At 29.2% G+C, this 72,089-nt stretch overlaps 6 protein-coding genes across 16 annotated transcripts; 4 read left to right on the forward strand and 2 right to left on the reverse strand.

Annotated features, from left to right (window-relative positions):
* Nucleotides 1–114: 114 nt before the first annotated feature.
* LOC114189523 (SKP1-like protein 14) lies at nt 115–772 on the reverse strand. Its single transcript, XM_028078114.1, has one exon. It carries the CDS (start codon nt 736–738, stop codon nt 190–192), a length of 549 nt encoding a protein of 182 aa, XP_027933915.1. The 5' UTR covers nt 739–772; the 3' UTR covers nt 115–189.
* Nucleotides 773–11,013: 10,241 nt separating this feature from the next.
* Nucleotides 11,014–14,640, reverse strand: LOC114190358 (DNA repair protein XRCC4-like). Its single transcript, XM_028079207.1, has 5 exons — nt 14,424–14,640; nt 14,175–14,317; nt 13,937–14,065; nt 12,581–12,703; nt 11,014–11,481 (listed from the first exon to the last, which is right to left on the reverse strand). The coding sequence occupies exons 1-5, from the start codon at nt 14,575–14,577 to the stop codon at nt 11,245–11,247; spliced, it is 786 nt and encodes a 261-aa protein (XP_027935008.1). The 5' UTR covers nt 14,578–14,640; the 3' UTR covers nt 11,014–11,244.
* A 9,263-nt stretch (nt 14,641–23,903) lies between these two features.
* LOC114192461 (ureidoglycolate hydrolase) lies at nt 23,904–28,754 on the forward strand. The gene is made up of 12 exons (XM_028082194.1): nt 23,904–24,177; nt 24,285–24,370; nt 24,617–24,691; nt 24,866–24,994; nt 25,603–25,689; nt 25,859–26,061; nt 26,139–26,241; nt 26,523–26,614; nt 26,685–26,747; nt 26,928–27,168; nt 27,944–27,984; nt 28,415–28,754. Exons 1-12 carry the CDS (start codon nt 23,995–23,997, stop codon nt 28,525–28,527), a joined length of 1,416 nt encoding a protein of 471 aa, XP_027937995.1. The 5' UTR covers nt 23,904–23,994; the 3' UTR covers nt 28,528–28,754.
* A 2,744-nt stretch (nt 28,755–31,498) lies between these two features.
* On the forward strand, nt 31,499–36,152 carry LOC114191762 (protein WVD2-like 3). 5 transcript variants are annotated; one of them, XM_028081140.1, is made up of 7 exons: nt 31,499–31,747; nt 33,757–34,336; nt 34,724–34,812; nt 34,937–35,030; nt 35,111–35,182; nt 35,305–35,415; nt 35,617–36,152. In XM_028081140.1, exons 2-7 carry the CDS (start codon nt 33,761–33,763, stop codon nt 35,869–35,871), a joined length of 1,197 nt encoding a protein of 398 aa, XP_027936941.1. In that variant the 5' UTR covers nt 31,499–31,747; nt 33,757–33,760; the 3' UTR covers nt 35,872–36,152. The 5 variants fall into 5 exon arrangements, with proteins under 5 accessions (XP_027936941.1, XP_027936940.1, XP_027936943.1 ...); XM_028081139.1 differs by lacking the exon at nt 31,499–31,747 and adding an exon at nt 31,791–32,042; XM_028081142.1 differs by lacking the exon at nt 31,499–31,747 and adding an exon at nt 31,796–32,026.
* Nucleotides 36,153–48,366: 12,214 nt separating this feature from the next.
* LOC114189516 lies at nt 48,367–52,484 on the forward strand. 6 transcript variants are annotated; one of them, XM_028078102.1, is made up of 5 exons: nt 48,406–48,557; nt 48,862–49,013; nt 49,420–49,910; nt 50,130–50,300; nt 50,583–52,484. In XM_028078102.1, exons 3-5 carry the CDS (start codon nt 49,436–49,438, stop codon nt 52,085–52,087), a joined length of 2,151 nt encoding a protein of 716 aa, XP_027933903.1. In that variant the 5' UTR covers nt 48,406–48,557; nt 48,862–49,013; nt 49,420–49,435; the 3' UTR covers nt 52,088–52,484. The 6 variants fall into 6 exon arrangements, with proteins under 6 accessions (XP_027933901.1, XP_027933903.1, XP_027933905.1 ...); XM_028078100.1 differs by lacking the exon at nt 48,862–49,013 and having other exon boundaries at nt 48,367–48,557; XM_028078104.1 differs by lacking the exon at nt 48,862–49,013 and having other exon boundaries at nt 48,408–48,557; nt 49,551–49,910.
* Nucleotides 52,485–62,624: 10,140 nt separating this feature from the next.
* On the forward strand, nt 62,625–67,534 carry LOC114192240. Of its 2 annotated transcripts, XM_028081893.1 has the most exons (9): nt 62,625–62,855; nt 62,954–63,127; nt 64,571–64,788; nt 65,101–65,162; nt 65,306–65,515; nt 65,836–65,965; nt 66,173–66,486; nt 66,575–66,719; nt 66,818–67,534. In XM_028081893.1, exons 1-9 carry the CDS (start codon nt 62,843–62,845, stop codon nt 67,058–67,060), a joined length of 1,509 nt encoding a protein of 502 aa, XP_027937694.1. In that variant the 5' UTR covers nt 62,625–62,842; the 3' UTR covers nt 67,061–67,534. The 2 variants fall into 2 exon arrangements, with proteins under 2 accessions (XP_027937694.1, XP_027937695.1); XM_028081894.1 differs by lacking the exon at nt 62,625–62,855 and having other exon boundaries at nt 62,954–63,123.
* Nucleotides 67,535–72,089: the final 4,555 nt, after the last annotated feature.

Consider the following 72,089-nt stretch of genomic DNA (forward strand, 5'->3'; position numbering starts at 1 on the left):
TTCTTTATAAAAAATTTAATATATCCCGTTAGAAATATCAATTAACTATAAATATAACAATGAAAAGAAAATATTAAAAAAAATTATTTATAACCAGTAAATAAAAATGTGTACATATAAAAACATCAAAAAAACTAAAAAAATATATAGATTGGTACTTATAATAATAAAATAAAATAAAAAATCAACTCAATCTTCATCCACCCCTTCGAATGCCCATGCATTAGTTTTTCGAAGCTCAGCCTCTTCCTCTTCTGTAAAATCATTAACTATACCAAAGAAGTCTCTAACAAATTCAACACTCTTATTCTGAATAACGTTTGCAATGGCGGTGGCAATAAAGTGGAAAAGAGTCTTCATGTTAAGATAATTGGCAGCGACAAGTATCTCCTTCAACTCATCATGACTGAGCTTCTTCGCCAATTCTTGATCATACTCTCCCTTTACCAATTCTATGATTTGATTGAGGATGTGGCTGCTGACATTGGAAATTGGAAAGATAAAAGAATCATCCGTATCTGTGGCACCAATAAATGTTTGGATAATTTCCATCTCCTTCACTATTGAAATTTCCACTTCCATGGTCACTCCATCTGAAGTTACCAGTTTAACTTTTTTTCCTTCTTCTTCATATCCCGCTTTCGATTCATCTCCAACTATCATTTTTCCCTTCCGTAATTTTTCTTCCTCTGTTTTCTTCAGCATAACGGCTTCCGACGATTCTCCTCTTTCTGCCATCGTTTGCTGCTTTGAAAAAAGGAACGAGAAAAGAGTAAAGTTGAAAAACAATTTGATATTGATTTACAATCGGATGATACTTTTATAAGGAGAAATATGAGATATATCTTATATCTATATCCATATATTACTGTATCTTTTAATTATTTTCCTTTTTTAGGATAGAATTATCAAGAATTAATAGATATGATATATATAATTATCAATTAACTGAATTATCCTTAATTCTATCGATTATAAAATTCAACACATTTTTTGTACGAGATAAAATGTAAATATAATTAAATAATATTGGAAATAAAAATATTGTGTTATGGTTAGTAAAAAATTAGATTTTTGGTCGAACGTTTGAAAACAGAATTGAGTATTTTTTTTATGTTATTCATCTAAACACATAAGATATTCTGGTATTATTAAGATATTTAATATTTATAAAATATGTTATCATATTTGTTATATAATTTCTATAAAAGAGATGATAACGTGAGAAAATAAATAAAACGTGACATAATGTAATTATATTTAAATAATATTGTAAATGTTGTTTATTGAATTATTAATTACTTTTTTAAATATTAATTAAATATTTTTTTATAAAAAAATATTGTTAAGTATTTAATATTAAAATACATTTTCTTTTCATTAACATTAAATATTAAAAAAACAACAATAATTATAGGAAAAAAATAGAAATAATAAAATATATGCATTAAAAATAAGTTACACAGTCAATATGTACACATTTCCTTGTTTACTTATTTTATATTTATGGTTAAATATATTTTTGTTCATTCAATCTTGAGGAAAAATTGAAATTAGTCATTTTTAAAACTTTTGAACCAATTTAGTTTTTTATAGAAATGCATATATTTAGTTCTTTAAACTAATTTTTTTTAAGTTTATTTGACATTTCAAACAAGTTTCTCAGCTAATATTTGAGATAACATGTGTCAAACGGTATAAACAAACTAAAATACTATAATAAAATATGTTTGAAATGTCAAATAAGTTTAGTAAAATTTGGTTAAAATGACTAAATCTACGTATTTACAAATGTGAAGGATTAAATTGGTTTAAGATTTTCAAGAGAGACTAATTTCAATTTTCACTAAAGGTCGAAAGACTAAAAACATATTTAACCATTATATTTAATTTAAAAAATTAAATATTATTTGTATTCACATTTTTATCCAGTAAATCCGAGATTCTTTATTGAAATTATAATAAATTCAAATAATATCCACAATAATATATTTATTCATTAAATTGCACTTAATAAATCATGCATATTTGAATATTAAAATTTGAAGAAAAATAAAGAAAAAAAAATTATATCACTTTTTATAAAAGTTATCTTTTTTGTTGGTTACATTTTGGAATAGATAGAGACTATATATCCAAGAAATGAACTGCAATGAATATCAACACACTGTATTTCTCTTTATTTTGGTTGTTTTTGTCTAATATCTTACCAAATAAATACTTCTGTATTTCTTGCATTTAAGGACTCTTTATTTTATGACACAAGAGGGTTAAATACGATACCTAACATAACATTGCCAAAATCCATCATTTAATATACTCTCTAGTATTACATGTGTTGGAAAACCACAATGTCTACCTTAAATTCAAGTGCATCACTTTCTTCTTCTTTTTTATATTCTTTTATCACCTTCATTATCTATCTTTATTATTATCCTTTCTTTATCAATTTGTTAAATTATATTAAAATGATCCTGGTTTCATCCATTCACAAATATTAGTAGTAATGATAATAATATTGAATGTACAAATACAATATTATTATAAAAAATAAAAATAGCTTACTCTATACGACTTCTCTATGTTTTTAAAAAATAAAAATAAACAGTTCTTGTATATGATAGGCTTATTCATATCCATTTGAGAAAGGCCATAGCAATTATGTTTTACTGCAAAGATCAAATGGTTTAGCGGCTTAAGTTAACTTGGATTGATAGCTTACTGTTTTAACTATAAATGTACAGAAAATATTTATTAAACAATTAATGCAGTGTATTAAGTACTTTTAGTTATTTAATTAAACATATTAAATATACTCGTAATTTTGAATATATTAAATATGTTTTTTGTTGCACTGAATTATTCTACATTACACTCAACAATCCATTTAAGCAAAAAAAAAAAAAAAAAATTGCTCCCAGTATTTTTTGTGAAAATATGTTATTAAAAGCATGAATCGTGATTAATGTGTTGAAAATTTTTTTCACTTCAATTAATATGTCGAGGTAATACATAATGTTTATGAATTTTCATAAAATCAAGATTAACAAGTTCGCCTATTTAACTTCTTATTTTAATGTTGATTTTCTACATGGATGGAGTTACGGTCCCCTTCTTAGATAGTATTTGTTAATTCCTATTCATAAATACAAATTAAAATATCGATGATTTTTTTAATAGACTTCTATCTATATTATCTCTCGTATTGTTTTTTTTTACTTAAATAAATTTAATTAGAAAAGAAAGATTAAACTAACGAAGAAGAGGGAGAAATATTAATAACAAATCTATTTGAAAGAAAAAAATAACTACCCAGGATTCAAATATACGTACAGATACTCTGTTTGTACTGATTAAAAAATTACAGTTGGGTTTATAAAAAAAATTATTTAATTAGTTTTTATTTTATTTGAAACAAATTCTACGTTATTTTATGAGAAATACTTGGATTAAATTTTTAAAATAAAACAATTCCATAACAAAAAAAAGGAAACATTTTCATATATACTTCTCAATTTTCTTGCTTATATATCTTTCTTGCTTATATATCTAATACCTAATAAATTTTTTTTTCTTTTTCTAGTTGATTTACTCTAACTATTTCATATTTAAAAACATAAATACTATTTTGTCGGTATTGAATAGGTAGAATAGAAAATAGGTGTTTGTGTATTATCACCTTAAAACAACATGAAAAAATAATATAACACAAGTGAGAGATTCATTCATGAATATTGAAACTTTTATGAATAAATCATAAGGCACAAATTTGATTAGATTAGACTAATTTTCTTAATTAACCAGCAATAAATGGACATAAATAGTTAACTCCTTGAAGAAGGTAGCTGAAACATAGTTTGAACATAAATAATGAAAGATGAGAAGAGGAAGAAGGTAATTTCTTTTATTTTTGAAAGCAATAACATAATTGAAGAAGACAAGTCCTTATTTAAATATTGTATGGATGACTTATAACATATGAAGTGAGTGAGTGTGAAGTTGTTATCCAATGGTGGGAGCCTGATAAACGATTCCCTCTTTAGTGACCCAAATCCTAACCCTGTCACAACGGAAATCAGCGGTCACAATGGATCCCTTCAGCACAGTGTGAGCATCCACATAAGGATTCTCCCTCTCAATTGTAGCCACTGCTACCGATCCTTCCACTCCGACTAACTCCGGCCATGAACTCTTACCTGCACACACGTCAAATATCAAATTATATATGAAAAGCCAGAACCCTTATTCTAATCATGCTTGCTATATACAACATATATATTTACCTTCGCACTGCGACATCGTTTCTCTTCTGCTTTCTTAATGCAATTTTTGTCTTTGTGATTTAGATGCGTTGTTGATACGTGGGAGTATTTATAGTTTGTTATGGCCATGAAGAAGACTTATGAGTTGCTGAACGGTGTGCCTATTTTTCAATCACTTACTTGTTATGTACGCCAGAGTACAAACAAGATTTTGTCAAACACTTCCAATCTCAAGCAAACAGTTTTCTATTTTGCAACTCTTTTAATACTCAATTCCCCTTCAAATCCTTACACACATAACTTCCAATTTCTAATCTAACCGCATACTGTGGCTCTTCGCCGTTGTATTAATTGCTTACCATAACATATATGTTATAATTTATATCAATATGTACGCTGTTGCATTTATTTTTTCCAAAAATATAAACCACTTTCTTAAAAATAACATATATATGTATATATTAAAGTTAATACAAAGCTATAAAAATCCAGTTGAATTTTTTTTACAATAAGGTTATAACTATTATCCTTTTAACCAAAAATCATTCAAATTGTAGAAATCACATAAATTGTTTGTTTTGGTACCAATCCTATGTGTCGTGCAGGTTTTCCTGCGACGTAGGATGGAAGTTAATGATATTAATCACGTTGTCAAAATTTATACAGAAAAGAATTGTCACGCAACTGTTCTATTTGACAACACAAACCTTCAAAGTTTTAACACACACACACACACATATATATATATATATATATATATATATATATATATAGAAGTGAGTTCGCAAGCTATTGTATCATGCAGATAGTGATTATTCTAACTATTAAAAGTCAATTATTTTTGAAAATTGACAAAAAAAACATAAATCATTTTAACATTTTTTAAATTTTTGAAATTTTTATCAGCAAAAATATATTAATTATATCTATAAAAAGTTAATATCTCAACTCGTATCAAAAAATTATTCAAACTTAAGCATCTATAACTTAATAGAGTCAAACTCTTCCTATTTAAGATAAGGACATTTTTTATATAACTGTCTCTGCACCTACATCCAATCCCTCTAATTTTGTAATAAATGAAATTATTTATCTTATCTTATTTTGTATTTTATTATACTCACAATTTGAAATATCATTAAAAATTTGCACCGTGTAAAATTAATATGAAGTAGAAATAAAGACTTAAAATGGAGAATAGAAAATCTTAAAGGAGACCATACAAAGGAAATCAAATTAAAGAAATACAATAAGTTAAATATATTTGTTATTTTGATTCTATTTCAGTTCCTTTTTTTTTAAATGTTCAGTTTCATCTTTTTCAAATTGAGACCAAATTTAACTTTTATATAAATATCATAATGATATTTTTATTATAAGTGATATTTTTATGACATACTTTTACCAATTTTAAGTTTATTTAAATTTAAAATTTACATTAAACTCTATTTATTTATTTTAAAATTTTAAATATATTTATTTTAAATTGTTACAAAATTGTTTTAAAATTTGATATTTAAATTTATAAAATTATTATTTTTAAACCAACTCTAACATTTGTATATAAATTATTTAAAACAATTTTGTAACAACTTAAAATAAATATATTTAAAATTTTAAAACAAAATATAAGTAAAGTTTAGTGTAAAATATAAATTTAAATAAACTTAATATTATTAAAATATTTAATAAAAATGTCATTATAACATTTATATAAAATTTAAATTTGGTCTCAATTTGGAGATAATGAAATTGGAAAAATTTTAAAAACTTATGGACTGAAATGGAATCAAAATAACAAATATATTGATCAAATTAAGATTCAGACAATGACTTAATATGTGTCACCATACTGACTTGACACGTGCCACAATATTGACGTGATACGTGCCACAATATTGACGTGACACGTGACATAAATAATTTAAAAATAATAAATCAAAAAATTCAAAAAATTCAAAAAATAAATAAAAATAAATAAATAAATTCAAAAAATGAGGAACTGACATTTGACACATCCTTAACATATTTAACATCATACTAACAAAATGAACATAATTATTACGTATTTTCAAAAATATGAACCTAATTGAGATTAAAAAAATCTTAAGACCTATTTGAGATTTTGGTACAAAAACGTGAACCAATGGAGTATTTTAACAAAAAAAAAATGAACTCATGATTACTTCAAAATATAAACCAGGAACTTAATAGAGCTTTTTTTTTTCAAAACTACAATTCATCATCCCTATAATATTTTTATCCTAATCATTTATTTTTTCCATCATAGCTCCAGTGTCACTTTCGCCATCAGCTCTCCTATATCTGCTCACGTATATATAAAATATATGATCATCACAAAATAAAAGAAAACAAGAGATCAAACAAAATACAAGGGTAAGTTAATTTTTATAAAAATAAATATCAATTTAAATATATTATATCTTTTACAAAGGGTTTATAATTAAATATTTGAAATATACAAAATATCAAATAAGATACCAAAGATCAAACTTATAACTACCATAGTACATTTAAATCTCGGTAGAGTAATGTATTGAATGGATTCGTGAGACTCTACACTTGTCATATTGTCTCTCTTCTCCTCCTTTTGAACAATAATAACTCAAGTGGAACAATCATATAAGTCATCTAATACTGACATGTTAACTTCACTAGCTCCTTGAGTATGATCCTCTTTTATACCATATTGTCTGTCATGTAAAGCCTCTTTCGACCCTCACACCTAGTTATCATCCTCTATATGAGTCAGATGCTAGTAGAGTCAGGATACTCCCCCATCACAAGTTCCTTTCGATACATTTGGACTCATCCTATATTAGCATTTCTCCTTGGAAATAACTAATTTGACAACCCAACAGTAAAAACCTTTACACATATATATATGCATTGTCAAACATATGGTAATATATTTATAATCACACAGGAAGCACACAAGAAAAAACTATCTAAAAAGATATAACTCCTTCATTCACATAAGATAAATGTCATAAGTAAAATCACCTTACTGCATTAAAGTCATTCAAGCAAACAGACCCGCAAGAACCATTGAATCATACAATTCACAAAAAGTCATACTCATTTCCCAAAATTTCTACTATAACAACTTTTCTAACATTTGTTCTACAAATTTTATAACACCAAGAGTAGCCACAAATTAATGTATCTCATCCACCAATTTCACCCACACTTAATAATTACAAATCACAAATCAAATTTTCTTCCTCTTACAACAATCTTAACTTTCTTTACACAAAAGAAAATCATCACCATTGCAAACATATCATTCCTTATAATTTTGTTTCTCAAAAAAAATTTCAAGTTTTATCAACATTCACACACCAAAATTAAACCCATATTAAATTTATACTTCAACAGTAAAGCATTAATCTTGCAAAGAAAAATAGCTTCTCTTACCTCATAGTCTTGACCTAACATTGTTCTTTTCTTCTTAAACAATTTCACACATTAAAATACTTTATCTATACAGCAAAAGGCCCAAATGATGATCAACATTAGGGTCTCAACCAAAGAAATTTTCATTAAGGACGAATAACATGCAAAGCAGAAAGGAACTTGCATATAGGAGAAAACAAATTGTTACATGTAAAGAATGTGTAAAATTTTGAATTCAATGTTAAGAGAAATTGAATGAGAATTTTGGTAAATTTCTTCGTGTAGATTGTTCTAGGTAGTGATAACTGACATTGAATCAAAATTTGATGGAGAGAAAATTGAGCTAGAAAAAAGAAGAGACTTTCTAAAAGAAAATGAGATACGATCTGAGATTCTCACAAAATTCAATATCAAATAGAAATTAATATAATTTTTTTTAAATTATCTAAATAATTAACTATCGTAATATATAGTAATTTAAAACAAGAACATTAATAGGTATTAAAATGAATATATAAAGAACGAAAATGGGACATATATACACATTCTTCCTATCTCTATTTCAATTTAAAAAATTGGATATTACTTCAATACATATTGTACTCAGATTTGGATATTAAAATATAAAGTCACTACTAGTTCCAAACTCTTCAAATTAATCTTATAGTTTCCTAATGTTATTAAGACTAGTTAAATCTGCAACTTCTTTCGTCTCCTCTTTCAATTTTTACCATGTCAAAACTTATAATATTTCATTCTTTCTTACATTTAAGAACTCCTTATTTTATGACAAAAGAGGGTTAGATATGATACCTAACATTGTCAAAATCCATCATTTATATACTCTTAGGTATTACATATGTTGGAAACCACAATGTCTAACTTAAATTCAAGAGTTATAGCATTGGTGCATCACTTTATGTGTATTATTTTATCACCTTCATTATCTATCTTTATCATTATCCTTTCTTTATCTTTTTGGTAAAGTTATTGGGAAAAATAACTTTATCAATTTGTTAAATTATATAAAAGATTACCCTGGTTTCATCCACTCACAAATATTAGTAATAATATTATAATGAATGTACAAATACAAGATTATTATAATATTATCTCCCTTTAATGAAAAGAACAGTTTATTCTGAAACTTTCCATAGGTACATCCTTTTATGAAAACAACAAATTTATACAGGGCAACCCTAATGGGTTTACAATGTTAATCTTTTGACATTCTGAAACTTTATTCTGAAATAAAATAAGATAAAACTGGAACTGAGTGAAATTGGTAATAATTTGAAGTATTAGGGGGAGCAGATTCTATCCAATGTGGGGAACTTGTTTGACAATTCCATCTTTGTTGATCCAAACCCAAACCCTATCACATCGAAAGTCAAAAGTAACCGAAGATCCTTCTGCCACAATCTCAGCATTCACCAAAGGATTTTCTCTCTCAATCGTAGCCTCTGCTACTTTCCCTTCCACACCGACCAGCTCTGGCCATGAACTCTTACCTGCATAACAATCCCAAACCTCAATTAACCAAAACAAATTCATCGCAATTTATGACTATTAAATCACCATAACTACACATCTTATCAACATAATATTCCTTACCTTTGCAATCGTCAGACATCTTAGCTTTTATAATTATCTGTTTCTCACTTCTTTTCAGTCTAACTCGGTTTGGGAGGGGCTATTTATAGCTTTTATTCGTCTAGTTAAGCACGTCTTTGTCAAAACTTATAAATAATTTCACACTATCACAATTCAATATAGGCTGCTCAACTATTTTCAATTCATCCCATTTCACATCTAAATTTATACGATAACAACAACCTGTAAAAGAAGTTGAATTTGTAGTTCAAAGTTTTGTGATAAATTCATACGTAGATCTACACAAACTACCTATCTCAGTATGACAAGTATGAATATATAATAATATATAAAAGTCAGAGTCGGTGTCAAAGGTTTTACCAACTCTCAAAATCCGTATCAATGTGTACGGACTGGAGGAGGGGTTTCATAATTACAGACACTTTTACAGAGGAGGAGTTTCACAATTGCAGACACGTATACAGGAGGTAGGAGTGACAACCGATCAATGTTTATCTAATAGGTAATAAAAAAAATTTATTCGTTACTTTGTTATTCGTGTGATACTCCTTTAAAAAAATATATCCGAATATTTTAAAATCTGCATGTATATATAAATGTCTATAAATATTAAAAAAGTATATTTTACAAATATTTAAAATTAAATTTAAATAAAATTATAAAAAAATATAAAAATTTAAATTTTAAATTTAAATTAATTTAATAAAATATAAATTAAAATTAAATTTTAATTAAATTTAACTTAATAAAATATATATTTTTATTTTATTTTTATTATTTTGTGAATAATCGTGATACCAAATTACCATCGCGAATTTTATTAGCAAATATGCGTGGATACAATTTTTTTTTTCATTCCTAATAAAAATGCAGTTGCATCTCGACACAGGATTAATTTGAAAGCCTCCATGGACTCTGATTTTTCCATCATTCCAAAATAACTTTATTAATCATTTTGTTCTTTTCTTATAAGAATATCGTTTCAAAACCTTCATGTAGTTTTTATTCTAGTATAAAATTTATAAAATCTACACTTTAAAAAGATTATTTACAATTTGATTTTTCGAAATTTTGAAATTAAACTATATTCTTACGATACATGACATTATTTAATATTCATATTTTTAAACTAAATGTCACATTAATATTTATTATTCACACACAAAATATTACAAAAGAAAAAAAATAAACTCATGTCATTGAAAGATCAACCATTTATGATTAGTGAATTCAGAAAAGAAAACAAAATTGTTACAAATTCATCTTGAATAGGTTGCTGACGTTATAAAACATATCCAATGGAAAATTGAAATATCTTAACTAGATCCTACAGGATAGCTACGTCAACCCAAATTGTTGATATACTTCAACATGTTATTGGTCCAAATGAAATTAAACTTAGTACGTTAAATAAAGTTTTGAATTTAAAATTTGAATTTTTTGGGTGGTTATCAAGATATCTTTCAATGTAAACAAAATCAATAATATATTTAAATTGGATTTTCCAAGCAAATCTGTATTCAAACTTCTCACGTAAACTAAAGTTTGAATTCTAAAAATAACAAATAGGAAGAAGTATACCAATAAAGTAACGAAACAAATTTCTTAAGAAATTAGTTATTCTAACTAAACTTATAAGCAATTAGTATCAATGTTTCGACTAAATAAACAAAATATCAAAATATTTCTATCGTAAAAAAAGACTTCGTAAGAAGCTTAGTTAGCAGTGGCATGCAACCTTGAAGCCGGTGTAATCTTTGACATTGAACATAGAACCTGAGAAGTACACAAACCTGTACACTTGACAAAACAAAGGTTTACAGTGTTCTGCATGGATTTCGAGGCATATTATATTGGATAACAAGGAGCACATCGTGCTTATCTTTAGTTAACTAATTTCTGTAAAAATGTCAATTTCCAGATGGAAATAAACTCTTGCTTGCTGCAGATGTCATGTCCGTTTAGTTCTTTTTGTACGAGAAGGCTTATTTGCCACGACAACCGATGAAGAACTAGTAATGTCCTTTTGAGGATCTTCATCACTTCTGTCAAAATCACTTTCTTCACCAAAACTCTCAGTTTTGTCTGTGTCTTCCTCTTGAGGATATTTCTCAGTATTCTCTTGTTTTGACAGCTTATCCCGAAGCTCTCTCAGTTTTGATTTCTTAGAATTTAAAACCCTCAGAAACTATAACAAAACAAAATGGAAGGTCATCCTTGATTGTTGAAACTTAGAAAAAAGGGAATGCAAAATTAGTAACAGTACATGTATGTAATGAAAAGCATTCAAAGACAATGAAGAAATTTCAATATTAACTCAACATCATCCTTCGGCTAGTTAAGTTGGCCTCGATAACCAGGTATTGGTGAAAGAGGTGCTCTACTCAAATTAAATTCCTCAACCCATTTATTTATTAATTGTGTTTCCATTCATGACTATTCGAACAAAACAAAAATAATACAAGTTGTCAGGAACTTGGTACAGTCCTTGTCCGTGGTAAACTATTTTACTATCTTAAGAGAATGGCCTTCAGGCTGTGATTTAGGCATTGCCACAGAAAAATATGAAAAGAAAAAGAGAAGGTTTTGGTTTAGGAAGTGACACTATTCAGTACAAGAAGTACATTAATCTTTAGTCTCAATGTTCAAGTTTTTGTAATCGTAAAGGACAACGTCATAAAGTAAATATTTTTAGTTGAGTATTTGTAGAAACTTAATGAAATTATCTACAACCTAATCAAGAAAAAGGTACCAAAATACTTGAGATACAGTATAAGTTTTTCAGAGAAAACTAATTACATCTATGTCATTTATAACCAATGTGTGGTGGTCACAACACAAATATTCTACAGTTACATTGTTACATCTGACACTTTTCATAGCCTGAACAAATATTGGCAGAAGGCTCGTATACTATGTTAGTATATTTATTGTGACATCACCTAGTATCTAATTTATACTAAAGGAAAAACCATTTAAGTAAAAATGTGGTTGCCGAAAATAGAGGAGCTCCAAGTATATTTTAACAAAAAATATATCATTGTTGAAAAGAAAGGAAAGGAAATTTTAAGGGAAACAAAAAGGCTAGCATGGAAAGAGATATAGTAAACAAGACAACACAAGTTACACCATGCCTCTGGTGAACTATATATTTTAACATTTCAAGCACAAAATGGTTTCGATGAACTTGTGATTTGGGAATTGAATATGCCATCTTGGCACAAGGCTGAGCCATGCTATTGCGGATTTACAATAAAACAACTAAAATCTAACAGTTAAGAAGTTACCTTTGAATAGATTTCAGATTCAAATTCAAGCCTCTCATTGGCAATTCTCTCACTCTGGGCTAAGCATTTCTCAGCTTCCACTTTCATCTTGTCAAACAATTCATTTTCTCCGCCAACTTTGCCCTGTACATGGATGTAAACAAACATGATTAATTGTGATGTTCGAAATTAATGGAAAGGGAAGAGGGTCCCAGGTACCCACTGCTGGTCCTGAGAACTTTAGTGTGCAGCACAAACTGATAAAACAATGTCCTTCTAGTCATTTAAATATTGCTCTTCTATATTTTTTTTGCAAAATAATCCATAATAATTTCATAATCAAGATTTTTTAAAAAATTCAACAAAATTTAGGAATAATTAGTTTTGAAAAAGTTCTTCCAAAGATGCAATAGTAATAGGAATACGAATAGTTAATATGTAAGTTATACATGCATTAGGGAAACAACTTTTAGATGTTTGCAACGTAATTTCAAATCTTGATTAGAAAAATTGTTTAATTCTTTCAGTACTAAAAGCAATCCAAAAATATCCTCAGGTACTATATTGCTCAAATTATCTTTTAAATAAGTCAATTAATTATCTACAATATATAAAAAATAATGCATCATAGAAGACTCTTTAGTAGACCCTTTTTTGGCCCCCAAAAATTGGGCTGTGGATTATGCTCAGGGCCACCATTGTGTACCTACACTATTCCTATACTATTCAGGGTTTGAATACATAAGTAAGGCTGTTACCCATTTTGTTCTTAAGGAAAGGTGATATTTTAACTTCACATAATGATTCAAGAAGAAATCATTTGTTGTATGTACAACACTATCCCTCATAGAGTCACGCAGATTATAGAAATCTGAGCAAAATAAGACTGAATAAGAGTTTATATCCTTCCTGATTCAGTTCTAGCCATTTTATCTGTTTTGCACCTTCTCAAGATTAGAACCAAGTTTTTCTACAAGCAATAATGCTTGTCAGTCTTTCTATAAACAATGATTCCTCACACAGACAGAAAATGTAACTTGAATCAATGACAAGGGAACAATGGCGTGCAGACTTTTGCAATTTCATCCTGTCTTTCCTAAAACAAAGAATATCATAAATGACAAGGCAGCCTTTTACCCCCACTTTCACCCGATTGAAGAGTCCTATTTGTTACCTCTCAAATCATCTCGTGTGTTTAGATTTTCTACAAGTTGCTATAAGTGAGGATATTCAAGACATCACTAACATAATGCGCATTATAAACAGACAAACATAAAACAGACAAGTCAATGCCACACACATACACAGCGAGCCAGAAATTACTTGTATAAAGAACACATTAGGGCAAAGACATTGCACAAGTTAAGCAGAATTTACACTTATGTTTAAGTTCGAGCCCATGAGAAAGTCCAATATTTCTACATTACTTTTCTTAGAATCAGGAGACAGCAAGCATTTCCATCTCCAGAGCATAGTTATTCCTTCCTTTTCAAACGTCCACGACAACTGCGACATTCATACCAATTACATAAACGATAGAAAAAGTAGCAAACATATATTAAAACACCAGTTTTCAAAGCATTAACATGGATAAGAGTGAGTGAGTAATAATAACCCTCTTATGGCCATCACCAGCATCGTCAAAGGCATAGACAGAGCCCGGTTGTTGAAGCCCCAAATAGCGCTCAGACAACTCCAGGTATTCTGAAACTGCGAGGTCCCACTGAGCAGCGCGCTGCTTCACCTCCTCCTCCGATGCTTACAATTAGAAAAAGAAAAAGAAAAATCAGAACTTGAAGATTGTTTTTGCACGAAATCGGAAATGGGTAGCTGAAAATGAGAAAAAGAGCGAAAAGGGATGTACGGTGGCAATGCCAGGCGGTGAGGCCATCGGTGACGGCAAGGTGGAAGTGGGTGCGAAACCACGTGGCCTTCACGAAAATGGGTTGTTCTTTTGCAGTGTGAGCGTTTGGAATGAGAAGCTTGGAGCAGGAGTACCTCTCTGTTTCCTTCGCCATCGATGCCTTTGCCCTGCACCTCCACCTCTCTGTGTCTCTCTTCCTTTGTCAATTTCATCTTTCTAGTTTGACTTCACATAAATACACACCAAAATTTATACATCTTTGAACTGTTTCTCAAAGGAAAAAAAAAAATCTACATACAAAATCAGTTTTAGGTTAATTTACTGAAAAGATTAATTTTATTTTTATATTATCGCTCTGGATCTGCTTTTTAAAAAATTATAGATAAGAGTTAAGTGCGTTTTGTGTACCCGTAATTTTAAAAAAAGTTGATTTAAATTAATATAAAAAAGAAATTAATTTTTTATAAATTAACCTCAATTTTAACTAATATATAAAATAAAAATCAAATTATAAAATTATAAATTAAATTGTAAATAAGTTAATGCTAATTTACAAAAGAAGTTCATTTCATTTCTTTTTTCCTTAAAAACATAAAAGCAAATGTTAAAATATCAAAAACAAATAGATTTGTTTATTTTTTTAAACGAATTTTTTAAAAGTAAATAGATATATTTGACCATATTTGAAGATAAAATTTATATTATTTGTCTTAAAAGATCGAAAGGTGTAAGGAAAGAGATTTAGGTCTTGTTCTTTTCGGTGAATCTACTAATTAAGAGGATCGGAAAGTAAGACATAGAGAATGATCACATTGTTCTCTTTCAGGGATTGTTAAAAATTTTCATCCTACTATCCTTGAAGAGATTAGAAGGTAATAAATAAGAAATTACCACTTTATCCTCATTATATTTATTGTTAATAAATTTTTCAATAAAATTTTGTTTTCAATTATTTGTCAATCATTTAATAAAATAGTAAAAAAAATAATTTTAATGTATTGTAGTATTTCAATTTTGAAATGTTTTTTGTCTACGTGTCATATGAAAATATTATTTACTTTAAAATTTTTAGACAACTTAATTTATTAATATTTACCAATTTTATTTTTTTAACAAATAAATACATATAATTTTAGTTTTAATTTATTAATAAGAATAAATAAAAATTTTATTATTAATAAACATCTAAAAATCTAAAAGTTAAAAATATATAAACAATATATAATTCTATAAAATTTCAAGAAAAGAAAAAAATTTATTAAAAACTTTTTACCTATATTATTAACAAACATAATCAAATTAAAAAATATCTTCATATCAAATAAACAAAAAATTTATACTTCAAAGACTTAAAAACAATAAATATATATATATATATATATATATATTAAATAAATTATTTTTTATGTAAACATTAAATTAATAAATATCAAATTTAATTTCATACCAAATAAATTTCACTATTCATTTTTTTATAAATAATTTTTATTATTTTACACAATCAATAGAAATTAAATAAATTATTCTAAATGATTTATATAGCGTTTTATATTACTTTTAATATTAGGGATATTTGATAATCTCATTTTTTTATCTATTAAAACTTTTTTTTAACATGTCACATAACTCAATTCAATCACAAATTTTCACAATTTCACTCTCTAATATACTCTAAAATCACTTCCTAATCCCTTAAAAAGAACAACATCAACTTCACCCTCTAATCCTTTCCATCTCTTCCTCTCCCTCTCATTTAAATCATTAATCTCAAAAGAACACAGCCTTATGAAGGTGATATTTATGTTTTTTTTTTTTTTATGGATGTGGGAGTAATAATGGAGTGGATTTGAGAGTAATGTTTGTGAAAGTTTAGGAAGAATTTGACTGATATGACTAAAAAAATTAAATTTAATAGATGAAAATGTAAAATGACCTAATTGTCCTTGGTGTTAAAAAAGTATAATAAAATGATATTTAGGTAAATTGTAATTAGTTTTTCATATATTATTATCATAAATAAAAATATTATAAATATTTATTAATTGAAAGAAATAATATTAAAATATATTTGATTTAGAAAAGGGAAAATGCATGGCTTCGCAGAGTTAGAATGACACACAAAAATAGTGAATGGAATGAAATAGATTCCACTGAAAACAGAATCGGTTAAAAGGGAGAACGCATGGTTTGACAAAGTGCATGGCTTGATATAGTTGGAATCGAATCCAACCAACACTTGATAGGTTCCATTGAAGCATCTTATGGTTCATTTATTTGGAATGAAATAATGAGGGTAATATTGTACAATCAGTTCAATCACTCTCTAATCTCTGCATGCCAGATGGATCAGATGAAATCACATATCTCTCACATTATCATTGTGTTTCGCTTTCAAATCTAAAAAAAAGAATACAAATATTCTCCAGATTCATCACTTTCTATCGTCTATGTAGAGTAATCACCTAATCACCTACATAAGATAATGTTAAAGATACTCTTTGTATTGAATATCATTACCACACTACAAGCATGGAAGCATGGTCCCGACACAACCATCACTAGCCACCAACCAAACTACGCAACACATATGCTTAAGAGGAGCATCGTACGAACGTAGTTATTCCGCGTGATTTAAAACGAAGGTCATGGACAGTGTAATAATATTAAGTTTCATATACAGTAAATCGTCACATATCTTTTTAATTTACTTGGATTTAAAATATATATTTCTATAATTACTCTCTTACAAATTCTCTTAAACCAGATGAAGCAAACACAGAGAATGCTCAGATACCCATCCATTTTGAACAATATTCCGCAAAGCAAACACTGCGTAAAAGTTATATATGTTTAATAGCTTTTTAATACGATATCTTTCTATTTTTGTTTTTCTTTTTTTTTTTTTCATTTGGTTTCATTTCTTTTAAAACCACTGAGTTGTCATAGTAACATTGTCGAATATTTTTTTCGGACTGCTATCATAGTAACGGTGGTGGTTGTCTGACTAAGATTACACATTATTAAGGATTAACTCCCTTTTGTTTACCAATTAAAATGGTACAGTGTTTATCATATATTTTCTTTTAACTTATTTGTTTTTAAATACCATGTGTCTTAACTAATGAAACACTAAAGAAATAAAAAATACATCATTCTTCCAGCATAGATATACCATTCATTTGTTATTACTTTTATCATTTTTATTCATAACATTATTTTTTGCCATTGTATTCAAAACATAAATTTATTTATAATTTAATACATGTATCGTACTTGATTGTATAATTTAACTTGTAACTTGTTAGATTTAACCAACAACTTATTAATTAATTAACTAATGTAATCAATTAGGTATAACTAATTTAAAGTTTCAAATAACGTCATCTTAGACCAAATTTAACTCTAAGCTGACATGCCAAAATTTGGCAATTATTTATTATCAAATGAAATATTATTAAAATAATATATATATATATATATATATATAATATAGAAATTAAATTAAACTCATTATAAAAAATTAAACTATAAGAAACATAAACAAATTATAATAATTATTATTATTATTATTATTATTATATATATATATATATATATAACTAAATAAATACATAAAGTTAAAACATTAAATCACTTAAATAGTTTTCTATAAATATAAGTTAAATGAATTAATTTGTCAACACAATATTTTTCTCGCGAGAAACATTTGAAATCTTGATTTGTACGTTTACAAAAATATAAATATTAATGTAATCTTCTTTTAATCTTCTTTTAAGATTCTAAGGAATCACTTATTAATTTAAAAAATCAAAACAAACTAAATTATAATTATTTTTCAACCAAAATTTTCAAAAGTACTCATTCAAATCGAACTCCAAAACATAAATGACACTCATATAAATTTAGAGTACATAAAAGTCTACATCCCTAAAAAAGTTGAAAAAATACTAATATATTCAGCTTGACTTCCTCTAAAATTATCAACACATTTAACTAAACTATGATAACTTATAACTGCATATCAATATTAAGTCAATTACCAAATATCTCTAAATAAAATCATATTATCCTCTTAATACATTAATGGTTAAATCATTTTTTTTAAGGTAAGATAACAATACATTAATGGTTAAATCATTCCAGATGTTCCCATTTTTGTAGCGAAATCTCAAGTAGGTCCCCCATTTTTATTTGACTCAATTGAGTCCCTATTTTTGAAAATTCGTTGCAATCGGTTCCTTTCCGTTAGTTGTCCGGTAACGATGCTAATTATGTGCCACGTGTTAGCACATGGTTTTTTTTAATTTTTTTAATTTTTTTAAAATTTAATTTTTTTTATAATTTAAAAAAAAAATTAAAATTGCCACGTGTCGATCTGACATTGTGCCATGTGGCAGAAACAGTGTGATGTGGCAGTGGCAGTGCCACGTGTCACTATATTGGATGTCAAAAGTCTCAATATAGTCCTTGTATTTGTTATTTTGTCTTAATTTAGTCCCAATTTTTTAAAAACTGAATCAATTTCATCCCTATATCAAATCTAATTTTTATATAAATTTACAATGGTATTTTTATTATAATTGATATTTTTAACAAAATTAAGTTTATTTAAATGTATATTTTGCATTGAACTTTATTTAAATATTGTTTCAAATATTTATATATCAATAATTTATAGACAAATGTTAGAATTGTTATAATTTTTTTTGAAAATTTTTATATTTGAATTTATAAAGTTTTTATTTTTAAAGTCACTCTAACATTTATCTATAAATTATGGATATATAAATATTTAAAATAAAATTTAAATAAATATCAGTGCAAAATATACATTTAAATAAATTTAATTTTGTTAAAAATATCAACTATAATAAAAATACTATTGTAAAATTTATATAAAATTTAAATTTGATACATCATGAAATTGATTCAGTTTTAATAAAATTGGGACCAAATTGAGACAAAATAGCAAATATAAGGACTACAGTGAGACTTTTCATATCCAATAGTGACACATGACACTGCCACATCACATTGTCTCTGCCATGTGGCACAATGTTAGATTGACACGTGGTAATTTTATTTTTTTTAAATTATAAAAAAAATTAAAAATTAAAAAAAATCAAAAAAACCACGTGCTGACACGTGACACATAATTAGCACCGTGTTACTGGACAACTAACGGAAAGGAACCAATTGCAACGAATTTTCAAAAATAGGGACTCAATTGAGTCAAATAGAAATGAGGGACCTACTTGAGATTTCGCTACAAAAATGGGAACCTCTTAAATGATTTAACCTACATTAATTTATTGGTAATAGTGTACATATATTACATGATGCTAATATGTTGTTATGACCTTAAAAATAAATAAGGTAAGAAGGAATGTTTAACTTAATTATTTACAATTACATTAATTAATTACAATAATTAACAATATTAAAATGTAGTATTAGATACACAAATATAAAAAAAAAATTGTTTCTAATTATGAAATTAGGGAAATTTGAAATCTATCTTAGTTTCTCATATTCGAAATCATTCACATAACTACATTAATAACAACCACTTTAATTTTTTTTGTCTAACTATTACACACTTATTTTATATCTTTTACAAATGCAGTCAATTATTATAAGAATAATTGATAATCTAAAATCAAAGTAATTAAATCTTGTTATTAGAAAAAGCATTTTGAGACCAACTCATTTATGTAAAAAAAAAAGTCATTTGTTTTACAACTTTTACTAGTTAGAAAGAAAAACATATCTAAATATTTTTTTCGGACTGCTATCATTGATTTCTTAAAAAAAATGTCTAAGTTTGACAAACTATGATTTCTTTGTTTTCAGTTCTTACTAGCTAATTTTTGTTGTGATAGGAGAAATTATACAACTATTTGAGTCTGATTATTTCAATTCGAGTCTGATTATCTCTAAAGTTAATACATTTTTTTTTAATGTGAATAATAACTATCTTCAAAATTTTTGGATGAAATATTTTAAAGACGACTAGCAACATATATTTTTATCGTACAATTAAATTTTAGTCCAAAAGCTCAATTAATATGAGTAGAACCTCCGATGGATAAAAAATAGGCTACAATAAATTTTTTACTTAATCATTTTAACCTTAACTATATTAAGTTTTTTCGTTGTACTCATTGTACTCTATCCAATTTCTCTCTTCATCATAGATAATTTGTCTTCTATGAATAAAGAATATTCGACAATTGCTGTTAGACAGTACTATCAAGTAGCTGGACATTGAATTGATATTCACGACTCTTTTATTACTTTGATTTGGTAATGATTGTTCATTGATTGCACTTTACTATAAAATACATTACATTAAGTTGTGTCACCGTATATTAAGATTCCCTAGAATTTTGTGAGAAACATATAAATATCATTGTCAGAAATATATTATCACACAACGTATATAATAGTAACAACCGTGTACACAATGTTAGATTCGGATATGTATAAATTACGAGAAGAAAAAAATATTTACAAATATTTATTTAAAGTGTTTGATGAAAAATAATTTAATAAGTTTTTATATTAATTCATTATAATTTTTTCGATATATAAAATAAAAAAAGAAAAAAAAAATTAATATGTACTGTCATAAAACAAAATATTTAATAATAATAAAATAGAATAAAAAATATCAGATTTCTATCACTCATTCACAAATGAGTTTGAATAACATGAATATTGTAAAGTTCCAACTTGAAAATAGTAACCTAAAAATTAAAAGGTTGCAATGATTTAGGAAATTGTCAATATCTATTTTTGTCCGGATAACAAATAAAAATTTTGATTTAGAAAAAGAATACAAAAAAGGTGAATTTTGAATTGAGTATGAATATATATTTTTAACTTTAATTTTATCTTATTATTATTTCTATTTCTTTATATATATATATATATATTTATTTATTTATACATTTATTTTTATTTTTATTATTTTCGTTTTTTTTAAAAGAAAAAAAATAATAATAATAATATGTATAAAAAAAATGAAATGAAGAGTGGATTGAAGTCAACGTGTCTGAAACTGTTGCACATCTGCGGACCCTTCCACTCTCATAAAAAAAAAACGTTGATCTTTATATGTTACCCAACTCTTAGGGTTTTGGCACTTAAAATGAAATCTTGAATATTTGTGTGTTATAGTGGTACCCATGGCAGTCATAGCAGCAAATCTCTTTTAAAACTCGTTTCTTTGTTTGGTTCATCTTTCCGTCACGATTTTGGTTGTGACAGAAACATATCAGCAAGTTGATTTATAGAAGGAACACAGAGAAGGAAGATAAGGCCATCAACAAGCTTTTGTTGGATAATGTGACAATCAAGTTCTATATGCTTGGTTCTCTCATGAAAAGTGGGATTCTTGGCAATGTGAATAGCAGGAATATTGTCACAAAAGACGATGCATGGAGTGGGAACAAAAAAATGCTAATCCTAAAGAAGATATTGAATCTATTGTAGTTCAGAAACTAGGGATACCCATGCGCGATACTCAGTCTTATAAGAAGATCGTAAAACAGTGGTTTGTTTCTTAGACTTCCAAACAACCAAAGAGGTACCTAAGAAAACACAATATCCAGAAATAGAGCATTTGATAGTGACACATGTTGCCCAATCAGAGTAAGAAAATGTCTGAAATAAAGATACTATATTTTTTATTCTATTTTATTGTTATCAAATATTTTATTTTATGATGGTACATATTAAGTTGTCTTTTTCCCCTTATATCATGTGACTTTGTACTCTATGTATTGGACAAGTTTCTAATAAATCAGTATGAAAACTCTCGTTGAGTTGCTCTTCATCAAAATCCTCTTGTTGGTATTTGTGAGTATTTTTCCTTTTCATGACTTATACTTATCTAAAATGGTATCAGAGCCATAGTTAAAAAAGTCTATCATAGCAAGATTTTTGTTTCTTAGACATTTATTCCATCCGCTATCGGATCGCTATTGGACTACCTATTTCTAGACCCACGCATGGGATGTATATACCTCGACGTGAAGGGGTGTGTTGGAAGTCTTATATCAACAAGAGATAAGATAATTTCATAATATACAAAGTGAAGTGCAAACCTCATCTTATAACCAAATCTTGTGAGGTTGAGTTGGGCTTAAAGTTCACTTTCTAACACAGAAAAAAAGAAGAAGTTAAGATGAATTAACTTTTTTTTTTAACTCTTTTAATTAGAACAATACTAGATATATTTTATTACACTTATTATTTTGTAATTCCCATACATATGAATTAAACCAGTCGTCAATGTATTACTTTCTTAAAACATTAACATATTATGACAAGTATTGTTGGGAATCCAAATGTGAGTCTAACGCATTGAGTAAAAATGAGAAAGTTGAGCATCATACAAGAATGAAAACCCATAAATCTATTACTTTAAGCTTTTTGGGCTAAGAGTGATGTCAATCTCTTATGTGTGGGTTGGGCTCATGCTCATTGGTGTTGTATCTCCTCGGTGATCCTCTCTCGAAAGACCTAATAGTGGTATCAGAGTCTGGTTCGTGTGGTGATCGGCTTAGGTGAGACCCTGTATCAAAAGTCTTTCTGACAATGTATTAGTTAAGTGTGTCCCGTTAAAAAAAATAGAGGTACAAAAAAGGGGTACTCGGTAGCAGGGGCAACTCAAGAGTTTGGAAGATCTAAAGCAAACTTAAAAAATAAGGTTTTTTCATTTAAAATTTACTTTCTAAGCTCTTTTTGATGTAAAATTTGTTTATTAAATTGTCATGATTAATTTTATTTAACATTTATTTTTTAATAGATAATCAGGCTAATTCGTCTCATCTTTCTTGGAATATTGTTACTTGGAACATTGTTAATCTTAAATAAGTTTTTATTATCTTTAATTTTGAGAGACTCTTTCAACTGAAACAACTGACACTGAAATTGTTAATATTATCCTAATCACTAACTATTTCTCTTTCTCTATTATTGTTTTCGTCTATAGCTATATTGTTATTATCTTGTTCATTTAAAGAGCTTCCGTATGTATTTTCTACTTCATTTTTCTTATCTATTTTTATAAATTTATTTATAACTCCTTTTTGTGATTAATTTTTTTAGTTGAACATATGATATAAAAATATATAAAAATATATAAAATAAATAGTTGCCTTATTCATTGTGTTTTAAAAAAAAAATTCTTTATAAAACAAAACCGTTTACTCTTTTGATTTTGAAAACTTCTCTTTTGACATTTTTGAAAGAAAAGCAAACAAACAAATTGAACCATATATTCCAGTACTAAACATCTGTAAAATATGTAATAAGGAAAATGTTATTCTGTTTTAGTAATCGAACCATATGCTCCCGTACTAATAGAGATATTTTTATTTTCTGAAAATCTCTTTGGAGTATCATGAGATAGTAGGTTTGTGGGGCTTATGTTATTCACTTTCACGAATCAGGAGTGATGTCTACACGTGAATGGGCACAGAACACGTGCAGAGGAATCCTTTATTACTGCCGATGAGGTAGGTGTGGCTGCTGATAGCAACGCCAATTAATACCTCAAAAAATGGTTCACTCTGTGCTCCTATTTCTGCTTCTCACTCTCACTGCTGTTTCTGCTCAGCAACATCAATATGATGACCCTTCTATCACAGCCACCATGGAGAAATTTTCTGGCTACACAATCAACGAACCTCACTCTTTCCAACTCACTTCACTCTCCGTTGATGCTCAAGCTCTGCAGAACCAGGTACTACTCCACTTACCCAACTGGGGTTTTCGCTTTTCGATTTTTGGTCTTTGTTTTTTTGGCAGTGATGATTGTTTATACTCTTATTAATACTGTCTTGTTCTTAGATTGACGAGCTTGCAGCTTTTTCTGACTCACCTGCTCCATCAGTGACCAGAGTCTTGTTCACTGACAAGGATGTTTTGGGTCGCAAGTACGTGAATCAAGTTCCATTTTTCTTTTTAATTTTATTACCATGGCTGGGCTGTATATTTTGGTTTGTGGTATCGTGGAAAAGAACCATGTTGATGTAACATTGCACAAGTGCAGAAAGGAGGTGCAAGTGTTTTTCTTTTTGTTGTTCTTCTAAGTTTACGTATGGATAAACAATTCAATCTTATGAAGATATGCCTTGAGCATAGTCTGCCATTATGGACTTTTTACTCGTCTTTTATTGTAGGTATGTAAAAACCCAGATGGAACTTGCTGGTTTATCTGTGAGAGAGGATGCTGTTGGGAACATATTTGGTCGTTGGTGAGTGTCTGATTGTTCTTCAAAATAAAATAACATCTAATCTCAAAATTTTTATTTTTATAATTTTCTCTCTGATATTTGACTGGGTCGTCAAGCACATGTGAACCTTCTATATCTTAGTAGCAGCATTCCTGTAATTTACTAACTACAGCACCGCCTTATCGCTTTATGCAGGGAGGGCCTCGAGCCTGAGCTTGCTGCAGTTGCAACAGGTTCGCACGTTGATGCCATACCATACTCTGGAAAGTATGATGGAGTTCTTGGTGTTTTAGGCGCCATTGAAGCCATCAGAGTCCTAAAAAGGTTTCATTTTATTTTATTTTCCTTATTATTTGTAGAACTTAATTGAATGTTCAGAATACAAAAGTGTTTAATTCCTGTCTATCAACACATTTAATTCCTAATGTATTTCCACTGTCCTGGTGTTCTGCATTAGCCTCTGCAGAAGTTAGTTCAAATAGATACTCATCTCTTTCAGTACAATAATTTTAAAGTTCAAACATTTTGGCCCTAGAGACATTGAATCAAGATAAAGCTAACTTGTATTTTCCATTTAATAAGTTACTACAGTCTTTATGACTTTAGTTTTCTGTGGTTTGATGAGTTGATGCTTGACCAGAACAGTATGAATGGATTTTTTGTGTTGTGGATGACTCCATGTTAACCAACATAAGCATGTCTGTAAACTATTTTACAAAAGACAGGAACAAGTTATGCTCTGGCAATTACCGAAATATCAACTCATACAACTGGAGAGAAATGAGATGTTCCACAGATAACTAATTCCTTGTATTTGCTTATATGCATGAAAGGTCCAAATTCCCGAGATGAGACTTATAATGTACAATCTTTGGTTATCCACTTTTTTTCGGAGTAGTGATGTTTGCGATATTGATTGTAAACCTTCACAGGGCTGGTTTTAAACCTAGAAGATCATTGGAAGTCATATCATTCACATCAGAAGAACCAACACGCTTTGGGATAGGTTGCTTGGGAAGGTCAGAAACTGCGTTTATGTATTGTCTTCGAATAGGATTCCTATTTGTGGTGATTTTTGTCAACAAATCCATAATTCGTTTTTATCCTCTGGTGTTGTCTCACTAACATGATAACCAAACTACATCCCATATTCTACTTCTAGCTTCATCATTTGTTACCTTTGTGCAGCCGCTTATTGGCCGGGAGTGAGGATCTTGCAAATGCTCTAAAGACAACAACTGACATTCAAAACATATCATTCCTAGATGCTGCAAGATCTGCTGGGTATGGGAAAAATGGAGACGACTTATCCAGTGTATTTTTAAAGAAAGGAACATATTCTGCTTTTATAGAACTGCACATAGAGCAAGGACCAATTCTGGAAGATGAAGGTACACATCTTGGAGCTAACATAACCTTGAAACAGCCATAGCTTCAATGATCAGACGTAATATGTTTCTTGACACAGGTATATCTATAGGCATAGTTACTGCCATTGCAGCTCCAGCAAGTCTAAAGGTTGAATTTGAAGGCAATGGGGGCCATGCAGGCGCCGTCCTTATGCCTAACAGGTGTGTTCCATCTTAAATTAGATATTACTCTGTGACATTACACCCTTATCCTTTTCTGTCATCGCAGTAACTTGAACTGAACATGCAGATATAATTTTTCTATAGTTTTCAGATTTTTTTATGTTGTTCAATATCTTTCCATGGTTTTTGAGAGACCAAATAGTAACATCTATCTTTTGAATCCATTAAATTTTCTAGTCCACTATTTTGATCTCTTTTGAAATTGAAACTTCTTAATGGACAAACTCTAATGCTTTATATATATATATCCTTTTGAGCAGAAATGATGCAGGTCTTGCTGCTTCTGAATTAGCCCTGGCTGTGGAGAGGCATGTGCTGGAATCTGGGTCAATTGATACCGTTGGCACTGTTGGTAAGTTATTATTGAAGTGCCTTAGTTAATCTAGAACTTACATTTAAACTAATCTCTCTTATTTTACAAGGAATCCTGGAACTGCATCCTGGAGCAATCAACAGCATCCCTAGCAAATCTCACCTAGAAATTGGTGTGTATTTATGGGACAACTTCAGTTGTACCTGCATTCTTGCAATGTTAAATTACATCTGATTTTACCATACTATAGTTGTTTACTTTTTCTTTCACTACGTATGGATAATTTCAGTTGCTAATTTATTATAATCATTCATACAAATATTTTGATTGTAATTATTCTGTATTGCCATAGACACAAGAGACATTGATGAGGAAAGAAGAAACAAAGTGGTGGAGAAAATTCATCAATCAGCAATTAAAATAACCAAAACCCGTGGTGTCAAGCTCTCTGACTTTCGTGTCATCAATCAGGATCCACCGGCTCTTTCTGATGAAGCTGTCATAAAGGCAGTTGAAATTACAACAAAAGAACTAAACTTGACAAGCAAATTGATGATCAGTAGAGCCTATCATGACTCATTGTTTATGGCCAGGTAATACTTGAGAGAGAGAGAGAAAGATGACAGTTTATTTTACTAGAGCAGATATTATTTTTGTATGAAGTGCCCCAAAATATCCATTATTAAAATTTTCAAATGTTGAAATGGCGTAGGACCTAACTAAGAAAAAGGTTGTTTTAAAGATTCCGTGATTTCCATGAACTGGGGGGTACTGCACTATTCTAATATTTCTTTCTCTTTATACAAGGACTAAACCTTGACCATAATGATAATCAGAATGGTGACTACATGGGAGGAAAGAAAAAATAAGGAGAAGAAAGTCTTGTTTTGAGCATGATAGTGAATGGATTGGATAAGTTATTTGGGCTCACAACTTTTCTCACAATTTTTACTTGCACATAAACTGTATATATTTTAATTTCATAGAATATTGGGATTCTTATTATGCTTGGAATCTTGTCATGTTTTTGGACTTGTTGGGGTGGTCTTAGTAGTAGCATTACACTGGTACTTGACCTAATTATGTCTATAATTTGGTGCTTAGTCTTTTTTTTTTTTTCTAGCTTCACTGCTTATTGTTCTAATCTAATTTCATACATTCAGAATAATATTATTGAGAGCCTCCCGTCTCTCTTTTCCTCCTATTGCCATGTACAAGTTTAATGCTTGCAAACATTCTGACAGCAGTTGAAAGATCTCCATTAGCATAATTTAATCCAATTATATTATGTTATAAGAACACAAAAAAGGGTTTGCTATTACATGAATTAAATATCTGCTGCTCATGTACGTCCATTATTTATTGCAGGCTGTCTCCGATGGGCATGATTTTCATTCCTTGTTACAAAGGTATTTACTTTTGTTATTGCGAACCACTTGCACTTTCAGCATTTCTTGTGCAATTCATAGCTAAAAGAAAGGGAACAAAATGTAGTTTGTGCTCCTCTTATAATTATTTTAAAGCACCAAGTAGAGCTCTAATCTTGTGTAAATAAACACCTAATGAATGAACTTAGAATTCAGAAACATATATAATTTTTTTCATGTTAAGTTAGACATGGCAAAAACACCCATATTCATAGCCTTTGATCCCCACCCCTATCCTACCATACCCAACTTTTGTCGGTCTCAAACTCAAACTTGACCTTATCTTGTTGCCATACATTCACATGCATCATTTCCAATTTGATGGAGCCAAGTAGGGATATGAAAAAAGAAATGTTTCTAAGAGCTTCATAAAGAAAAGAATTTGTCAATATTCTTTTTCTTGCTTTTGCAGGGTACAGCCACAAGCCTGAAGAGTTTGCCAGCATTCAAGATATGTCTAATGGTGTACAGGTATTGGCGCTCACCCTAGCTAAATTGTCCAGTCAGTTACATCTTCAGAAGTGAGTTCGTGTGAACTATCATTGTTCAACAAAAACGTAATTTACTTCTTTTAGACTCTTGACTGTTACAGCTTACTGATTAAATAATTTAAAACTTAATTCCCTCTTTATTCTATCAAGATGATGGGTTGAACAATTCAATATGAAAAGTGGGTTTGTAAACAGTTTTTACTGTTGTAAGATGATATTTGCCTGCTTGTGGAAGGACTCACAGCAGTGAATTTTACTTCACCAAACTGCTCAAAAGACAAAAAAAGAAACTACTGATATTGTAGAACCAAGTTGCATTGCATATACCTCAACCAGAATAGCCTTTTTAAATTTTAAATAATTGGACCACTTTGTGTGGAGACAAAAAACATCTTACTTTTCTCAATTGTCCATATTGCGTCTTAAAATCCCACCCGATTACAATAGTTAAAACAACTGGATTCAATAAATAAAAGTGGGAAAAATACATATTTTTAGTTTGGTAGTTGGAATAGCCCTTCATGGATCCTTTGAGTGAGAAAATGATATTGTGGGTTGTAAGATCTTCCTCAAGAAGAAGGAAGTTCGTAAAGTAAGGATGAATTTTAGTTTCGCTCATGCCTATGTTTATTGCTTAAACTATGGAGAGATTCAAAAGAACAAACCGCTCATTCTTCACTCTCAAATTATGAATCAAAACTCAATCTTGACGTGGGAAGGTTTGTACCTACTATTTTGTACTTCAATTGACTAAGATTGTGATTTATTTGACCTCTAAACCATTGTTTTTTAATGTACCCTTTATATTCTTAACTTACTACTGTTAAACTAATAATGACTTTTCAACAGACAAAACAGGGTAAAGCAATTTTAACTCACAAATGAACACTTGCTCATTATTTCTTTTGTTAAGTTTCTTGCCAGACGAATAAATGAATGCAAATTTTTTCGTGTGAAAATCTAGCTATTATTTCAACTAACATTGGTTGCTTTTTCAGTATCCATCATTTTCTACGTGATGGAGTTGTGTGTGAAGTGCATTATTAATATTTAAAGAATACAATGCACGCACTTCCCTAATGAAAAATCAATGCTAACCGAACAACAAACGTGCACTTCCCAGGAAAGCTTTGCTACTTTTTCATGCATATGCTTTGATTAAAGCTTCAAGCATTCGTTTGAAAAAAACCACAGCCACGAAATTCAAATTTTTGTCCGTTATTTGCACTAGATGTTAAAAAAAATTAATTTGCAATGATCCAGGACTAAAGACAATTCAAAAACTCTGGTTGAACTCAAATTCAAAGAGTAACGTCTTCAAGTTCAAAACTTGAATGAATTGATAAGAATTTAATAAATTATGGGAGGGTGTTGGGCATTTTTCGAGGGGTTAAGCAGGAATAATCATGGATAGGATCTAAGCAATGCATTAGATGGGATGTCTTTTCTCTAATTGCTTTTCTGCAAAGACATTACCATCATGATTAGTGATCCTCACTGGCAAAATTAATTAGTATTTTAAATCATCAGCCAGATCATAACTACTCCAATTTATTTATGATGGAGATGCAACGTTGAAATGATAGAAACCTGATTGAAGAAGTGTATACAAACAGCAGAAATCACTCTCTCTTTAAACTAGTTTTTGGAATTGAGTTTGATTTCAATATAAATTCTAAGATAGAAAATCAAACCATAGCTATAAATGTTTAGTCCTTTGAATTTCATATTTTTAAATTTTCCAAACTTTAGCACAAGGGTAATGTGTTGAAAATCTTATCCTTATGACTTGCTCTACAATAACTTGAATTTGCGTTTCTATGTAGTTTATCTAATTAGGCAATTTTATGTGATTTCTCTTGTTAGGTAAACTTTATTCCATTTTTAGTATTAAAAATCGGATATATCTACAAATTTAACCGTGAGAACAATCCTTAAGTGCAAATGATAACTAGATAGAACTCTTCTTATAGTGGCGATTCTAGGATTCATGACATCATTCTTTAGTAGAATATACTCATTTAGTAATGAATAAAACTTTGTAGTATGTATCCAAAAGGGAATCAGATCCTTTGCCACTCTTATACACGTTATGATGCAATTCTATATATAAGTGAGTTGTGCATGATGTTTATATGGAATTTAACCAATTTTTTTTTAGAAAAATAAAACTTATACTAGAGATTAACATTTTTATATACGAGGGGACCATCTGTTGATTGTTGACGAATTTTATCAAGCACCTGTCAAACGTGTCCTTCAACTTCCCAATTTATTGTTTGATTTATACTTCATCTATAATCCTAATCTTGATTTTAGTAATAAACCTAAACTCATTTTGTTGCCTTTGAAAAAAAAAATTTAAATCCTAAGGTTGTGTTCGGTTTTTAACTGGGTGATTCAACGTTGATTTAAAAAGTATTATTTTTATTTGGTTTTCGACCAGGTTTATTCTCTTTCAGTAAAAAAACAAAATTAAATAAAGGATCCACGTAAAATTAAGTTTAAAAAATTATTTTTTTCTAATTTCAGGTATTGAATAACGGTATTTCTATTATTCCAATAATTCTTAGATAAGTAAAAATGGTTGGGATAACAACACATCAAGTAGGTTGGATATTTTATTTTATCTTGAAAATTCAATTTGGAATGGGAAAACAGAAGAAGAAAAAATTTTCAAACTCAATTCTACAAAATTTCATTTAAATTCAAATTAAAGTTGTGAACTTTAATGTAGCATTCAGTAATTTTTGTAACTAATGACTTCGAAAAGGGTTATGCAAAAGTCTATGAATTATGAAGTTTTGTGGTAAAGAAATAGAAACGAAAAGACCCAAAACACCGAATGTACAGAAATATCCAATTGTAAAGACAAAAACGAGAGGGTGTTTGTCTATTTGATTAAACATTGCACTATCAATTATTATAAAGAGAAAGATAGGTGAAGACAAAAAGTATTTGGTAGAATATTTAAATTTGATTTAAGGGATTCGTTAATAATTTTATCCAGTGGCTTAAGAAAAGAATTATTCACAATACAATTGTTCCCCACAACAAAAGTGGATGAATCCAAATTCAAAATTGGAAAGGCGAAATTTAACACCGTTAAGAAACGGTGAGTGACCGACGAGGCTCATATAAACGCGCGACAACACAACATACACAGTACAGGACAAAACTCAGGCATAAACTCAAACTCAAAACACAACTCACCAATACAGTTGCATTATTTCTTTCCAGATCCAACTCATAATGTGAGTCATTCTGCTCTCTTTTTCCATTCCTATTCTTCAAAATGCACATTTTTTTCTATCTGAGATCCTCCTACTCCCTGTTTCTGTGTCTTCTTTATTTTATTTTATTGCTTACTTTAATGGGTTGTTCAATTATTTCTTTTATACTTTTCTGGGTCATTGACCCTTTGGGTTGATTTTCTTTTGAAATCGGGCTCTGTTTGGTTGATGGGAAAAAGATTTAAGTGAAGGTTTACTTACTTGTTGAGAAAATGTCTAATGTGGCTGAGGAAGAAGAAGGCAAATCTGTTTACATGTTGAATTTTGGAATTCGCTTTTTCTTTATTGGTTCTCTATTGCAAAGTATAGATAATTCAAAGTTTGAGTTTTTTCCCCTCTTTTTTGGGTTTTGGTTCTTTTCCTGGGAAGCATTTTGCACCCAAATCTTTGCATGTTTTGATCCAGTTTTGGAAAAATAATTTATCCATCGAGATTTAAACTATACCGTTTTTGCTGTAACTTCAAATATATACTATAAACGATCTTCACGTGTGATCTATGTTTATATTGAATTTGTCGGTGGACACCGTTTATGTAAGATATTCTCTTTATTGATTTTGGAGTTTGAGAAAACTCAATGTATTTTAATTTCTCTAAACCACAGCATGTTTTCCTTGGGATGATCTTCGTGGTTACACTTAAAAAGAAAATATTCTGTCCTATTCTTATTCTCCTTGCTTAACACCCATCTTTTTACTTGCACATATGATGTCTTGTTTATGATATACTTGAGTTGTTGATTTTTTAACTATTAGAGTCTTAATCATTGATTGAAGACACCCACCAACCAATTTGATGGCTTTCCTTTTGCATGCTTTAGTTTTTCTTGAGTGCTTTTAAGCCTGGAATTAGGTAAACAATTGATTCTATTCCATATGATTATGTTAAATAATGCACATATGCTTTCACACAAAAGAGACTTGTCATGCTCATTTCTTTAGTTTTAAAATAATCTTTTGCCCCCTGGTTTCACCTTTTGTAGTTGAACTCAACGATTAAGGATTTTAGAGAATATTCTCATCTCGCCTTGTGTTTATTAAATTTATAAGTACGTTTAGGCATATGTTAGTTGTAACAGTGAGTGTCAGAATGAATTGTGGTTGTAGTGAGGAGAAGATAGTTCTAATGAATGTTTCCAGGAGAGAACATAGTTTCAAGAATAGCATCTAGATATTCTCCTAATTATAGGTACAAATTCAGATGTGTAATTGTAGATAAGACTTTTTTATTTGATTGTTTTAGAGAGAAATTCCTCTGAAAGGGTTTAGTGCAAACCTTTTGTGGGTTAAATTTTCTTATCTTTCTATCCAAAATAGGTTCAGGGTTGACCCCAAATTTTTTGTGCCTTGGGGAAAACTGATAAATATTGTTCTTTGTGTATTTTATTTTGGTTGCAAAAACACCAATATTTCTCTCATAATAATTTAAAAAAAAAAATTGAATAGGAGTTAGAGCAGGACTATTGAATCTGTTTTGGCAGATTGCAAATAAGATTTAAACAATTTTAATTTCAGAAAACTTCTTTTAGTGGGTGCATCAATAATAGGAATATTTAATATTATTTTATAAGTTATGCATGCATTAGGGAAACAACTAAATGTCTTCAAAGAATTCAATATCATAAAACTTGATTTTGATTTAATTGTTAGAATCTCTCAAATGAACTTTAATTTTTCAAACTCAATTTCACCATCAACATCATGAGAATTATCATATTTTAGATGAAGATTTTAGATGTTTGTAATGTAATTTCAGGTATTGATCAGAGAATGAACTGAGTCTTTCAATACTAAACGAAATCCAAAAATATTATTATATGTATTATATTGCGCCCCTTCTCAATTAGGCATGTACTTATTTTTCTGTTATGTATGCCAATTGTAATAGAGAACTGTAAAACAAACTATCCTGATTATTTGTGACATTTCAGCCAACTCAATTTATTTAGTTTTCGCATTTCTTTGCTATAGAGCAATGGGAATAGAAGATACAGATATTTGTATCATCAAGGAGCCAGATCATGTCGTAGTATATTCGGATGGCATTCCCCATGATTCAGGTCATGAAGCTGGAGGTGACCATCACAATATTACAGAGTCTTATGAACAAATCAACGAGACAACTGAACATCATAGTTCAGAGGAAAGTGCAAAGGAGTATGAGGTGAAGGAATGCACCACAGAAGTTTCTGTTAAGGTCTCTGATGTCAATAATCTTAAAAAATGCGAGGAGAAGTTAACATCAGATTCTGAGGATGTTGTCAGTGAGAAAAGTTTTAAATCCCACAAAACAAGGGGTAAACACAAGCCACGGGACACTGTGAAGAATGGATCAAGACCTCCTGCTGGAAATACTGGAAATATTCATAGCAGGTGTACAGGTAGTGCCCAAATCAAGCCCACAATTCCACAGCCGTTTTCCTTAGCAACCGAGAAGCGTGCTTCAGTTGGAACTCGTCCTGCTTTTGAAGAAGACAACAAAGCCAATAATGAGAGAAAATCTTTAAATAAAAAAAGCGTGTTATCTCCCAATATGTTTAAACAGAATCAGGTATATGCTGATATGTTAAATTTATTTCCATCTTTAATCATTGTGATGTCTTTATTTATATTTGTGGAAAGTTTTAAAAATAAACCCTTCTATCACTGTGCTTTCTTAAGTATATCATCAGGGAAGAAAAACTTTTTAAGTTTATATATTATCTCTTGTATATTCATACAAAGTTCAGAACCAGAGAGCTTAAACTTTTGACGTCTAGCCCATTAAGAGGTTCTTCAGAATGGTAAAATAGTTATCTTATAAGGATTGCTGCAATTAAATGGAATTAAATTTGGTTTGACCGAGTCACTGATAAACTGTTTATGGTTAGCTTTTGTCTTGTTACTATTTATTCACAGTTAGTCTTAAATCTTTTATTTTCTCTGCTTCCACTTGCAGTTGAAATCTCCTTTAGTTTCAAGAAAGCCATTGCAACCTGATAACAAGAAGCATCCTGATGAGGATGATGCTTGCTCCGTAACTTCAATGTATCCTCTTAAAAATGTTTAAGTTGATAAGTATAAAATTCTCATGTCATGTTTTTTCTTATTCTGGCAATGGGTCTACTTGCTTTAGAATTTGAAATTTCTATTACTACTTGACCATGTAAAGAACCGGAACTTCTATGCGGTCAATCAAATCCAGGGCAACTGTTTCTTCTGCTCCTGTGTTTAGGTCCACTGAACGTGCAGAAAAAAGGAAGGAGGTAACAACCTGTGTATTAGTTAGCTTTGTTTGAATAGGTTTTCCTACCTCAAATTGATATGTGCATGGTCCCTTAAATAGTTTTATACAAAATTGGAGGAAAAGCACCAAGCAATGGAAGCTGAGAAGAATCAAAGTGAAGCAAGGACCAAGGTGCAACACTTTATCCTGTATATTCAAAACTTGGGAATACATCGCCATTTTGTTACTCCTTTCTTTAAGAACATAGTTTGTTTTCTCACTCCAATTCCTTCATCAATTTCTAAACATTTAAGGAAGAGATGGAGGAAGCTATTAAGCAGCTAAGGAAGAGTTTAACTTTTAAAGCAAGCCCTATGCCTAGCTTTTACCATGAGGGGCCTCCTCCCAAGGTTGAGCTGAAGAAGGTATGTACTGTTCTTGTACTTGTAATGGTATCATGTATGGGGCTCAGTTTAAAAACAACAATGTTGTGTTCATGTTAAGCTCTAGAACTAAATTTCAACAGTGACTGAAAAACTGCTCATTATAATTGTGAAAGATCTAATTACATAGACATATTTTCAACTTCTGTGCTTGACAAAAGTTGAGTATTATGTCTGGGTCAGCTACCAGCCACGCGAGCAAAATCTCCAAAGCTGGGCCGGCAAAAGAGCAACAATGGTGCAGTTAATTTATCTGAAGGGGCTAAGGAGAAAGGAGCTGGCATCAGGAGAAAGCATCAAACACTGAAGACCAACAACAATGATGTTAAGAGTGATGTGAATGACTTATGTGACCCAAAAAACAAGCTCAATCATATTGAAGAAATTGATATGGCCAAAGTAACTGGACAAGCAGACTTGGAGATTGGCAGCCAGTGAAATTTTCAGTGAGATTAGTTCCTCATTTTTCTAATTTATGTGTATCTGGGAACTGTGGTCTTGTTTCTCCCAACAAACATGTTTTTCCTTTAACTTATAAGGCACTTGCTGCTGTGTGCATTGCGTAAGTAGTAAAATGTTTATTTGTAATTTATTCAAATTATTTGTAAATTTAAATCCTGTTGCTCATAAGAGCAATTTCAGCATTTGTTTGTCTGCCTGAAGTCCAGGATCAGATTGTTTGAAGTCATCATTAAATAATGCTGTTCGATTAGCAGTAATTATGCTTCATTGTTGCCATTTCTTTTGCTACTTTTTCTCGCATTAGCAAAGCTGTTTTGGGGTTTTAGTAGAGTAGTGTACGAAAGATAAGATAGTGCCATAGCTATGATTTTCACCTCCAACTTTATGGGAGTATATGGACATCACCAGCAACATAAAGGAACCTTGTTTAAAATTAAGATGATCATCGGTTTAGATGAACAATTTCCTTTCTTTCAGTGACATCACTGACATTTGCATACTGTGGCCATAATGCCAGAGGAATAACGTGCAACTTTGCTGAAGGGTCAAGTGCTTTCTGCCTTTAGGTGGGACATTAATGTCTAGTCGTTAAAGGTAGAAAGCAGAAATAAAAATATTATGTCTATTGCTTGTATGGTTTTGTTTTTGCACGGCAAAAGAGAAACCCTTTTGAACAAAGCATACCCCATTTGTAAAAGCAGCACTTCTGGTCTAAGGGATGCTGCTTCCATATCGATGTAGTTTAGTTTGTGGAAGCATATTCTAAAACCTTGTTTCGTTGTAGGATTTTCTGATCAAGAATAGTTTTCTTGGGGGGTCAAACAAGATTTGTGTTTGATATTGGTACAATTATTGTACTGTTACAATGAGTAGAAGTGGTAAAATACAGAGTTTAAATTATTATTTTTTTAGTATGAATTAAGCACGAAAATTTATTTGCCTGATAGAGTTAAATCTAAATGATGAAATGTCTAAGTATCGTGTGACCAAAAGAATGTCTCAATAACAAACATTTTTTAACATTTTTTTTTTCAGTAGATCCTTTATACCATTAGTTTAAGAGCAGACAGTCTTAGAAAGAATTTAACGTTTTTGTCGCCTGCAATTGTGAAACTCCTTTAAATGATGCGAACCTAAAATGAAATTCGTTAGTGCTATATATAACTTACTTTAACAATTTCATTCTTTTTAATTAGTCATGTCATGTACAACACGATATATGCACAGTTTAGTTAACTTATATCTGATCTGCTTATAAGTTTATACCATTAAAATAAAAATTATCTGGCAAAAGAATTAATCTCAGGAGTGACACAGTTTCTAAACTTACAATTTATTATAATTTTTTTACTTTTAATTTTTTTTATAAGTTCTTCTTAAAGCTCACTTCATATTTTTATTAAAAAAAATAATTACTAAGCTGCTAATTCACCTATCTATATTAAGATGACGATACAAAAAACGAGTCATAATAATAACCGGCTTTAGATCTTTCCTATATAACCTCCACATGAGTCATTGACAAGACAAACTAAACCGAAAAAAAAAATTATATTTTATTTAGATAAAACTCTTTTATTTTATTTTGTTATTCCTTCCCTATATACTTAAATTCCTAAATTAGTTCTATTGCGTACGTTTAACATCAACTAATTGCTATAGTTTTTTAATAGTTTAGACAATAATTTATTTTTATATGAATTCTCAACCTTATGCTTACTTAGTTCATTTTGATTTTATATACTCATGGAGAGTAACAAATATGTAAAACATTCAAATAAGATTCTTTGTATAATTTTTTTCTTAAGATTTTTTATTACTTGACTAATTAGGGCCAATCATTATGTGAGGTGAACCAACAAAATTAGCTTATAATTCTTATGTAGGTCCATTTTTTTTTTTGACAAATGCGAGAAAGACCAAAACAAAACAAATTAACTTGCATTTTTGTCTGTAATCTACGTTATACACAATTTTAGTTTTTTGCAACTATTTTTTTGAAAAAACTAAAGTTTTCAAATAACCAATTATTTCTTTTAACTTTTATTATCTTAATAATTATTTTTAATAGTTTTTACTTAACATTTTAGTCTAATGATAATCTTAAGGCTTCAAATGTTAACATGGACATGTTATATATTTGTAAATAAAATATATAAAAATTTATTGGAGGAGAATTTCGTTAGTATTTTATTATGAGGATTTTCTTGAACTCACATTCAAAGATGTTATAGAGATACTAATGACTGTTAATGCGGTATATAAGCTTAAATATATGATAATATGAACATCATCTTTCTAAAAAAACATGTATACTTTGGCGAAATAATCCTCACAAAGATAATTTAGGACTGAACCTACATATAGCTCAAGACTCACTACTAGAGATGTTAATGGGACGAGCAGGGTACGAGTAGTAGTTCCCCGTATCCTATCCGCTGGATAACTATCTATTCCGTATTCGTATCCATATATGTCGGGCATCCGTTATCGGATACTTACATAATTTTTTACTATCCATAGATATCCACGGATACTCACGACTATTTACAAAAAAATATAAATAAATATTTAACAACATATTTTAATTGTAAATTCAAATAAAATACAATACATAACATTCATAAATTTTAAACAAAGTCCAAATAACTCATTTAATTAGTATTGAATGACAGTTTACAAAGAAATGGTTTTTTTTTTTAAACTAATTGATAAGAAAACAAATCATTCAAAATCAATATGTTAATATTTTAATCATGTTGTTTTTTACATTTTTTATTTAAATTAGAGTATAACGGGTACGAAAACTATGATACCTGTACCGCCCCGTTAAAATGCGGGTATTAAAAATACACGTACCCATTACCTGCGGATATCCATTTATAGTATCTATTTTATACTCGTTGTGAGTTTTATCCACGGATAGTTGTGGGTACGAATTTTTTTGATATCTACCTTTAAAGAGAAGTTAATATTAACTGGTTATAGGTCTATAAATAACTTTCTAGATTAAAAAAAAAAGGAAATTGAATATTTTAACTTTAAAGTCTCTTAATGTTTTTAATATAAACCAAAATAAATTGCAAATATAAACTAAAAAGGATGATTATATATAATTTTATTAAATTAAAATGTTTTTGTCAGCTCTTGAAAGATATATCATTTATTCATTTAGACAGTTGTGAATTATAGTTCTGAGTCTCTCAACCTAACCTTTGTATCCTGGGGTGTGATATTTCTAAGTCAAGGAATATAAGATGTCTATCCATATCCATGAATATCATGTGAATACTTCATTAGCTGGGTTTAACTACACTTCACATGACTAAATTATTGAGAACTCAAATCTCGAGTGATATTAAAAAGTGGTTTTATTACTTTATAAAATGAAATAAAAGTGTTAGAGAAAAGAATAGTCAAATTCCATTCAATGGAACAAAAATACACCAATCTAGTTCTTTTTTTTTTTTCACCGACACATACAAAAGGCTCTAGTTTAGAAGAAACACATAAAATATAACGATCAATTGTTTATATAAAATAAAATGGTTTTGATATTAGGCGATGAAGTATGGGGAAGTTTCTTTGATTGGCATTGTGAAGTGTTGTGTTAGATGTTCTGATTTGGTGTCCAGTCTACAATGATGAGTCCGCATAATCTCGGGTATCTACAAGAAAAGGATGGGTGAGAGTGAAAGAACTGAGAGAGTGACCCTTGTTTCATAACAAAGGGTTATTAGCATAACATTTGTAGGGTTGAGAAACTGAGAATGCACATTGCAGAGTATAATCTTAAGCCATGAAAATGTGAAGAAGAAGAAAGCAATTTGATGGTGTTTGAGGGTAGAGGGTCCATCGTCCTTCTCAAGTTCCATGACATGTTGCTATCGTCCTTTCACTCTTACTTTTTGCATGTGAGTTTTATTTCCTTTCATCTTCCCCCGCATCATCAGTTACTCATCTTGTTTCCTTCTCCCTGTTTTTATCGTTTGTTATTCTCCAATTTAACTGTCCCACTCCCAAGAGGACAAACACCTTCATGCTCAAAATATTTTATTCATTCTTTCTTTTTTCCACTGATTGCTTCTATCATTACATTCCCTTACTTCACAACTTTCCTCAGTTTCCTTCCAAATTCTTTCGTTCCTTCCATTCTTTGCTGGACCAGTTTTTGGGTGCTGCTGCAAGTGTGCCATTGCATAATCTCTAAACGTTAATAGTCAACGTAGTGTTTCTGCTTAACTTCTAGGTCAAACTCTCGGTTACATGCTCCTCATCCCTAATCAATTTTGGGATTGTTTCGGTCAATGTGATGATGCTTACTTTGCCTAACTGCATTTTTCTTTCCCTTTTTGCCCCATTAGGACCACACCATGTTTACAACTTGATGGAATTATAAGCTCCAAACATGTCAAGAAATTCAAATCCCAATATAGTATATTTGTGCACATATATCAAATACAGTACTCACGGCACCTACACTTTTTGCCCTCGCTTTTTCAGTAATTTTTATTTATTTTCCCTTCAAAACATGTTCTGTTTTACTGTCCACTGTCCACTTTTTTCCACTTGCCACTACCAATGCTTAAGATTACATAGGAGTGGCACTAACAGTATTTGTTTGTATGTAAAGCTTGGATTGACGCCATTGGGAGTGTCATTCATCAATGAAAGAAGCTATTCACTCTTCATTTGCCCCTTTTTCTAAGTGGAAAGCAAAAGAGAACCCCTTTAAACACTCATCTCAATACCATGATACACAATAATTTGTGTTCTATGCTTAAGTCACTCTGACAACATCAACCCCGTAAGCAAGAAAGAAACTATACGTCTTATTATTTATTTTACAATAATGCATAAAAAGAAAGCAATGACATAATTTAGAAAATGTACAAGTAATTGTACCTAAGTTTTTTGCAAGGAACAGTTTAAGGTAATCTTAAGTTTTTTGCAAGGAACAGTTTAAGGTAATCTGAACTTAGACGGAGCTATTAAGGTCAAATGAAACAGCAAGAGAGGGTTGTGTCGATGGTATTAAGTCTTCCAAGCAATAGGATTATACTGTTGCTAGCCACGTCTGTGATAAGACTTGGCGGTGTTGTTTGGTAAGAGATTGGCAAGGCAGGTAGGACTTAAAGGGAACTTTGCTACTCAGCCTTTAACAGATGCTAAAAGATCTGTTTACTTTTGCATCACTAATCCACCTTAACCTTTATTGATTTGAAACCATTTACCATCACAATAACCAAAATAGACCTCATTTAACTCCTTTTTTCATTTTCCAAGACATAATTAGTATGTTTGAATTTTCAAAGATATCTACGTCAGATGTATAACTTTGGCACTACTATACACATGGAATGAAGAATAACAACGAAAGTGAACAGTCATTTAGGTTGTTAGAACACCAAGAGGGAGGAACGTGAGTAGATATTAAAGCAGAAGGTAAGAAGTAAAAATCTTTTTTTTTCCAAAGGAGGTTATGTTATAGTACTTACATAGATCATTTGAGCTAAAAACCAGGGTAAGATATTGTATAATACACACTTAAAATCTGTGTGAAAAGCTTGACAAGATGGGGGAGCCATGGCATGTGGGACACACCGTTTTCTGACCCACACATTCCCCATCTTCACGTATATAAGGGCCCATGAAAAACAATGCATGGCCAAATCAAAATCAAACAGTCCTCACTGCTTCTGTCTCAAATCACACTTTCTCTCCCACAATTTTTTCCACACAGACGTATGAAGGAGTTGAGGGGAATGGTGTCTGGTTCGAGACCATTCATTCTGAAGCAAAGTTCATCCATTACCTTGAGAATGATCTCGGACCAGGCTTCATTCCCCCTAGCTCAAAGTATCTGCTGTCATCTTCTTATTAACAATCTAATTCATGCTCTTTTCCATGATCTAGCAACTAACCATTTAACATTCATTCTTTCGTCTCCAACAGAATTCAATTGCCTAGTAACGTGTAAGTTAAAATCTCTTTTCTCTAGTCTTTTTCATCGAAGTTCATGCGTTTCTTTCTTGAAATTTGCAGAAAAAATTACATGGATTATGACATAATCTGCTGGATACTCAAAGATTACCTCATTGGTTTCGTTTTAATTCTCTTTAAATTATGTTTGTGCATCATATTGGTCAAACATGAAATTACTATGTTTCGAATAGTCATTATAGTCCTTCTGTTTGTGTTTAGCTCTTAAATGCTAACCAATATCCAATCTGCTTTCATTACTATATATATTAATTGGGAAAATCAGAATGTGGTTAAATAAAACAAAACGGTGATCATTGAGTTTTGTTTGGAATTGGTATGTGAAACACGGTCCTGATTGCCGACCCTTGTGTTGTTTTCACCAAACTCGTTGAAAAACAGAGTTGTTGGTGTGAAATGAAGACTGAAAAGGGAAAATGCAATAGATATGTAAAAAAGTTGAGGCTTATCTTTTTAAAGTTGAATTTTTGTCGATTGGGTTTGCTTGTGGAGAGTTGCAAAGAATATAAGATTTAGAGCTTTCACTTTATTTGTTGCAAGGGTAGGGTTTTTAGAGTACCAAACTCATCAAAGTGAAGCTTTGAATTTTAGTCTTTTTTGAAGCTTAAGACTGCCATCATAACCATTGCCTTACTCTTAGCCCATTCCTAACTTTTAATGCCGTGTGGGTCATAGATTGTGCATGAAAACCTCATAATACCATATGGGTCAGACTACTATACATCATTCATCAAACCCTCATAATACCATATGGGTCCGTTCAACTTCATCTTATTCTCAACCCTAACGTAACCCTCTATGCTACAATCCTCACCCCACGTGAATTTCATTCATTCCACCTTTGCTCATACACTCATACTGCACAAATCTCTGCTACAGAGGATACCATTAAATTACCTCAAATAGTCATTCATCAGTAGTAGTACATCTTTTATACAGTAGAAACTATTGCGCAATCTTCATAATTTTCAAGCTTTAAAAAATAAACAAACAAAGAAAATGTAAGATAATATTTTTTATTATTTAATGAGTTTTAAAATAGTGAAATTAAAAAGTACTCTGAAATGACATTTATTCGTAAGAATCTTGTGTGTTTTGTCTGACAAACTACCAGAAAACTGCATTATGCAGCTATTTTTATTTTTATATATAAAATAATCAGACATGGTATGCAACTCAGATTTTTTTGCTATAATTAGTGTGTTCATTGAAGAGATACCTCGTATAACCATGATGAGTGTTATAAATAAATGTCTTTGACTTTGAGTAAGGTAATGTGAATGACATCACCTCATATATAGTACCCAGTGAAACCAAGGCACACCATAGTGGTCAAGGTTTTTGCACCACAATGGTGCACAATTTGTAAAGTAAATTATGAATGTGGGTAAATAATTTTTTTTTTAGTATTTGGATCATGTATACCATACAAATACTGTTTTGAATTTTTCTTTTAAATTTTTAACAGTAATTAATTTTTAATAATGACGGTTTCATTTATATATATATATATATATATATATATATATATATATATATATATATATATATATATATATATATATATATATATATATATATATATATATATATATATATATATATATATATATATATATATATATATATATATATATATATATATATATATATATATATATATATATATATATATATATATATATATATATACACACACGTTAATGCATTGAAGAAATCGTGCATAGCAGTTACTATTTCAGTTTTTATTTTCTTAAATTTATTTGAAAACGACTTCATAAAACGACAACTTCTATTTATTATTTACTGTAATTATAGGAAGTCTTTATGGCTGGGACAATTTTTTCTACCCTTAGAAAAAATAATAGTTGTTTATATATAAAAAAAAACACAAATACACCAAGACAACAAAACAGTTAATCTGTAGGTTAATTTCCATAAACAGTGTAATTTTAGTAATGATATATATAAGGTTTTTGTTGTAAAGTATTTAAAGATGATGTTGATGGGAAAAATAAAGAGGAGGTGAAATAGTAGATACGCAGAAGAAAAATGAAAGTGCAGGTTGGGTGCAATGATGATGAAGGAAATAAGATGAATATTGGCACACAAATAAGTGTAATTGGGATTTGAGAGAAGAGGAGTCAAAAGATAAGAGAGACACATTGAGTATGTGATCACAAACACAAAGATAAAGTTGATCCCTATGCTCGATAAAGCCCATTAACATACTAACATAAAGCATTCAACACAACTCTCCAACAACTTTCAAAACCTAACTTCAAACGACTCAAACACAGATTTTGTTGCCAATCACTGTCACACAACTTTTCCCACACTCCAAATCCTTCATTCACTATGTCACTGTTACCTTAATATTCATACCATCTTTATCTTCATATTTTTAATTGTTTCTTCTAATCTTCTATTTCAAATTGATTAAGTTACCTAATTACGGATGTTCAAAACAGTTTAACTTAATTAAATTAGAATTAAATATCTTCTCAGCAAATGTTGCGTGGAATGTTTAACATTAGATGCAAAAAGTTTCACCAGAAATATAACATTTATGTGACTTTGATCAGATGTAAACAAAATAAATATATATTTAGTTCAGGAACAAAATACACCTTTTACAATAATTTTAGATAAAAACATATTTAACTTTTGATTTACGATGCAAAATGAGATAAAAATTAATTTCATATTTTATTTTTAATTGATTTAAATTTATATATAAATTCGTTTATAAGAAATACACTGTCTCATTTTTGTGGTGGAAATCATATATAATAAAATAATGTAAATGGAAATCTTAATAAAGAAGAAATAAACTAATACAAAAGGTAAAATTTCCAGTTCAGTAAACAAAATGCCACCATTATACATTATGGGTGTAAATATTGATTGGACATATTCTTCAATTAAAACAAATTTTAGCGATCAAATTTTACAACTTGAATTTAATTAAGTTAATAAAAATTATATGAAAACTTACATGAAAAACCACTTCAAAAACAAATAATACACAATTATGTGAATAAATTTGTTTTTAAGTGTTTATAATAATTTGAATAGTGCATCAAATAATTATTTTAATTTAGTTTTTTAAAGATAAACTATAAACTAGTTTAATTCAGTTTTTTTTTAAATACGTTAATCATGTTAATCATAGTAGTGTCTTGTTTAATTTTGTATTTTTGTATCCCTCCTCCCATTAGGGATGACAATAGAATAGAGCGGGAACGGATTTCGCTATCCTATACACATCTCCATAAATAAAATTCATCCTTATCTTTATACCTAAACGCAATATATATCAAATTTTTGTCTCAGTCTCATTCCTATCGAGTAATATGTGCGTATCTACTTTCTTACTGCCTCAATATTAATTAACTACTTTTTATAAAATAATAAAAATTATGGTAAAGAAAACATAATATTATCAAATATTCAATATTAAAAAGAAGATATTTTTGTTTCTTCAATATAAAATATTTACAAATTATAATTGTATACATTTTAAATTTAAATACTAAATAAAATTTCATTTGACTCAAAACATTTATTAAATTTGCAAACGTTAATGTTACCTAGTTGATAAAATTTAAAAATATTTTTAAAAAGATATAAAAGGAAAACAAATATTTAAATTAAAAAATACATTAAATTTATTTTTTTTTTAATTTTTTAAATTCTAATGAAATCTATTTTTTTTACACTAATAAAAATTATAATACATCATTTTGATCAAAATCATTCCAAGAACAAAGATTAACTAAAAATAATTCAACGTTAACCTAGATCTTTCATCTTTTGAATTTCAATATATGTTAGATGGTGATAAAAAAAAATCATGAAAATTACACTAAATTATTACATTAAATCACTAGAATTGGCATAGAAAGTGAGAATGATGACATTCTCATATTAAAGTACAAAACTTTTTATGTTAGTTATTAATAAAATCGACATAAAAAATGGATGTAGTGACAATTTAATAACAAAGTAGAGGATTTTCTATGTTGGTTATACTTAGAACTAACATAACAAGTGGATGCAATATATTATTTTAAATTTAAAAAATAGATGTCATGTCAGTTCTAGGTTCTTCATTATAATGGACATAAGATATTTAGTTTTCATCTTCTCTTTCTCCACCTCATGCTACACTTAATTGTTTTGCTTGCACTATTATCCTCCCTCGTAGTGCTCTCCCTCTCGTTGGTGGCTCTCATCTTCTCCCACATGTTGCACTTGGTTGTCACTCTCGTCATCTCCCTCTCATTGGTGGGTACATCCGTTCTTGTAGAGGTTGATCTCGCGCTCTTGCTGGTGTCGCTCTCGCTCGTCTTTGTAGACCCTTAGTGTTCTAGCAATCGCCGACGCTGATGTAGGATTTGGGTATTTCCTATCTTGAAGGCATTCCATAGGTTTTAGTCTTCATCGCAGTGGTCTCGTTATTATCCTTCGTTGTTGTCTTCTACCTCTCCCTTGCTTTATTTCGCTTTTTCTAATTTCTAGTTATGAGATTTATGAGATTAGTTATATGATGTTAAGATATGTCAAATATTGTATTAGCCATAATTTAGGCATTATTATCTCTTTGAGCAAATCTGTGCACTCATTCCTTTAATAGATGAAGAATTATACCACTCTTGTATGTATATATATGATGGTACCCTATTCTTTGAAATAATACATCAGAATTATTCTTTAAATCTTTAAATAATACACCTAGAGGCATGACACTAGGTGTATGTGAACTTTTGTGGATTAAAAATGTGCTATCAGATTTGGACTTTAAACAAAATGAAACTATGAGTTTGTACTGTGATAATACGTCGGCTATAACAATTGCTCATAATCTGATGCAACACGATAGAACAAAGTATGTGGAGACTGATAGACTTTTCACCAAAGAGAAACTTGAAGCTGGAATAATTTCCTTTCCTTTTGTAAGATCAGAATTGTAGTTGGCTGATGTTCTCACTGAAGGAGTGTCAAGTAGAGTGTGTAATGAGTCTCTATTCAAGTTGAGAATGTGTGATATCCATGCACCAACTTGAGTGGGAGTGTTAAGATATGTCAAATATTGTATTAGCTATAATTTAGGCATTATTATCTTTTTGAGCAAATTTGTGCACTCATTCCTTTAATAGATGAGAAATTATAGCACTCTTGTATGTATATATATATGGTACCCTATTCTTTAAAATAATACATCAGAATTATTCTTTAAATATTTTCTATATATGATAGCATTCAACACTTCACTATTTCTATATCTATTGATTTATGAAATCATGTGTCAAATACAATAATGAAGAGTTGCGGGAAGAGGAGTAGGGAGTGAAGGGCATTGGCGATGTTGAGAGTTTAAAGATACCGAAAAATGATGGAATTATAATTTCATGAAAATTTTGAGATTGAAACTTTTTATGTGGGTTGTGTCTAGAATTGACATGAAAAATTGAAATTTTCTATACCAGTTGTATATATGCCTATTCCAAAATCGATATAAAAAATATTTTTTAACTGGTATATAAAGTTTTTGTTGCATTATCGAGTATTCCATTTTCCTTTATTACACTCAACATTATATGTTAAACATGTATTTAACTACATTCAATGTTAAACATATAGTTAAGTACGTTAAATATTCAAATGATCAATTGAATGTTCATGAATCAATTTTAGAAGACATTCAGTCATGTCCTCAAAATTTACACTATATTAATTTAAGGCATGATATGAGATGAATGAGATATGAAAATTTGATTGTGTGATTACTATATCATTTATTTTAATGGTAACTAAAGGCCAAAAATTAATTGGTGAAGAAAGTTAGATCAACATTAATGATAAGAATGTTGAAAGGGTGATGTTTGACCTAATCAATAAATACTCATTGTCACATCATAATCCTAGCTAAATCTTCCTTCCCAGTGGCGAGACACCATCCCTATTTGTTGTTTGATGTAATGCATAATGAATGCAGGGTTGATATCGCTATCTGCAACTTGTAAAACGGGTCAATTAGGCATTTGAATTCACTGAAATTGCAAAGTGGTCCCTGAATGTCACACCCACCCTCATAATACGGTACATAAAGCATTTATCATATACAAATTAAAAATTAATGATAATTTTCAAATGGTTGATAGAGAAAAGGAGAGTAAAAACTATATAATATGATAATTAGAAAAGGAGAGTAGAAAATAATATGATAATTAGAAAAGGAGATATGTTTAAAAGAGAAAAGGAGAGTAAAAAAAAATCCAAGCTATATAAGATTATACCAGTAAATATTGATAAGTAGAATAAAACGGACCATCCCAACCTTGTATATATGATAAGTATGATAAAACAAGCACTTGTGATAGATCACATTTTTGAAGAAAAAAAGGACTAAAAGCAAATAATGGAAAGTTGGTGAAGGTACACTACACCTACTCTATAGTGTAGAATAACGTAGGGGTGTGAGTGGAATGGCATGTTTCTACGTGGCAGATAGTACACCTCACATGAACATCTTCTGGTGACAGCTAATGCCATTCTAGGATGTTTGGCAACTTCAATTGGATTCTCCTCTTTCTCTAACGGCCACACACACCACCAAACCAAATTTTCTTTTTCCGTTTTCTAATCTACAACAGGTATGTTTCTTTTCAATTCTTTCTTAATTTTCAAAGTACCTTGTTTAATGTTTATCTTCTTGTGTTCTGTTAGATTCATATGTACAAGATGACGGTCTTCTCATATGCAATAGTTATGTTCAGCTTTGTATGATATAAAACGTATAAATTTCCTATTTTGGAAAGTGAATATCTTTTCTATTTCCTTTTTTTTTTCGATTACTTCTTTTCACGTGATTATAGGGTGTGCATGTGCATCACGTTCAATTTTTTATAACTATAAGTTTGTAATATTTGGTCTTATATGCAATGGATATGTATATAGAATTGACTGAATGAGCTTTGAGGCCTTGAACTTGATCACATCTAATCATTCACTTCTTCCCTGAACTTATTGATGTCCACCTGTAACGAAGAGAAGACAACACCAAGTTTGTACCTATCTTTGCTGTTCCTGCATTTTAAGCATTATAAATAGTAAGTTCACTCAAAACAATGTTTTAGAGTGCATAAAATCGTGTTGATAATGCATTCTTTGAGCTCTGCACATCACATAGATGATAACCGGAATTTAAGAGAATAGAAAAAGGAATATATGGGAATTTATTATATTAAAGAGTGAAAACATCAAGAGTTGATTGTATAGTATTTTATTTGGGAGGATTAGATTTTGCAAAAATGTTTGATGGCATCTATCTATATGCATGTGTTCGACATGCCTTGTTAGATGCATCTAAAAAATGACTTGAGTAACCTATAAATCAAGTAATTTGATGGCACACTTAGTGTTAAGGAGCTAGCTGTGTTGCTGTTCATACCCTACATACAATTTTTATTCAGATGATTACTTAAAAGGCGATCTTTGATCATTATAATATTGCAGGACCGTCATCTACTGAATGGTGAAGATGAGTTCAGAAAACAAGAAAATAAAACCAAAGACTGATTTTGAACTCGTTGTAAACTATACTAATCCACGCATTTGGAAAAATTTGAAAAATGATTCCGGTGCAGGTGCAAATGCAGCTTGTAAAATAGACAAGACATTTTCTTCCACCGATCCCTTGTCTGAAATAGTTTGGTCTCCAGATAAAGGTTTCAGTCTCAAATGTGTTGATTCAAGTTACACAAATAAAAAGGCCTCCATGTTTGGGGATTTTGAACCAAGCAGTATGGTTCTTGCTCTGCTCCAAAGCGTTACTGATGGAAGTTCTGCAACGGATAAACCAGTAAATGACGTTTTTGTAGAACCTATTGCAGTCATATGCTCAAACAATGATGTTTCCTCCGCAGATACTTCCTCTAGGCACCCATCAAGTGATTCAGTTTTAGTCATCCCCGACCATAAAACATGTGAAGGTGATAATGGTACAGGTAAAAATAACATCTACTGTGATTACTGTAGTGTAGGGGAAGGTGGATTTACAATAAATCTTTGAGTTCAAGTAAGCTTTAATGAAGGTGGAAAAATCTTGTGATCGTAATTATTTAAATAGTTGATTAATTGGAACTTCTCAATTTGTTTGGTTTACTTATTATCACTTTTTCCTGTAAACTACATTTGCTCAATCCCCCAGAACAATGATCTGGCAGGATTCGGTGATGATAACATGGAGAAAATGAACATTGAAATAGAAACACTTCAGTTGTCAAACGATCAGAAGGAGAATCTGATGAATGATTTGGAGAATAATCTTTGTGCTCAAGCTGACATTGGAACAGCTATAATATCTGAGGGAAAGGGAAATAAATCTACTTTTTCAGGTATGTGCTGTAATCATCACTTCTATGATACTCACAGGACTGGAATTTAGCCATTTTTGGAAACTTTTCTTACTCTTTCTCGGTACATGTTCTGCATTCTTGTTCTTCGTAAACAGATTATATCAATATTCCTGGATCATATAAAACAATTCTCATCATTCTGGCAGTTTTAAGTTTCTTTTGTGTTTAAAGGGTACAAGCTGAAACTTTTTGTTAAAGAAAATGCAAGTTCGTTCTTTTGTGCATCCCTGAAATATCACCTGCATCATGATTTTCCTACAGGTCAGATTGGCGGAAGGCCAATGCATAATTTATTACTTCAAACAGATGAACCTAAATGTGGCTTGGAAGAAAATCCTTCAATGAAACATTGCAATGGAGGCACGGAAACTGGTGTTCTCAACAAGGTAGTTGAAATAGAAGATGGATTATGTACTAGGGTTGAGCATGTAATCGAATGTAATGGTTCCGCTGCTCACGGAACAAGTTTAATATCTTCTGGCGTCAACCCTTTACCAAAACTCGAATCATCTGCGGAGAATGATTTGCAAACTTTCAACTGTGAGTCAAAATCCAATGAGAACAAAAACAAATCCACGGGAAATGAAATGATGGTGCTATGTAGTAAGAACCCTCCAATCATTACTTCTCCATGTAATAGCAGGATTCGTATGACAAGAAATGAAGGTAAGGAGAAGTCACTATCGGATCGAGATTCCAATGTCAGTTTACCAAAGGAGGATGACTTTCATTTGAATGTTGAAAGTTGCCGTAGTTCTGGGTTACTTTTGGCAGGTAAGAAGAGAAGCAACTTTCAGCAAGTGATAATTGGGAGTAAAAAACTAAAAAAGCAAATTCAAGAAACTTCATGTTCTAAATCCTGTGTTCAACCGGATAGCTCATTCATGAACTTGGTTTCAAACATGCTGAAAAGATGCTCACAATCAACTCAAGATGAGAACAAGTCTTTGGCTCTTAACCTCGAAAATCCTCATCACCATCTTCAACAGACCGATCAGAAACTTCTCACATGCAACAGGAGTCAAGATCCGAAGCTAAAAAATGCAGGGTTCAGATCCAATTTTCAGTCGGTGGCTGGTGCAAAATTTAAGAATGTTGGAGCAAGAAAATTTCAAGTAGGAGATGGTTCTAAAGATTTTGAGGTAGGAAATAAGGTACATGGAATAGATGTTGCTCCAATTACCTTCTATGCAGAGAACAATAGCCTTTACAGACAGTATTTTCCATCAAATAAACTTGAAGTATCCGAAAGGAGACTTCATACCAGTCCTATAAATTCTCTCAACAGTCATGAACACTGGGTAAATAACTCATTGGAGAATGAAAATTATTACAAGCTGGGGATAACTAAGGAGAAGGAAGGAATGGCATCACTACCACTACATTCACCCTCAACTGGACAAAAAAGAAATGATAATGAGAATGCTGAATCGAATGAACTGTATGAGAGAAGGGAAATCTGTCATAAAAGTGAAACTGTGGAAGGACTCTGGATAAATCGTTTTTTGCCAAAGTCAACTTCTCCCTCGATAGTTTTTGATCAGCTGAACGAGAGAGGTGATTCTGAAGACCATTCCACCTATAAACATATTTCTCTGACCAATAAAGAGGATTCCACTGTCCTTAAGGATAAGGGAAGTGAATATCAGTTTGCAAAGCATGAGTCGAACTCCATTACACCTTTCCCAGGATTGAGAGATTCAAGACCAATGGTGTCCATGTTTGCAAGAACATTAGGTGCCATCAAACAATGCCATAAAGAGTAATCTACCACAGATAAACATGTCTTTCTTCTGGTTACCAGAGGTCACCAACTTGTGATTTACTAAAGGTTACAGGAAATAATTCATGAACTTATAAAAATAGAAATAGATTTAGGAGAATTGGAGTATCTCATTGTCTATAAATTTCTATGTATTGTTGTTTTAATACTCCTTTTTCTCTTGTTTCTTTGGTGGCAAGTGTGATGAATAATGCTTTTCTCATCATGCTTGAAAATAATGCTACATTTATTAGAATCCCTGTACTTAGAAGAGTAGGGTCTGAAAAGTTTGATTGTGTAAATATCCATACATAGCAGCTTCAAGCAACATTTGGATAATTGTATAATAGCTTACACGGTGATATTGTAATCAAATAATATATTGAAGATTTTAACTTTAAGTCATTATGAACCAATTTTGTAATAATAAATAATTTATAAAATATTTAAGTTATTAATCGTTGGAACGAATAACTACCGTTATTGTATTTGATCATGTGCAAGGGAATATTTTTTTTTTTTCTCTGTGGATTCTAGAGATGTCAAAGGAACTTTTTAAGCAATATATCAAAGCAAATCCTCGGTCAACTCAATTTCTTCGATTGAAATATTGTGTCACGTGAACAAAACAATCGAAGTAAAAAATGAGGAATTGAAACATTAAAACAAGTCCGTGGTCAAGTCAATAATAATTTAATAATGTTTTATAGCTGGTGATGCCGAAGAATACGGTAAGGTCGAGTGAATTCGTAAACTTTCAGTGACTTGCAAAAGAAAATCTTAATGTTTAAAATATTTATTCTTTCACACATCATTTTTATGTGTTCCTAACTATAATGTGAAACTTTTTGTTCTCCACCATCATCATGCGTGGATGAGAACAACAGTAAAGTTAACTTTTGCTTTTTCTCGGCACATTCTGTCAATGGTCGTGTCTCAGAAAGTTCACGACCTAGTGGTGTTGCTTTATTGAGAACCAATTACGATTGTGTTCCTTTGTTTCCACTATTTGATTAGAAAAATTAGTTAATCATATCGTGATTTACATGAGCAGTTAATTCACTTTGCTGAGATTCCAACTGATGAAGATCCAGTGAAAAAAAAAAAAAAGCAAACTAAGGAAATGATAGATATCCGATTTGAAGGGGAATTATTTATAGCATTAAAGTTAAAAGCTGGACTGGAGTTTATTCTATCTTTTGTTGACAAAGTTTGTTTCATTTCTTTCTTATATAATTATAGTTGTGTGTGAAAGGAAGACGCTTAAAGTTAAAGGCGTTTCACCCAACCACCCAACATGGTCATCAAATCCAAGAAATTGCTGTGTTTGAAATGAAATTAAGTAGTGCAATTGTACCTTACTTTGAGCTGAAATTTATAATTTTGTACGTTGCTTGTGAATAAGACACTTTCACGTGGTTTCTTCTATATTGGCATTTCATAAAATATAAACTCAAACTTGCTTTCTAGAATTTTTTTGTTATGTTATGAGTAGTTGCTTGTATATTTGGAGGGAAGTTCCCCGAAGCTATAGTAAAGTCCTTTTAAATTAGTTATGTCATATTATTTATTAGTTTGACTCCTCTAAGTCCTAAAGTTTTTTTTTTTTTTTTCTTTTTTTGCTTAGCGACTTGCGTCCAATAGGTTTCTTTTTTTGTTATACGGAACTTTCATAAAAGCACTTGGTTGTTATGCTAACTCTGAAATATTAATAAAGTTTAAAAATTATTTTGGTTTTACATAAGGAATGAGTCTTGATATTAGTTTGTATTATTTATTTTCTGTTTATCATGATTATAAAATTTGAAAGTAGTGTTTTTTCCTATAAAATGAAGAAATATTAGTTTCAATTCTTATGAAAATTAGTTTTCATCCCATTAAAATTTGAACTAACTATATTATTTTTATTTTTAACATTCATTTATAATAAATAAATCATATTTATTTTAGAGACCTAAAATTAACAGCTAAAAGTATATCATTTAAGATTATAACAACCTTCCTTAAGCAATTAACGAGTGCTTTATAATGCTAGGGACTAAAATAATTAATTAATTCATACTAAAATAATTAATTCAGATCCTTTTCACAATAAAAATAAAAAAATTATAAAATCTAAAATTAATATTTCTAATTAATTAAAATTTTAAATATATGTAAGTGTACGACAATGATAATAATATAAAACAATTATAATGTAACATATTTTGTTATCTCATACTCATCTTTAAAGAAAAAAACTCATATTCTTATCCATGTACTCAAATTCAACTATATCAAATCTTTGTTTTAACCTCATCTCCACGAGATAACAAATATATATTCATATTCGCACTCTTATCCATTTTCTCACTATTTTCATATCAATTAATTAAATTATATAAAATAATATAAAAATTACGACAGTGACCATAATATTATCAAATATTCAATATCAAAATGGAATATTCTCGTTTCTTCAATCTCAAACATTTAGAAAACAATTATAATTGTGTATGTTTCAAATTATAATACCAATAAATTTTGATAAGAACCAAAACATTTATTAAACTTTTAAACATTAATGAAACTTAGTTGATAAATTTAAAAATATTTCTAAAAAATATAAACGGGAAAAAAATATTCAACTTGAAAAATATTTTAAATTTCTCTTAAATCAATTTTTAAAATTCTAATGAAATTTCTTTTTTATATACTATTAAAAGTTATAATACATCACTTGATCAAAATCACACAAACAATAAACATTAAACTAATAAAAATTTAAATTTAATATCAATATTTCATCTTTTAAACTTCAATATATGTTGGACGGTATAAAAAATATTCATTCCATTAAATTATTGTGTTATAGTAAATAAAATTTATTCATACAATTATAGTAATAAAATTACATTTATGATAATGAATTATAAATTAAAAATATTTATTAAAAAATATCAAAACAATATTTTATATGATAAATAAACAAGTAAAAAATTATCAAATGTGTGCCTTAAAAACAATTTGATAGACCATATAAATAAATATATAACTAATGGTAAGATAAGATGAGAAACACCTTAGAAATTTAAGAAAACTTTTCAAATATCAATTTAGTTGAACTCTTAGAAAGATAATGAAAATTGTTTTAGCGAAATAAAAGAGTCACTCAAATGAAATAACAAAAATGTTAATACTAAGAGAATAAAGAATATAATTTTTTTTATATTACCTAATAAACGAAAATGTTTATACTATTCAACACTTAAATTAAGAGTTAATCATTCTCACACATGAAAAAAAAACACAATAAATAAAAATATTAAAATGTGAGAAGTAAAAAATATTTAATTGACATATATTATTTGAACTTAATTGCATAACAATCCAAACAAATAGAAAAATAAAAATAAAAAGTGTGTAGTATATATATATATATATATATATATATATATATATATATATATATATATATATATATTAATAATTCAAATGAAAACGGGATGAATATAGGACGAATATGAGAACTAGAACGGATCGAATATGTACATACTCATCGTCATCTCCATATTCAATTGAAAAAATTGGATATTATTCATATTTATATTCAGTCAATACAAAAAAAAAAAAGACGATTAAGATGATACCCAAAGATACAAATTTATTTATCATCCATACCTCTATTTAGTACGAAAAGTTTATACTTCACCATTTATATTTATGATATCCAACACAATTTATATTTATCCTACTTTTTAAAATTATTTATGCGATTACTATTTCTTATATTTTCTTATTGTTTCTAGTACAATTTTTCACTATTATTACCATTATTTTAAAATAAAAATAATTAATAGAAAATAAGTAATCGATTAAATTTTATAAAAATAAAATTACTTTTAGTTTGAATTTTATAAATAAGGAGAGAAATAAGAAAGAAAACATAATCCAGAAAAAAAGAGATGGTGTGAAAGAGGAGTAGTTCCATCCACGACTTACTTTAAGAAACACTTTGGCTCTTCAGCTTTGAAACTTCTCCTTTTGTTTGTTTAATCTTCCCAATAATTTTTTGGAAATTCTGTTGCATCTATTGTAGTGGTTAGAACAAAAAGAAAGTGTTATCCTCTAAAAAAAAATAAAAGTGAAGAAAGCCACACCATTACCAAATTTATGTCTTGTGCAATGCCACTTATAAAGGAGAATCATAGACAACTATCTCATGAATTGGCCACCAACATCATCGTCATCATCTTATACCGTCACCAATGACATCATCTCACCTAATACACTTCTGCAATTCTATATGGATGTTTACATAATTTTTTAAGACAAATCATATAAAATATAATAAATTTCTCCTTAGGTAAAAAGTGAGTGGATCTCAAAAGATAACCAGTAAAATACTAGTTACTCAAATAACTGAGGGATGATGAATGAAATACAAACAAACATGTAAAGAAGAAGAAAGAATACGATGATGAAAACACTTGTATATCGAAATATTTTTGGATAAAATTTGTGATAAATACTAAATAAATATTTTAATAAATAAGTGTAAGCATTTAATTATTTTTTTATAATGGGACAAATACACATATACTTGTATTTTTTTTAAATAACTATTAATGAATTTTATTTGAATATTCTTTAAAATTCAAACGATTATGATTAAATCATTAGTAAAAAAGTAATAATTATTTAAAATTTGATTTAATATATTTTTTAATCAATAAAATTAAAATTATTTAATAAAAAATTTAACTTTTAAAAATTTATATTTTCATACAGCTCGTTTAAATTTATCAAATTTATATTAATATTTTATAGAGTAATTTAATTTAAATTGTACTTCAATATTAATTTTTTTATCTAAATTTATATTTGAAATATATTTTTTTAATAATTTTAATTAAAACTTAAAAAAGTTAATTACAAAAATATTGATGAATATTAATGGATACCTCGAATATAGAAAATAGTAATATTTTTCACGGATGTTGAATGAATAACAAACGAGTAAGAAAATGAATTATTTTAGATAGGATGAGTTGTGGTTGAACTATTTATATCCAAGTCAATTCATATTGTCATTTTTAAGAAAAAAACATAATTTGATCATATTCTATTTTTGGTCGGGCGTTCATGTTTTTCTCTTTCTTTTTTTCCTACTATTTTGTTCAACTTTCGTCCTCTCTTTACTTTTTTTTTCCGGAATATTTTCCTTTTACATAATCAGATAACTTATTTCACTGAGAAAAAAAAATCTTCATTTTGAAGAAAACCAAACCATTCATCATTTTGGACATGATTGAGTGTTTTTTGTTTAATCACTTTGTTACTCTCTCCTTGTTTAAGCATTTTTGGGTTTGTTTCTGTTGAGTGAGAATCTCGCACTGATCATGTTCTTTTCTATCCAAGACTAACAAACATTTGAAAATGACTCAACACTTTATTGATTTTTATTAACATTATGAATCTTAATAAAAAATTATAATAAAACAAGACTTACAAAAAAAAAAATCTGTTGACTTTTAATAAAATTAAATATTTACGTATCTTTAATATTTTTACAAAATATAAATAGTAGGTGAAATTTTCTTTGTAATAATTTTCTTTTAAGTTATTATTAAATATTAACTGGTTAAGCAAATTTGGCATTTATTAACAAATTTAAAAATAAAATTTAAAGATATATAAATATTGATAAAATAAAATAAAATCTCAGAAACTAAAAAAATAAGAGAGTGAAAGAATGTAGCAGTAGGATAAAATAAGGTATGTGAGGCACGAGAAAGATACTCTTAGTGCAAATCTTATGTATAGATGTTGCTGGAATTGCATTGTAATATTCTTATGCGTAAATCTTATATTCACTTCTACTTCTTGGGTATTTATTTTTGCTTTCATTCAATTGTTTGTGGTTTAATTTATGATTAATGATGACTTGATCACTCATTTATTTAACGCGTTTGGATTGAGTTGGGAAACCGATCTCAAACTGTGGTTCAATCAAATCATGATACTTGTACTTGTGCTTATTTAAGTAGCCAGATGAGATGCTGGAGGAGAGAGTCTCGCACATTAAAGCCATGATTCATTCTACCAGGAGTTAAAGAATCACACTGGGTTTGAAGTTCTTAGATTCTAGTATATCAGGAATGAACCTAGATCTAAATAGAAAGAGTACTCCCAGGACATTAAATGATTTGTAAAGTAGGTAAACAAAATGGTAGTGGTGTAGTAGAAAAAGATGAGATGAAATCAATTCATAATCCTTAATCCACTCAATCTATCTAATTACTATTATCTATTTTTACTTAAACTTTTTATCACAAACCAAAAACCCAAAAAATAAAACTACCAATATACTTGCTAAATTCTTGTAGATACGAGACTTGTTGAGACCACAATGTATCAGTACAGTTGTTTCGAAATGATTGTTGAGAAACCATCATGAATGCATTTTTTCCATCTTCATCAGAAGTCTTCCTCTTGAAAGAAGAATCAATTCTTTTACTCTTTATCGTAATTTTTCTAATATAAATTTATTACCTCTCACTTATTTAGAAAAAGATAAAATTTATTTTCACAAATCACAGTTATCATGTTGCAAAACATCATAAAACTCATACCACTTTAACTAAATAAGCAACACTATATTCATTAACAAGCAATTTTAGTGACTAAAAGTTGTTAGTCACTACAATGTTTTTAGTCACTAAAATGACCAATTTAGATAGTAATTTACAGAATAAAAAATTATTGATTACTAAAATAGTCACTATTATGAATAAAAAATTATAATTGATTTCTAAATTGGTTTCTAAAATTTAGCTATCAAGGTTTTGACTACAAAAAAAAATTAGTCACTACACATTAGTTACAAAGGATTTGGTTTTTAAATTAGCCTCTAATTAATTAATGACTAATTTAACGAGAAATTATAATTTTTTTATTCATAACTGTGACTATTCTAATAACAAATAATTTTTATAGTGTAAATTGTTAGCTTAATTGTTCACTGTGACTAACAACTTTTAACAATTAAAATTGATTGATAAGGCATGTTCATAGTATTTGTCTCTCTTTCTGCTTTTACACTTTGATGATGACTTAGTGTGTGAAAGAACCTTATAATTAGAGAGAGATAAATAATCAATTTTATTGATCAATGTTTTCATCAAATTAATTTTTATTTTATATTTATTTAATTTTTTATTATAACTATCCATAAAATAAAATTAATATAAAAAATAAAATAATATATTAATATAATTTTAAAATATGTATAAATATATAAAAAAATAAAATTAAAAGACTTTTGGGGAGTCTTGGCTTCCCTTAATCATAACTATGTTTTGTCCCTGTTTGACACATATTAGTTAATATTGAAGCAGAGATGTGTCAAAAACGTAAACAACTCAAATGTTATCATGAAATAACTAACATTAGAGCAAAAATATATCAAACAGGATAAACAATTCAAATCAAATCAAATCTTATCATAGAACAATTAATCTTGAAGCAGATATGTGTCAAACAATGTAAATATCTTAAATACTTCATGAAACGCATCTTGAAACGTCAACTTAATAAAATTTTGTTAAAATGACTAAATTCATATATTTATAAAATTTAGGGCTAAATTTGGTCAAAATTTTAAAAAATTAAGAGATAAAAACATATTTAACCCTAGAATATAAAATGTATTATATGTATTTATTTTATCTATTGTCCGAAACAAAGAATTTGGCAGAATTTTGTTTTAACTATTCATGCCGAATATTTATAAATACGAAAAAAAGAGTAGATTGCTGAAAGGAATATAAGAAATTAAGAGAAGGTTCCACACAGATAGCAAAGATCATATTCATTAATGAAAAGTTTTTTTGTCATAAGGAGTATTAATGGTAAGTTTATTACTTTCAAACTCCTATTCTTACAATTTTTTTCCAAATTGACAGAATTTATTTTGAGTGGAAGCTATTTCATCTTTCTTTATTTTCGTATTTTCTTTGTAGACAATTCACATTTTTTTTAATTTTTTTTTTCTTATCAGCTGTCGCATATTTTTTATCATTGTGATCTTCCTTCACTTTCACTCTTTTTTTTGTTTACTTTTCCGAACAAAGGGCAAGCACATATATGTGTTTGATTTAAGAAAAATAAATAATGAATTATTTTTTCCTTTCCATATTTTTGTTCTCTACTAAATTCACTCACCTTTTCGTCAAGTATTTTTTCATCTTGTTGCCTATCAACTTTCACGTCCGAAGCCGAAGTAAAGTTTACGAATATTTTCTCCCACTATTTTTTTTTTGATAAATGATAATTGGGGTATCAAAATTTAAATTTGACATTTGAAAAATATGAAATTTTATTTTATTACTAAATAGAAAAAGAGCGTGACATTTATGTCTTTTGTAAAATTATATTGTGAAAAATGATGTTTTTAAGAAAGATAAATTTAACATTAAATTTTAAAATTATTTTGTAATATTATATTTTTAAGAAAGATAAATTTAACATTAAATTTTAAAATTTAGAGGTAAATTTATAATTGTTTTATACTTATAAGCTAAATTAAATTTATCATCATCATTATTAGTTTAAATGTTACTACAGAAAAATTATTAAATAATTACTAATTTTAAAGATAAAAAATATAAAACCAATTTATAAATTAAAAATTATTACTATTTAAAATAGTATCTATTATAAAAAAAAATTATAATTAATTGATCGAACTAAATATCATAAACTAGTTTAAATGACTACTTTAAATTCCCCACCCCAAATAGTTTAACATTGAAACTTAGAAATCCATCAAATACAAACTCTCATTAAATTTTTATCTTGCTTAAGTTGTCAACTCATCTTAATAATAGTTTATTCTCCAAGGCATAAAGATGTCATATCATATATAGCAAAACTAAATAAATTACTCCTAAAACTCTAATCATCTGTAAACATGCAAAATATCAAAAATAAAATATTGATTTTGATGAACATCACCTTCTTATTTCATAAAATTTGTGATATCTCTAAACATTCACATAAAAAACCAGAAAATATTAAAAAAAAATACATGAAGTTGAAATAAAATTTATTTTACCATAAATTTTATATGCTTATAATTGATATTATCACTTTTTTATTTTTTTGTTAATTATAAAATAATTGTTAGGTTTATAGAGCGAGGATGTTTATTGGAGGATACAATACTAGGTATTGACATCACTCTCGACCTAAAATTTCTGTTCTTCTTAAATTTCTATTCTTCTTAAGCTTACCTGGAACCATTTACCAGAAAGACTTTCGATATAGGAACATGTACTCGTTTGAGTCGGTTTTAACCATTGGCTTTGATACCACTTGTTAAGTCTATAGAGCGAGAAAGTTTACTAGGGGATACAATACCAATGAGACCTGAGTTCAACCACATAAGACATTGATACCACTCTCAACCCAAAACCTTAAGGCAATGAATTTATAGGTTTTTATTCTTATATCGTGTTTCACTTCCTCATTTGGATTCCTAATAATAACATGTTTTGTAAACAAAAAACTAATTAATTAAAATTTTAATGTGCTTAATATAATTTAAAATTTTAATTTTTATTAGTTTTTTAAATCATTTCTTCCAAATTGAAAGAAAATTTTCACCTTGTTTTAGAGGATTGAAAAATTGATATAATAATGTACTTACATTTTATCTGATCACTACAACAAAAATGATTTTAAACAACACTAAACGAGACCACGAGTATAAAAATGTGGTCTAAATATAGTAAAGACAACATTTTTGTAGATGTGGCTTAAAAACTATGTTAAACAACATTTATATAAATGTTGCTTGTAAAAGTGTGGGCTAATTCATAAAAATGTGGTGTAAAATACACTAAAAATTAAAGCTTTTAGATTAGAAATATCCCCTCACTCCTTTTTTGACTGAAAATATAAAATTTAGTTTCGAAAACGCAACAATTTAAATTTCTTCCCTCTTTTTGATTTTAGACTAAAAATGTCAAGAGCTCACAATGTTCAAATTGTGAAATTTTAAAAGACACGTACATCAAAATCGTTTCTTTTATGAGGATTTTAAGTAACAATTTTAAAATTTTTGGATATTGAAAACCGTGACTTATTTCTTATAATTACGTTCATCTAGACTACGCGAGTCTAAATAATTGTTCTCTAAATTTTAGTCCTATTATTTTTGTGGTTTAATTCACAATTTTATATTATTGTTGTCTAAAGTAATTTTTGTTACAGTGAATAAAAAAAAAATTAAACCGTGATATTTATAGATGTTCATCGGAATTCGTTTCAGAAACTAATATGTGAATTGTAGAATAAATTCGAACCCATGTTTCTAGAACAATATTAATACAAAATACTTGATTACATAATCTAAAAATATTAAATAAATACAAATTCTTAAAATTGCAATAGAACACAGTCCTGTCCGCACCCGCTAAAATAATAGAATAAGTCGGAAGTACGTGTTTGGTTTACTTTTGAAAAGTTATAGCAAAGACCAAAAACACGCTCGCAATAAGCACGTTAGCAGTGCAATGACTTTTGTTTATCGTTTTCATTTCATTTAAATTCATTTGATGCAATCCTATTTTAGTAACAAGGAGAGATTGATAGAAACAATAAAATAAGGTTGGGTAGCCACGCCATCATTGGCCCCTTCGCTCCACTTCCCTTCACTCTGCTTCTAGCCATCCATCTCTCGTTCATTCCAAATTCAATCTTCAACAACAACAACATGCAGTTGCAAGGTATGTCTTATCATAGTAAAAACCTACCTATGTTTGAATCGTTAAAGCCATACAGATTCATAAACCTAGCTTTCTCTCTGTCTGTTTCTTTGTTTCAGATGGTTCTGTCGGTAAAATGATAAGCTTCATAGCCTCACATGTCGTCACTGCGTCCTTCGCCGGAATAATTTCTGAGCAGTCAAGGGAGGTCGTAGACCACAACATCATTCCCCACCTACGCACATCAGATTCTGGCCGTCTCATCAAGATTGAGAAGTTCTCTCACTATGTCGGTAATTACTACTTAATTATCTCTTAATTAATTCTCATGCTATTCTTTCAAATCAATCCTTCCATATTCTTGAAACCCAACTCCTGATAACATCAATGGATGCCAAACACTCCCACCTAAAAGTAAGAGAACGGTTTGGATAAGAAATAAGTGATCAATGTTTTTTATGAAAGTGAAATTATTCACCTTTTTCTTCAAAAACCGCAGAATAATTGTGCCAAAGCAGGAGAATAAATTTTATTTTGTAATTTTTTTTTTCTAAATTAGACATGTTTTATATTTTAGTATAAGATTATGTTGGGAAATACATTAGAACTTATCTTATTTAATTTAAATTAATTTTAAGCCCCGGTGAATGGAATGACTCATTTCTCCTTCAATTTCCTTTCATGTTCACGTATCGTCTCAATTTCTCGGCACGAGAGAGTCTTTTTTCCAGCATTTGTCGTTTCAATTAGGCAGTAATCTCTTCGAAAATAAATGTTTTTGCAATAACTCGTGTTTCATAAGTTTTTAGTTTAAAGTTAATTTTGATAGAATTATATGTATTACAAAGAAATAATAACCAAGCGCGTGTTTGATTTCATGTTCTAAAACATTACACCCACGTTCAATTCAAAGCTACTATACATATTTTTAATATTTTTGAATTGGTTGGATATGGGAAAGTTCAAAATTAAGCGTGTTAAGGACGTTAATCAAACACATTAAGAAGAAATTTACACCCACTCTCTCTGATATTTAGTTTGCTCCCTTCATTTCTTGTTTTTCAGGGGTTAACAGCGAACTAGCCTTGTCCGTTTCTCATTATTACATAAACTTTATCGGCAAAGATTACATCAACTTTATTGCACAATAAAGCGATTAACCTACTGTTTTAGAGCTTAAACTTAATGATAGTTTATACATGTTGAGATAACGAAAGGAAGAGTACACATTAAAAATACTTTTTCTTTGAATTTATTTGATCCAATTTTTTTTTCTTTTACTAAAAGGGAAAATTAGTATTAAACTGGTTGGAGTCATCTAATTTATACACATAGATAACCACTCAAATCAGTTTTCATTTTCCTTCTTTTCCCGAAAAAAAGAGAGAGAGAGAGAAAAGAATGAGACGTGAGCTTAGGGCGGTCACGAACTATTACTACAGTATATATCGTTTTCAACGGGACATTAAAGTCCGATGCGGTCATAATTTTTACAATATTAAAAGAAGGAAGTGCTGCTGAAATTTGTCGTGTATGCACACCCCGTTTGAAATTCTATATCATGCTTTGACTTTTTCTTTCTGTGGAGAATTATTTTTACTACAATTCAAACCATGTGATTTTGTTGATTATAATTAAAAAAAAAAGGAAAGAAAAACAAGTATAATTAAAAAAAAAAAAAACAGAAACATAGATGATGAGTTTGTTGAAGGGTGAATGTGTGCTTTGCATTGCAGCTAGGCAAATGGGATTGGAAGAGAGCGAGGTTCCAGCACTGTGCAGATTGGCAGATGAATATCTGATAAAGTGGAAGGAATGTGAGGAAAGTGTTGTTGAATATTTTGCTGATCAAAAGGACCCCACTTTATCAGGAAAATTGATCGATGAGTTTGAGCGATGCATCCTCAGTTATCTTGCATTTCATTGGGACCACGCTTCTTATGTCATTAGTCAGGTATATTTTCATTATCTCTACTTTTGTTATCCCATTATTTACTATATGTAATGTGAGATATATCGAATAGGATTTTAAGGTATTAATTAAAATCCATATATTCAACGTATCTAATTAAATATAAAAATAAATGTTAAATGTTTTCTGAAATGCTGAATATAAAATTATTACGAAGAGTTATGATGAGGTAGTGGTGGGAACAGTGCTCAGTGACAGAGTTACATAAAGTGCAGAGGCATAAGTATATACTGCAATATTATAACATTCTTTTGTGAAAGATACTTATGTTTAATTTCCTGGTCTCAATTGCAGGTATTGAACGCCGAGTCACCGCAGAAAATAGAGCTAAAAAAGTATGTATTGGCGGCTACAAGGTAAATTTAGTAGACTTATATATAATCTATTTAACGACAAAAAAGTTGTTAATAATAATAACATTGAAATGTATAAATTGGGATATTAATGAATTATATAGATTAAATTAGTTGAAATAATGGTGGTGGTTGTCCGTGTACAGAGAACAGAGGTTTGAGAGAGTGAGCAGAAATCTGAAAGTGACAAGAGTGTTTGCTACTTTAGTCGAAGAAATGAAAGCAATAAATGTCGATTCACAAAAGACGAATGACACAACCTCCGGCGTCCAGAATGAGAGAAGTCCGGTGCTTTTATTCATGGGAGGTGGCATGGGAGCTGGAAAAAGCACAGTTCTTAAAAACATTCTTAAAGAGTAATCAACATCTTAACCCTACTATTTCAGTATTATCATTATTCAAATTTACCACATGTCTTTGGGAAAAAACTCACAATATGAAAAATGAATAACTAAAGGATATTTCTCATCAAATTTATGGTTTTGTAAGTTATGCAAATACAAAGCTAAAAGTGTAATGTTACCTATATAAATTCAACAATGTACGAAAAGATCTACAGAAAGATATATATGTCAGTAACAATATCCTAAATGTATGAATGTCTCTGGATAAGATAATTCAAGGTTACAAACATGATTAAATTGGCCTAACTTTGCAAATTTACATGGTTTCACAGGTCATTTTGGTCGGGAACAGCTTCAAATCCTGTGGTAGTCGAGGCAGATGCGTTTAAGGAGCGTGACGTCATATTCAAAGCCCTTAGTTCTAGAGGTCATCATGATGACATGCTCCAAACTGCCGAACTTGTATGCTTCTGTTTGAAAACTCTTTCTACTTGTATTACTATCATTTTTGACTCCAAATTTCACCATTTTATATGAAGTATGCATGTTGAAGCTATCTACAAATAAAAAATAAACTAGAAAAATGGTAATTTAGTTATGACTAAAGATTACATATCCTTGACCCTTATAAGCTACTTTTAACTAACAGTTGCTTTGAAATCTGAATAGGTGCATCAATCATCCACTGATGCTGCATCGTCTCTGCTGGTGACAGCTTTAAATGAAGGTCGAGATGTTATTATGGATGGTACCTTATCATGGGAACCATTTGTGGAGCAAACTATTGCTATGACAAGAAATGTTCACAAATATAAATATCGAATGGGAGTAGGGTATAAAGTATCAGAAGACGGCACGATAATTGCTGAAAATTACTGGGAGCAAGTAAACGAGGGACATCAACCACACACACGAAAGCCTTATAGAATTGAGCTAGTTGGTGTGGTTTGTGATGGATATCTTGCCGTTGTTAGGGGGATTAGGTATATACGTTTGTGAGTTCTAACATAATACTAGTTTGGGAATTAGTTTGTGGATGTGAGTTCTAAACATTTCCTATTATTTTGACAGGAGAGCTATCATGACAAGGAGGGCAGTGAGGGTCAATTCACAGTTGAAATCTCACCAAAGATTTGCCAATGCATTTCCTAAATATTGCAAACTTGTGGATGATGCCAGGCTTTATTGCACAAATGCTATTGGTGGTCCACCAAAGGTAAATTCAAACATTTTTGGAAACTCTTGTGATTAATTATATACTTTAGTAGAATAAGCGTAGTGTCAAAAAGCTAACAAGCTAGTAACACATTACAGCTCATATGGTGGAAGGATGTTGATCATGATGCGCCAGATGTCAACGAAATAGATTGCTTGAAAATGATGGACAGAGTCAATGTTGAAGCTGATTCCATCTACGAACTTTACAAGGAACCGAGTCTTATAATGAGACCGGGTTCTGTTTGGAAAGACATTGTTCTTTCGCCTTCAAGGTCTAATGATCAAAAGAAATTAAGGAAATCCATTCAGAAAACAGAAAAATCCATCAGAAAACAATAACTAATGTTGTTGCATCATATGTTCCCCAAAACCAAATTTTGGAGTATCAAACGAAGTTTGGGGTATCAACTTGTCTTATATTGTCATTCCTATGGTTTAGCGGGCGAAGAAAACAAGTGAGAAGAATGAGTGAGTACTGCAATGAAATCGTTTTGTCGTCATCAATATATGGTCATTAAAGTTTGTTAATGTACATATGTGTAAACCTTTGAAACATGCTGACTTCATTGGAGGATTTTTAGCTGTATATAATACTCTGATAAATCGAAGCCTGGCGTTGTAACCTAAACAAAAATAAACAAAGCAAGTTGTTCTCAATAAATATGTTCATGAATCCATAGGTTGCCTGCGTGCAGAGCCACTAGAAGAAGGTTCAATCAAGGGTTCAGGACATGTTATCAAAGACTATATAGGGAGATACGACACTGTAAGAGTCTTTCACCTACATCTTTTCATTTCAATGTGTCTTCCATATCTTAAGAGAGACCCTTAAGTCTATCTAACCGAGTTACTTCCCATTCAAACTAACCTCTCCACTTCACATCTCCATCTTCCAAAATTCACTATTGCACCAGATTTGTCAATGGAGTTGGCGTATAATCTTGGAAAAGGTTGCTCCAGAATACATATATCATCCCAGAGTTTAATTTTGTCCCCTTTTCCCCTTTCCCCTTCATTTGTTGCTTTCTTAATAGCCTGCCACCACAAAGATTTGTGACTTTTGTGAATCCCTTTGTTAGGATTTTTCCATTTTTCATATTTTGATTACAGAATTACTTTCCATAAACCTTTCTTTTTCTTGCTAACCTCCAACTCCATTTTCATTATATTTTCCTAGTAAAGCAATGTTGAACATGTTTAAATCTTTACTGCCTAATCCTCCCTCTTCTTTTGCTTACAACTAATATCCCATTTTACTCAAATTATCTTCCTACCTTCGCTGGTTCAACCCAAAGGAACTTTCTCTAAATTTTCTTGATATCTCTTTCCACCTTTGTGGGAGTTTTGAAGAAAAGACACAAAATAAGGGTAATGCAATTTAGCACCGATTTTAGCATACATGTCCTTCTTGCAAGCAAAGGACATTTTTCTTTCCATTTAGCCAAGTCAAACGTTTCCTAACCTTCTCCACTACCCCCTTTCCACATGTTATAACTTCTAGAGTTGTCTTCTATGATCATTCCCAAGTAAAAGGAAGATTCGTGATTTTACAGTTTAGCAACTATGCATATCTAAATACCATATTTGCATCTAAACCCACTCCTCTTATAGAAAAGTTAACCTTGAGTACGACGACTAGTTCAAAACACCTCAAAATGCTCTTACATAATATTTTTTGTGTTTGTAAATAAGGTATAATCGCAAATTAGGGGCATATTCACTAACACTTCTCTATCCCGTACCTTAACTTCATGTAGTAATTTTTTTTTTTTGCTGTTATCCTAACCATTCCAACCAATCTTTCTGTCACAATAAGGAACAAAAAAGGGGCTAAAAGGTCTTTGATGTTTTGTAAGACTCCCCCATTAACTAAGACTCTCATCGTGGAGGACTTCAAATTAGGGATGACAATGTGGACTTGGTTTGGTGGGGTCGACCTATCAAGAGAAGACAGGGCAGACTTAAATATTGAGCCTATTGGTCTGCAAAAGTCCAACCCATATAACCTGTAGCCTGCGCAGGCTAGCCTGCGTTCTGCATAAAAAAAAAAAAAACTTGAACTTATGTATATTAGTTATTTCCTTCTAAACTTCTGCCTGAACGTTTCAAACTCTTGTATAAATGAAAAAAAAAGCAAGTATTATATATTTTTAATGTGCTAAAATTTGAAAAATACATTGTTATGTCAAAATATGAATATGAATACGATAAAAATATTAAATTATCAATTTATCATTTAACTCCCCAAAGTCTTTGTTTAATTTTTGTGAATTTGTAAAATTTCTAAATTTGTTGAACATGGAAAGCTTTATCATAAAAAATTTGAAAAATAAAAAAATGGATCAGCTTGTTGGCTAGAACTTATACAAGGCGGACCAGACTTTTCAGTCCACATTTTTAACATGGGACCGGTCAACTTGACCTACAATTTATGGCCCAAATGCGAAGTAGACTTGAATAGGTTGGATCAACTCACATTGTCACCCCTAATCAAACACATACCTTTATACGATTAATCTATATATATATATATATATATATATATATATACATCTTTTCTATCGTATAAAATAGAAATTTTCATCTAATAAAGTCAAAAGCTTTCTAGTACTCAATCTTAACAAATAAACATTTTTTTCTCTTCTTTTAATTCCATCTATAATCTACTTGCAACCACCACAATATCAAGCATAGATTTGCCTTCCAAAAAAAAGATTGGGAATAATTTGTAATTTTATGTAGAACTCTTTTCAACTTAAAGATAAGATCTTGGATATAATCTTTTAAACACAACCTAGTAAATAAAGAAATGGGCCTATACTTCCCTAAATTTTGTGGGTTGTAACCGTTAAGATTGAAGCATTTCCACCTCTACCATTTTCCATAAAATTGAAACCATTCAATCTCAAACACTTTCATAATTCCACACGCACACCTAACTTCCTCTTGAATAATCTCTTTAACTAATTTCAATTATCCTCTTCATCTATTTGGTAGAACTAAACATCATTGAGATTCATAATATAATAATAAAATAAATAAATAAATAAAATTGGTGAAGAAACATCTCAATATATAATAAAATATGAAACAAAAACATTTTTTTTGTAAATTCAAAATTGATTAATTATATGTAACAGGGAATCGATTGCTTTCTCAGTATATTATATTTTTATATAACTAATTATTATTAATTCATTAATATATATATATATATATATGTAATAAAATAAATATAATTAGTAGAATAGAATTATATATCGAAAATAATTAAATAGAAATCATTATAATAATAATAATAATAATAATAATATATTAGCAAAGATTTAGAAATAAAAAGTTAAGAATAAATGGGGAAAATAATAATAATAATAATAATAATAATAATAATAATAATAATGTGATAATTTAAAAGATTTAAAGTCTGTTTTTATTATGCAAAAACGTTTTTTATTATAAAAGTAATATATTTTCTATTTTTTTCAGTTTATTTTTTTTGTAATATATTTTAGTATTTTTAAATTTTATCATTTTAATGTTTTGTTTTCTTAAATTAATTTTACTTTATTTAATTTAATAGTTTAATTATTTAGCCGAAATTGAATGTTGAGAAAGAAAACGACATAGGTAGATTTGAATAGATAACATTTGGGGTGATATTATGAACATGACGATTATTTTTTTGTAAATAGTTCTCCATCCACTATCATATAGATCATGACTCTTGTTATGTTTTATCGGACAAGTCACTGATTAGTCAACATTGAGAGTATTTGGGTGTCGTACTTGACCCACTGGATTATAATCAATTATCTAAAATCTTGACAGTGAATCTTAAAGAATAATTTAAATTTTAACTTATAAGTTAATTCTAATTTTTTTTATAAAAAAAATATTTTAAATTTCAATAATTTGTAATTTATATAATAATATGTAATTTAGTGGCAAACTATTTTAATGGGAAGGAGGGCATTCACAAATAGGCTAATTTACATTTATTTATATATATATATATATATATATATATATATATATATATATATATATATATATATATATATATATAAATAAATAAATGTAAATTAGCCTATGTTATCTTTTTTCTTTTTTCTTCACGTATTCATTGCTCCAAACTGTAGGTCAAGTTGTACACTAATTTAAGTTAAAATATTATCTTTGTGATCTTCATTATTATAATTACCTTCAATTGAACATATTATTATAGGTTCATAATGTCTTCCCATCATCAGAATGAATCCCTTTAAACTAAAATTGTTTGTTTCCATACCCACAATTTTGAAAAGAAAAAAAATACAAACCAAATTCATACTAATATGCACAACTTAAAAAAAAGAAAAAGAAACTCATAAATCCAAACACGACTCTAAAAAAAGTAAAAAAAAAAAAAAGAGTAGAAATCGCAATTCAGAACACCCACTTAATAATTTGATCAAGAGCAAAGTCACGTTTAAAATAAAAATGTATTCATCATTTTAAAACCGTGGTTCTAAACATAGTTTACAGATTTTAATAAAAGTTTTAAAATTTTCTTATTATATTAAATTTCATAAATTGATTATTTAATTTTAATTTTATAAAGATATATGATTTTCGGTTTCTTAAAAAAGTAGTAAAATGAAGCTTCAATTTAAGTTTTCGATTTTCCCGTAAAAGTTGAAAAAAAAAAATGAAGGTGAGAATTTAACGTAGAGAATAAAAATATTTGGAACCAAATTTTATTCTACTAACTTTGCTGGCAAATATGCCATGTGGGAAAAAATATCTCAGGAGATCATGCTTCAAAGAAACAAGAATTTATTCAAATTATTAATTATATTATTAATTCCTACCCATCATTGTGGTCATGCTTCACGTTTTTGTTTTTAAAAACAACAGGGCATATTAAAATCAATCATAAGTTGGGATTGATGTTACTTATTTAATATAAAATGAATAAATTATTAAAAATATTATTTTGAAATCAAACAAAAATAATATTTAAAGGCATACACCTACCTCTTTTATGATTTTATTATAACATGTGTGGCTTGAGAGGGAAGAATATTTTAAAGGATAATCATAAACAAGCTTCGTGGCTGAGATCTGGAAATCGTCAAATTTAGAATTTTATAAGAAAGAAAATTAAGAAAAACATTTGCCGTTGGATTTTAACTGCAACAAGATATAAGTAAAGCTGCAAGACTGACAGAGTCTTTGTCAGTTTTGTCCCCATCTCTCCAGCATTTATTAAACCTAAACCTACCAGTGGCTAAGATTGGAATTTAAAAAAAAAAAACATGTGGCCATGTAGATTAAATTAAAATAAATTATACCTCTTTGCTTTAAGTTCTTATTATGTATATAAATT

This window comes from Vigna unguiculata, chromosome 7 (genome assembly GCF_004118075.2).
Source record: "Vigna unguiculata cultivar IT97K-499-35 chromosome 7, ASM411807v1, whole genome shotgun sequence".
Lineage (NCBI taxonomy): Eukaryota > Viridiplantae > Streptophyta > Magnoliopsida > Fabales > Fabaceae > Vigna > Vigna unguiculata.

Bases quoted from the DNA above. Each gene is read 5' to 3' on its own strand.
- LOC114189516 (XM_028078100.1), top strand. From the start codon at position 49,436: ATGGTGAAGATGAGTTCAGAAAACAAGAAAATAAAACCAAAGACTGAT. The intron at 49,911-50,129 runs GTAAAAATAACA...ATGATCTGGCAG, and splicing joins TGAAGGTGATAATGGTACAG to GATTCGGTGATGATAACATG. The intron at 50,301-50,582 runs GTATGTGCTGTA...ATTTTCCTACAG, and splicing joins AAATAAATCTACTTTTTCAG to GTCAGATTGGCGGAAGGCCA.
- LOC114190358 (XM_028079207.1), bottom strand. From the start codon at position 14,577: ATGGCGAAGGAAACAGAGAGGTACTCCTGCTCCAAGCTTCTCATTCCA. The intron at 14,318-14,423 runs GTACATCCCTTT...TCTAATTGTAAG, and splicing joins CACCGCCTGGCATTGCCACC to CATCGGAGGAGGAGGTGAAG. The intron at 12,704-13,936 runs GTAAATTCTGCT...ATCCATGTACAG, and splicing joins GCTCGAACTTAAACATAAGT to GGCAAAGTTGGCGGAGAAAA.
- LOC114191762 (XM_028081138.1), top strand. From the start codon at position 32,916: ATGTTTCCAGGAGAGAACATAGTTTCAAGAATAGCATCTAGATATTCT. The intron at 34,813-34,936 runs GTATCCTCTTAA...GACCATGTAAAG, and splicing joins GCTTGCTCCGTAACTTCAAT to AACCGGAACTTCTATGCGGT. The intron at 35,031-35,110 runs GTAACAACCTGT...TCCCTTAAATAG, and splicing joins GTGCAGAAAAAAGGAAGGAG to TTTTATACAAAATTGGAGGA.
- LOC114189523 (XM_028078114.1), bottom strand. From the start codon at position 738: ATGGCAGAAAGAGGAGAATCGTCGGAAGCCGTTATGCTGAAGAAAACA.
- LOC114192461 (XM_028082194.1), top strand. From the start codon at position 23,995: ATGGTTCACTCTGTGCTCCTATTTCTGCTTCTCACTCTCACTGCTGTT. The intron at 25,690-25,858 runs GTCAGAAACTGC...ACCTTTGTGCAG, and splicing joins GGGATAGGTTGCTTGGGAAG to CCGCTTATTGGCCGGGAGTG. The intron at 26,242-26,522 runs GTGTGTTCCATC...CCTTTTGAGCAG, and splicing joins GCCGTCCTTATGCCTAACAG to AAATGATGCAGGTCTTGCTG.
- LOC114192240 (XM_028081893.1), top strand. The intron at 66,487-66,574 runs GTATATACGTTT...TTATTTTGACAG, and splicing joins GCCGTTGTTAGGGGGATTAG to GAGAGCTATCATGACAAGGA. The intron at 66,720-66,817 runs GTAAATTCAAAC...AACACATTACAG, and splicing joins CTATTGGTGGTCCACCAAAG to CTCATATGGTGGAAGGATGT.